Below are 72,089 nucleotides of genomic sequence, written 5' to 3'. Positions count from 1 at the left end.
ATGAAAAAAAAAAGATAATCTAAAGTATTGTAATTTATATATTAAAAGGTATAGTGTGGATGGCTTATGGCTTATGTAATTTATGTGTTTATAAGTATAGTGTGGATGGCTTGATGCAGCAAGAAACCAAAGTGATCCGTGGGAGTGGATCTGATGGCCTCGGTGGAGTTGCTCTACATAGATAATACAGGGGGAAGACCTGATCCTCCCAGAGTACTGGATTGGTCTTCAAGCCCACTTCATGTTCACAGGCTAAGCAGTTCAGTGGAAGAAGCTTCTCCCACTCTGAAGAGGCCTGCCTGTGAGGGACAGTGTAATTCAGCACCAAGGACGGCTCCCGTCACAGGACAGCATGGCCAGCACCGGCATCAGCCCCTAGAGAAGGTCAGGGTGTGTTGTGATGAGGAGCTGGAGACCTCGTTTGCTTACATAGATGAAAACGTCAATCTCAGGTTGGCCACCCCAGACACAAGTGAGAAAAGCGCTCACCGTGCGATTTCGCTCCATGACTCCACAAGCGAAATCTGTCCTGAGGGCCTCCAGGAGTTGTCGCTGATGTCTGACGTTGACCTCAGCTCAGAGAGTTCGGGGAAATCTGTGGATTACGGATTCATCAGTGCAGTCACGTTCCTCATCACCGGGATCTCGCTGGTGATCATATCGTACACGGTCCCTCGTGACGTCAGAGTGAACCGCGACAACGTCTCTGCGCGTGAAATGGAAAGACTCGAGAACGAGAGTGCCAGGATAGGTGCGCACCTTGACAGGTGTGTTATTGCCGGCCTTTGCTTTCTCACCTTAGGCGGAGTGGTGCTATCCACTTTGCTAATGATTTCAATGTGGAAGGGTGAGATGTACAGGAGGAAAGCCTTTGCTTATTCAAAGAACTCTGCAAAGCTCTACGGTTCGATTAATTTAAGAACAAGATCGAGTCCCAGCCGCTCGTCGCCACCACGTAGTTTGGTCGAGGAGGAGAATGGCAATGCCATTAGTTGACTGTTTTCTCCATTTATTTCTATTGGACTGCCAACATAACATCAACCTTTCCAGCATGGCCAAAAGAGCTTGTTTTTCAACCTTGTATCAGTGATAATTGCTTACTGATGCAGAAAAAACATAATATCAGATAACAGATTTCTCAGGCTTCAGAAATACACAGCATGATATCATTTATTAATCATAAAGCAAGATGCTTTTTGAACAAGCACGTTAGAAACGTAAGGTTGTGTGTCAGGAAGTTAAAGGAAGTTGCTCACAGTATTCAAACCCTTACTTTCCAAGCTGAAAATGAAAGATCTGAAAGAAATTAGTCCTGTTGTACAGAAACCTGCTGCTAATACTGACAACCCTACTGCCTCTTTCTTACTCTTTCAGAATACTGAAATCAAATGTTTCCACTTCATCCATTTCATCATGGCATGTAGAGTGATTGAGGGCTACAGTTTCTGGTTTAGATCACTTCAGATCCTCAGAAAGCATTGAGAAAGCACTGAGAAAATGCCAGTGTATAATTGGGATGTTTATGCCATTATTTTCTCATATTGTTAGTTCATGTTTGGAATGGGCCATGCAGAAAACTAACACTAACCCCCCCAACCAAGCGCTAAAATATTTTATAAATATTTAATGGAGGAAACTGCCACACAATGATTTGCTATCTTTTGGAAATTTAAATCCATCTCTCTGAGAGAGCAAAGCGTAACTATTGTATCTTCACTTACACTGTATACTCACAGTTGAACCTATAGGCTCTGAGTATGTAACAAGATATTGACACAAATGAAAAAAAAAAAAGTCTGTGCCCACAGGATTTATCATAAGACTTACAATATCAAATACATATCGTTGTCAGGGCATACTCTGATGATTAATGACAGTTCATAAAACTCATAACTTACAACTCACTTTCTGATATGAAAATAAAATTATATTCTTGATGTTGTGTCATCGCTTGTGATGAATCATTAGCATGTATTTGACTGCAATAAGTGTGACAATTCAAAACCTGTTTTTGACATTTATGACCATGAATCCGCTGTGTTCACTCCTAAATGGTCTGTGCATATTTTTGAGATTCCATCACAAAGAGAGAGAGGAAAAAAGAAAAGAAAAAGAAACTTAAAAGAGGTCCATCTCTAAAACAGTGGCTGGTCATATGTAGTTGCACTGAGACTTTTCCTAAAGATATTTTAGCTTTAAAGTCAACTTAATTTTCTGGTGTTTTTACTGTACATTAGTTATCAAGCACTAAAGCAGCATAGATGCTTCAAATTAATCAATAACATAAAAAGTATTGTGCACATTTCAGACTGACTGTGAATTAATGGATGTTATAATTTTACAGGAAAATTACTATTTGTTCATAACATATTTCTCACAATGAGTAAGATCAAAATTTAAGGATAAGAGATGAGTCACTGGTAATTGCCCACATTATCTAGGACTGTCCTACCGGACATCTCAAAGGGAAATTAGAAATGTTAATATAATGACTATTAATGAGCTGATTTGAAGGCAGCATGTAAATGGAACAGTTAGTAAGATTATGAGCCAGAGCGCATATTTTTACTCATCACAGAATAGACGCTAACAAGTCGCGTTTGCGAGTTGAAAATAACCATAATATCAACAGTATCGCAGGCTTTCTAGTCTAGTTTGCCGCATGGTATTTATATAAAGCATGGCTGTCATTATTGTTTCACAAACAAATGTTAAAGTTACCATTTACACATTTTTGAGACTGACTGTATGATAATCAAAGCGCAAATTTACAGCTTTCAAAACAGTCGCTAACAGAAGTCACGTTCGCCTATAAGGTAACAGTTAGCGCGCTTTCTATTAGAATTTGGAGCGCGCGGTAAATATATAACGCACAACTATTATTATTTTTCACGAACAAATGTACAATTTACCATTTGCACATTTTGACACATTTTTATTTGTTGACAGTTCTCTTTAGAAACAAAGTAATTCGCTAACTTAACCACTCTCTGCACCCTAAGTAGGCCTATACAGTACCTATACAGTATCTCAATCTTTGAATTTTTGATGTACAGTTTGTCAATGGTAAGAATGCTAAAAATAGCAATGCTGTTCATTTCAAACCACAATGTCATGTAAGGGGACACCTAGTATGTGACAGCCATGACAGCTTGCCTGCATCAGCCATATTTTCTCAGAAATCTGTTCTCCTCCTTTCTCCAAGATCATACATCATTAAAGAGAATGAGGGGTTTTCTGGAAAAAGTGCTTAGTACTGCAGATTTTACAGACAAATTGAATCAACTTAATCACTTGCAGTGTTTCCAATAAAGACCTTTTTTGTGTCGTTGTTTGTTGTACACTTCAGCTTCTAAAGATGGAACACATTAACCTCGCTGGAAGCTTTTAGTCATTTAGTCCCATCGCCTCAATTCGCTAGCGCAGGGATGCCACTTGTTCCGAAATGCTCCTGTATTGGATGGAAAGTTGAAGTGTGTGTACTTGTACCCTTGGAAACCTTGTGGAAAATTTCCAGTGGTATTGATTTCTGAGAAGATCACTTTACTGAGACAACCTCAGGGATCTGACCCCAAAGCTTGGCTGTAGTTCCTCTGCATTATTTTTAGGAGCAGCACAATGTAGGTATTTGTATGGCTTACCAAGGTTTATTAACATTAGACTTGCTATCTCTTTGTAATGTAAATTCAATCCTATAAACTCTTTAGCTGAAATGGAACTATGTTCCCCTGCACTCTACGTTAGCACCTACAGTAGATTAGTTTCTCGCATCAGCTCTATTAGCCTGAAGCATTTGTCATTAAGAGGTGGAATAAGGATCCTTAAAGCCCAAAGGAAATCTCTGAGGGGCCTCTTTGGCTCAGAGAGGTTTCTACCTGTCTGGATAAACAATGTAGATTCAATTGCAAAATGGAAAAGTCATATTTGAAGGCTCCATGCACACTTCTTTGCAAATGCTACTTTGCTTGCAAGTACTGTCCAAGTAAAAGTGAGTCAGCAAAGACAATCATGTTGTCCCACTTGCATTAAAAGTCTCCAAACAGTATCATTGGGAGTCTATTTCATATATGTTACATAAGATAGCAACCAATGACATTTTAGAATGCTGACTTGAATAATTAGTATTTTGCTCTCTCCTTTTTTAAGTTTTAGTCAAGTCAAGTCAAGTTAAGTCTGCTTTATTGCCAATTCTTTCACATGTACAGTACATGCACACAGATAATTGAAATTGCATTACTCTCACCTTTGGTGCATACAGATAACACTAACAGAAGAACATTAAATACAGATAATAAAATATAAAGTAACACATTAAAGTTTAGCTTAGGGAGCTGCATTCCTATTCTTAAAGATTTAACTTTCTACACAATTAAGAGCCTTTAGACACTAAAAAAACTGAAGAAGATAATCAAAGTTTTGGAATTTAATAAAAGTTATAGACAGGTGTGCTTTAGTTGCATCATTTCTCATCTAAACTTTAATTGTCCAAGCTTACCCAGAAAACTGCAGCATGCTTGCTTTTCAAGATGGATTCTTATACGTATTAAAAAAGAATGCCAGTCGGCTGCAGAGGCTAGTGTCTCCGGAGCGGCTCGTTGTGGTCTGTCCTGGCAAAGGGCTGTGAAGAAATTAATGGTCTGTTTAGATCAGACAAAACTGGGTGAAAATAATGCCCTGCCATGTCAACACTGAAGAGAACTCGTAGAGCATCCGGAAATGATTGCCTTTGTCACATTTCATTTGCACTGAGTGTTTGGTATCTGCTGTGGAGTAAATAAGAAGAAACAAAAGCAAACAGATGGCAAACATTGTTAAAATGCTGTTATTTTTTTCTGTGTTTTCTTACCTGGAATGTGAATAAATCTTTTCTTTTTTCTATATGTTATATGGATAAGATTTTCTTCAGAAGACCTTCAAAGATCAAAATAACCTGAAATTGGTTTCTCTAGTCAGACTTTTTACAATATAATTAACAAACATAAGCAGCACATCCTAAACATAGGATAATCAACACTTGCAATAGAATGCTCTTAAATATATCTCAGTGTCAGGTCTATTTTAAATAAAGTTTATTATTTCATAATTAAAGTTTTAACTTAACCTCCTTAAAAACGGCATGAAACCAGGACGTATTTTAATATAGTCAAATAAAATTCGCCTAATAGTTTCAATGTAGTTCTTATATACGACCAGCAGGTGGCACCTTTAGATCTGCATAAGCAGAGTGCTGGATCTATACCTTACCTTAGATTCACAGCTTAATTGATTTCATAAATTTCATGGTGGTATGATGTCCTCTCTGTTATCAGTTTACAGACATTTTATTTCGCTTCCATGTGGAGAACTCTGCGATAGCAGATTTTAGATTAGTACATTTTATCGAAAGAATTCAGTTTCGCAAGGAAGTTTTTGCATGCAAATATTGGGGCCTATTAATCATATCAGACATAGCCAACACAAACAAACAGCTTTAAATGCTTCCCGCTTATAAATCTGTAAAATGCCCTCATTACACGTAGCCCATGTAACTGCACAACAACCCTTTCCTCTCGCTGATCTTGTTATAAAACACAAACACATGCATGCAGGGGAGGTGACCTGACCTCAAATCTCCATGCTCAGGCTTTATTTAGGATCGCTTGTGTTGCATCAAGTGTTTCTCTCCACCACAAGAACCCTCAACGGAGCTAAAAACAAAGAGTTGAATTATTTATTCCCATCATAGCTGTTAAAGGGTAACAGACCAGCAGGCATGTGGAACGAGGGTTTCCTCTCACATATCAAAAGGATCAAGACGTCTTTTGTTTGCATGTCAGGCTTGCACACCTTGTCAAGGATTACTGCTTCGTCATGTTTTGTTTAGCGCTGATGTGGACAAGGTATATGATGCCCTGATGTGATCTCGCTCAGGCCCTGCCTCTTCGCTCCTCCCCCTCGGTTATCTGTGGAGTGGAGAGGACTGTTTGCGGGAATCACTGGCGAACGTTCGTATTTGGGCCTTTCTCGAGTTTCTCAGCTGCACCGAGACCTAATGCTGTGCGCTGTCATCACTCTTAACCTTGGAGCCAGACTCTTTCTGGCCCTGTCAGTGGCTACTGTAAACACAGCAGGAGAACAACTGACAAATTGTGTATTTTGTAGTGAATGACTTCAAAATATAGACAGACACACCAGTCTATCTACTGAGTCAGTTGTCATTTGTTTTGTCTATATCTTCTGAGTTGAGTTGAGTTAACACATCGAAAGTGAATTGAATACACCTGTACCATGATGAACATGCTTTTGGATGGTGAAATAAGTAATTTTAAGTCATGTAATAAGTTATGATATTTTCTGTGGATGTTAATCTTACAAATATATATTTTTTTTAAATAAATAAAATAAATAATAAAGTTTAGGGAAAAAAGTTCCTTTTCATCATCCCGGATGGATGTGCCAAAAGAATGTGCACATATCTCTCTCTCTCACACACACACACACACACACACACACACACTCCTTATATATCTTTCCACCTTCTCTTTGCCTCGCACAGACACGGACACAAACTAAAATCATGATCTTCAGAGGAAGAGAAAGGAATACGTCCAAACATGCTCCATGTAAAAGAAGCCAGTAAAGTAATACATCAGCTGAAAGTGACAAAGAAGATGGATTTGACCTGAATCATTGATAAACTTTTGACTGGAAACGGGAAGCTCCCTTCCTGGTTTCTCCTGATTGACACTATATTCTTACTCCTCGCCTCAAGCTTCTGAATACCAGCTGTAGCAACTATGACCCAGGGTATGAGACACTTGAGGAGACTGTCTACAACATCAACACTGTTATTCAAATGAACTGAATCAAGACTAAAATGACTTGAGCTGAATATTGTCTTCCGTAGAGTTGTGTATAGCTAAATTAAGCTTGTTTCATAAATTTAATGAACTTTGCAATGCTATTGAATTAAACTGAATGAATAGTTAACTGACTTAAGTTGAATGATGACACTGTATTGTCTTCTACAGAGCTACTTTATAGTTGAACTAAACTTGCTTCACAACTTTGCAATATTCACATCATTGAACTAAACTGAATCAACACTGAACTAGACTGAGTTGAATAAGGCACTGTTGTCTTTTTTAGAGCTTTAACAGCTGAAATTTTATTTGTTTCATAATTGGAGAACTCTGTAACATACTGTTATTTTCTTGTTTATTACTGTAAAGCTGCTTTGAAACAATCTGTATAAAAATAAATAACTTGACTATATACTTTTAAATAGTATGGTTTCGTACCTGTATGAGTTTCTTTCTTTTAGTAGAAGAATAAATGAGATGTTCTAGAAATACTGCCTTCTTCTGCCATAACTCTCAAATACTATTTGTGAGTGTGCAATTTCAAACTTGGAGCATCAAAACAGGTTTGACAACAATAAATTGGTTTTATGTCTATGAACATTTTTATGAACATTCATCAAAACATAAAGTCATACAGATTTGCAATGACATGTTACAGAATCTACATTTTTGGGTCAATTATCCCTGTAAGTTTTATGTAACCAAAACAGATTCCATTACCTCAACTCAATGTTAAAGGAATAATTTTGAAATTCCATGAGAACAGTTGGTATTTTTGAATAAACATGACCTGTCTGTGATATGAACACCAATCAATTAATCAAACAATCATTTACTCAAATTGGCCATTAGCAATTCGTGCAGGATAAATGATCCACCAAGCTTCAGGACAATGAACCATAATGAAAAAAATGATCTACATACATAACTCTCTCCATTATATAATAAAATACAGTATTAAATAATATCTGAAATCCAATTCTAAGCTCCTACATAGGACAATGGGTTTGGAAAATGGATGGATGGATGGATGGATGAAATCCAATTCTTAACCTAAATTAATGCAAGGCAGACTTTGTCTTGCAGTCAATTAGCAATGAATATCATCTCTGTAATAGCAAATCTGATGAAAACTGACATTAGGAATGATAATTCATGTCTACCAGAGCTCCACTGAGAAAAAAAGAGTCTGTTTTTGATTGACAGCATGAGCTTAATGCAAATCCCTACTAAGTCTCAGTTGTTATTGGTTAGTACAGCTGGTCTGATGTGCCGCATCAGTCCCAGAAGAGTCCTGCCACTGAGACAGAGCTTTGAGAGTGTTTGATGATGATTGCTCTCGAGACAGTACGGATGAGAAATCAGACGAATGGAAGAGGGAGTGCGGGTACTTGGTGCACTATGGAGTGAACTGACAGGTGTTTGGTGTTTAGCCCATCTCTTTCTTGTCCCACTTGTTCCAGATTCCACTTAGAACAATGAATGAGTCACTGAGGTGAGAAAGCAAAGAGTAAAGAGGCTATGAGTCACCGGCCTTGTTTAGAGATAAATAAAAGGACTCCCTCATTGTCTGACCATTCCAAACTGGAGGGTTCTTCTGCCTTCTCCTCTTGCCTCAAGGTTGGCAGAAGTTCAGTTTGCAATGAAAGGGTTGGGTGGCGGAAGGGGCGAGCTAAACAAATCTCTGTCCTGACCGACGTCCTCTCAGCTACGATTTGTCTGAGGCTCGAGATTTGTGTGTGTGTTGGGGAGGATGAGGATGACGTGATCCCCTTTATCCCAGCCAATAAAAGAGAGTGGCCAGCAAAGATCCGGTTCTGTACGTGCCATCAAATTCAATAAGGTAGTGCTTTAATGTTTTCTTTTAATCAACCAAATTGCATTATATGCCAACGGCGTGCTGTACCCCTCAATGGTGGCCTGATGGAGAAGAGGAAACGGCAGGGGGCAGACAGGACACTTCGATCCTCTAACTTTGAACAGAGGGTGGATATGATGTCCGACGGATGCAGGTGAGATTTTTAAAGAGTCATGCAAATACAAGTGTAGGTCAAATGAGTGTTTAAACCAGCTCAGTCCTCTTTTCCTGTCTGCAAGGGCACCATAAACTCTAAAGGACTAATATGTGTGGCATAAGACTACATTCACTGTCGCTGCATATTAATGTCAATTAAAATATAAATGTAGTTGAGATATGGCCAAGTGGTCAGCCTACTTGCTGGCACATGGAGCTGTGATGGCCTTGCAAAGCCACTCAATCATATCTCTCTGAGTCTCTCCATATTTCCACTTCATTCTTAATCGTCAACAGGGGCGTCACTACCAGAGGCACTAAAAGGGGGACAGAGTGCATAGAGCGCAGAGGTTCAGAGGGGCCCATAATGATGTTCAGTATAAACATACAGCACGACAAGTGTAGCCCGTTTTACCAAACGATTTGGTTCTTTTAAGTCATTCAAAAGCCACAGTGCTATCAGTGTATTTTGATTCTCAAACAAATGAGTCTTATGAGTCTGGGCTTTTACAATAAATAAAAGAGCTTGCAACTTAACACATTGTGTTGTACCTTAGCCTTGGCTATGAATCGTTTTTCACATTTATGTCTTACATACTCATAACCGTGTTTGTACAACTCAAAACAGTAATAGGATTATGCAGCTCTGCACTGTTCTCGGCAGGTTAAGTGAAGTATTGCAATCATGTTTCGAAGTACTACATACTCATAAAATCTGGAACAGTAAAAATATATAAATAAATAATACATACATACATTTAATATGTTATTGCTATAAACTAAAAAAAAGCTGTAAAAACTGAAAAGCCTAAAAGCCAAAAGTAAAAAAAATAAAAATGCAAAAATGGAATGGAATTGGAATAAGAAAAACATGGTGAAAAATGGAATGGAATTTTTTATTTTTGCACAGGCTATATTTCTTTCTCAAATATATTAAAAAAAAATCATTATTGGCCTATCATGAATGGGAATATAAATGTGAATGTCATTCACTTAGTCCAGATTTGATTAAATCATCTGGATGGGAGGCTAATTTGTGTTTTAAAGAGAATCTCAAAAACCTATTAAGATTAAAGTTTTCTTTTTAAGAAATGTGAAAACATGATTTGCAGCACTGCTACATAGTGTTCCTTAAAAACAAAAAATTTGCATAGATTAAGGAATTTGGATCATAAATGGCATTTCATTACAAGCAGTGCTCTTTTACAGCTTGCGGTATGTTCTAACTGATGTTCACAGCATGACATATCAGAACTATGTTGATCGAGTATTTGTGCTGTCCCACAGAAAGATCTCATGTATTCACCACATACACGCACAAAGCGGAATGGACTGGAAAATGCATTTGATCCCCAGGATAGAGGAGGAGAAGAAACCTAAGGGATGACTTCAGCCACAAAGTCACTTTGACACAGCGAATGAGGAATCAGGTAACGGGATCAGGCTTCATTAGGTGACTTCAGGCAAGCTGGCAGTCAGCCAGGTGAGCTGGACTCACAAATGGACATTGATTTTTCAATAAGGGCCCCACGAGCTTTAAGCCAACTGTACCTCACCGATATCCCTCCTGCTTCGGTTACCTGACTACAGGGTCTTGTTGGCATCCACACACAGCCCACCTGCTTCCTATTTTCATCTTAACTGTGAAGTAACCATCCCAGCCCCACTTGGAGAAATTGATGCCTTTATTTGAAATCGCAGCAGTGGCCCAGTACAGGAGAGGTCATAATCTGTTGACATCTTAGCCATATTTTTGAGCTTGAGGTCTGTACCAGTTGTGTTGTGGTTTCTCTGTTCCAGGGCTGCTGGGGCCAGACACCTTTAATGGGTCCCATCCATCAGGCCGTCTCCTTGACCGCGGGGCACCGCTAATACTGGGCTGCCCTCCACCTGAACCCCTTCACCCAGCGGGAAGTAGTAGTTTGCAGAGGATTCATTCCATCGCTTTTAAATATGAATTCGAGAGCAACCGTCTACGGAGAATAATGCTTAGTTTGCAAAAAGAAATAAAGAGACATAAGCAAATCTATGTGCCATATCCATTCGCCCATTAAAATTGGATGTTTCCAAAGGTGTTTTATCCAAAACTCAACCTTTGCATGTTGCCAGATTGCAATCAATGAGGTTTGATAAATGCTACTTTCTTCTTTTGAAGAAAGTCTCTAATAGGCTTTGGATGAGAGTAGATGAGAAATCAATATTCACAGCATTGTAAAAATGATACAACTTTCACTTGTAATTATCAGATTTCAAGCCGATTTACCCTGACACTACTTAATGAAATTGATTATCTGTTGTGCAAAATAACAGAGGGCCTCGCAACTCAGGCTGGCGCTCACTTGCAAGCCCATAAATTATGAAAATGCAGTGAAAAGTGGATAATAAATAATATTTATACTAGCTGTGAGGTAGAAGCCATCAGGAATGTAATAAAACTTGACTTGGCTAATGCTTACTGAAACGGTGTTACTAATGAAAGGGCACTTGTCAACAACTATGAGGTCATTGCAAGCCATAATGAGATTACCTAATCGTAAAAGTCAGAGCTCATGCAGATTTAGGGGACTTAACAAAAGTTTGAGGGTGTTTGGGGCACTAAAATGACAGCGGGTTTTAACCATCCACAGCTGAGAAACTGATAGTCTAGGGATTACGCAAAAAAAAGAAAAAAAAAAAAAAAAAAGAAAAGAAAAAAAAACTGGCCAAACTACATGCTTTCACTATGTAAGATGCAGTTTTTATGTACTTTTAGGTTAATCTGACAAATTGCTGATTTATGGAAGCCTGTTTTTGCCTTAGGGTAAAAAAGAAGAAAGAAAGAAATAAAGAAAAATAAAAAAGGTTCTTGTGAGGTAAGAAATAAGAAAGTCACAGCTGTGAAATATAGTCACAATTTGAGTTTTGAAAAATGAAATTGCAATTCTGAGATATAATTCAACAAATGTGAGAAAAACAATCACAGTTATTCAAATATTCCAAATTTGGCGATATAAGCTGCAATTGTGAGTCACAATTATTATAAATAATTAAATTGGGAGACATATAGTCAAAACTAAGAGATATAAGTTGCAATTAGTCAAACTCAATTATGAAAAATAAAGTCACAATTATGCAAAAATAGTCATATTTGTGATGAGTTGCTATAGAAATAAAGTCATAATCACAAGAAATAAAGTCGCAATTATGCAAAGATAGTCTGTGAGATATGTCACAATAAGGAGAAATAGTCAAAATTATGCAAAAATATACAAAACTGTGTGATGTAAGTTGCTATTGTTATCACAGTAATGAGAAATAAAGTTAAATTGTAAGATATAGTCAGATTGTGAGGTATAGAGATACAAGTTACACTTTATTTTACAGTACATGCACTTACAGGGTACTTACCCAAGAACATACTGGGTAGTATAAGGTAACAACATGGGTTAAGGTTTCTGTACGTTTAGGGGTAGGTTCAGGGTAAGTACTTAGTTATTACCTAGTTATTATAATTGTATGCATACAGTGTATGTACATGCGGAACATGACTGTAAAATAAAGTGCTGCCGAGAAACAATCATTAGCTATACAGTCATGTTTATGCAAACAATCAAAATTGTGAGATAAAGTTTCAATTGTTAGATATAAAGTCACAATAGAGAAACAAAGTCAGACTGTGAGATGTTTTTTTTACTTTTAGGAAGATAGGCTTCCATACTGCATCCACTCATTTTGAATGCCATTAAATAACACTCCAAAAAAGAAATAAATAAATAAGGCAATAAATAACAGGATGCACCAATCACCGGCTGCCTAACAGGATGTTAAGACATGCAGCTTCTCCCTTTATTTGTCTCATAGATACTTTGAGCAAGACATAGAGACGACAAATGAATGCAGCACATTAATGATGTGAAACTGTATTATGTCAGTTGGGTGTAAATCATGAAGACACGCAGCAGACCGTTTCAGAAATGAGCAAGCCATGTCAACAGTCCTCTGTGTGTAAAACACCATACTGTACTTTCATTTGATATTGGGCTGTAAAAGAATCACCTGCAGGGTTTTGGAACCGACTGAGGCTTTGGCAATGGTCAAGTGCAAAGTGTAATATTCACATCCAGCCAGGCGTGGATTTTTAAATACATTTTATTTGAAAGTGATTTGCCAAAATAATATGTTTTCCCTTTACTGAACCCATCGCTCGCAGTAAAGTCAGCAGACTAGACGTACACCTCTCTTTACTTTACTTTGCACAGAGTGTTCACTGGCATTTATTGTGCCAAATTACTCATGCTTTTGAATGTCACTTTTTATTGGGATAACTACAATGTATTGGTTTAAGTTTGGAGACCAATTGAAAACCATGACTATAATGGCTTTTGCAGTATTGCGTTCACCAGTACTCCTTAGAGCACCATCTCCTATTCTCTTCTTTCTCAATATAAAGTATTATGCGTAATTCATCCTAAAAACAGATCAAACTGGCCTACAGTCTCAAGGTGAGGGGAAAGTACTTTAATATCTAAACCAAAAAAAATTAAATTAAATTGATAAATTAAATTGAGAAGAGCAGACAGTATGTTGTTAGTGTTCCACTGAAGACAGTAAGTCAAATGGGTTTGGAATGACATGAGGGTGAGTACATTTTAATTTTTGGGTGAACTTCCCTTTAAAGGTTATGAGAATGTTTCTCATTCAACAGCTGAATTGTTTTTCTTAACATCCTGGAAGACTTTTTTTAAGCTTCAGCATCAATTATCCCATGGCACAACCTTTAGCAGCGTTTCTTCGTGTAATCTACACAAACACAAGCACGTATAATTGCCCCAAAATGCTCCTTCTTCATTATCTGGAAAGGGTTTTGAAGCTTTTGGTCTGGAAAGCCACAGAAGTTGCCATTAGACTGTTGAATGGGCCTGGCTCCCTTTCACCTCATACGATTACCCACACATTTCTCAAACAAATCTCATCTGAAACTGTCTGGATTCCTGTAGCAATTAAAGCATTTCTCTCATTCTCTGGTCCTTTTTCCCTGCTCCTTTTGGCAGGAGAGGTGACCATGTTGGTCAAGTCATCTAGAGGCTCGCCAGCCAGTGCTGCCAATGTCGATTTGCAGGGCTGCTGAGATCCAACAAACAAAAGAAGAGGTGGATTCTTGTGCTGAGGGGAAGTCTGGGGTTCTCAGAGTGTCGAAAAATGTACAGGGTGTGCCATTGTTTCTCAACCGCCAGTGCAGTTTTTGGCATGTCTGTGGACCCTTCTCTTCCCTTCTGTCAAAAGCCTGAGAGAGGAGACAAAATGAAAATAAAGAGCATTTGTGGGCTAAGAGTGACATTGGCCGAGAGGTGGAATGGAGTGATGGAAAGTGGAGCTTCGACTAAGAATGAAAGCTGATGGCTGCCACATCACATAGGAGTCCCACATCCACGTATATCAAAAACAGCCGTGCAGCAATACCACAGACTCATGCAATACTGAATCATGGTTTGTTTTGACATTAAAATGATTTTCAAGGCACTGATTTAATATATCATTATTCAACCTCATGATACAATACAATGTTAATTGACAGAGGCAAGCGAGACTGTAAGTCTCTGACACACGGAAGGGACATTTCTTATTTTGTTTTGGGTATGTACGAGCGAGAGAAAAAGAGGGAGAAATATGCACAAGGAAAACGGATTTAAAGTTCTGTATTTTCATATTTCTCTTCTCTTGTTGAAAAGATAAAGACTTCTTGTTTATGAAAGGTCACATTCTTTGAGCCTTCCCTTCTACTGTATATCATGGTCATAAAAATCATAAATCGCCAACCTGCTTGCATCATCCAATTATAATAATAAACATAAGCAAAATAATTACAATATTAATTAATTTTATAGACATTTTGGGGTCCCCAAAGAACCATTCAGTGAAAAGTTCTTAAAAGAACCATTTTTCTTAGTGTGAGGAACATTTTAAAAATCTAGAGAACCTTTTTCTACTATTAAGAACCTGGAATGTAAAGGTTCCATAGATGTTAAAATAAACTACAGTATAGAATATATTTAAAAATAGTCATTTTACAATAATATTCCACAATATTACAATTTTATGGTATTTTTGTTCAAAATAAATGTAGCCTTGGTGAGCACTTCTTTCAAACACTTTTGAATGGTAAATAGAGAAGTAACATATTTTATAAAGTAACTCTCATATTGAGGTGTAAATTTAAGTTACACACTACTGGGGGGAAATACTACCACATTACCCCAAACAATAAAACAAAACAGCAGCACAAAGAACAAATCATTAGAGAAAAACAAATCAAAAGAAAATAAATGGATACAGACAGTTTTACAAAAATCTAGTTAACTGTAGTTGGTAATACATCATTTTCAGTTCCAGGCAGTAAATGAGTAGATCTAGATAATTATCAAATGCCTGTATGATGAAGCCAGTGCTGGTATTTTACAACATGCAGACTGGGAACACGAAAATATTCCCACCTCAGTGAGAGGTCAGTAAAGTTCAGACTATTTATTCCAGGGTTTTAGTGTTTGGATTACATTTCTGTTTCTCATGGGGAAGGTTTACACCCGAAAAACACAAACCTCCTTGTTTGAACGCTCGAATGCAAATTGACTGAATGATGTTATACGGAGAACTTTTTAATGGCCGCTGTGAGAGCCATGGAATGTACTAATATTACCTTTGAAAAGGATACATAATTTTTGAGCGCCAGTACAGTGGAGCAGCCCTGCTCAAACGTGCTTTAATGGACGCTAGAGTGGAGTTGTGTGCAATTACGGGGAAATGAAAGTGAAGGCGATACTGACAGCAGCGAAGCTCGCTGTGCTAATGTAACACAACACTTCTCAGTTTAACACAGCAAGAGCAATATGAAAAACATCTGTTTTAACATCTCCCACTTTCCAAAGCACTTTCTCCAGCTGATTGGTGTACAAGAGTACTGATTGTGTTTAGCTTTAATTCACTCATTCTTTACTCTTTCGTTTTCATTCATTTATCCAAGGCCACTGTAGCCATACAGTTCTGATTTACTCAGATTTTCAAATATTGATGAAAGGGGGAGGCTGGGAGTCAAAAGAGGACTTACTAATCATCCCCAGAAAAAGGCTTAAATCTGAGGATAAAGCTTTGACAAAACACATCCTGTGTCTGCTGAAAAATAACAAGGTGACTGCTTAACATCTTATATTTTTGGAAGTTGATCCCCAGTACATGGTGGTGGTTTTCACACATTTCTTAGCCAGCTAAACCAGCAAGATTATGTTTTAGTGTTGAAGAACATGTCCTCAAGCTGAAGAAGCACCAACCAGCACTAACCATTCTGGACAAGCATGGAAGGCTTTGCTGGACGGACGGACGAACAGACAAACTGACTTATGTATTTATTTATTTTTTTTATTTAAGAGTCTGCATCCTCAGAGATCCTGATGGCATGTTAACAGTGATATATAAAATATAAAAAATACACATACATAAATACACATACATTAAAATAAGTATCTTTTCATGATAATAACAAAAATGTTTAGATAGATAGATAGATAGATAGATAGATAGATAGATAGATAGATAGATAGATAGATAGATGTTATTATAAAAACATTTGGAATAATTAACATTAACAAGTCTTTTATGCTTACCAAGCTATATTTATTTGATCAAAAATAAAGTAAAAACAGTAATAATGTGAAATATTATTGATTTAAAAGAACTGTTTTCTATTTGAATATTTTAAAATGAGATTGAATGTAATACTCACATTGAAAACTTATTTTAAATGGTAACAATATTTCACAGTTTTACTGTTTTGATCAAATTAATGCAGTCTTGATGAAACTTCTTTCAAAATTATTTTTAAAAGTAAATTATTATCACTACTACTACTACTACTACTACTATGAAAATTAAATGTTAATTTTCCCCTTCAAAAAATTCATTTAATGTCCCTTTTACTCATACATCATTAGGGCCCAGGGAACCCCAAAAAAAAAAAAAAAAAAAAAAAAAATGTAAAGACAGATTTAATAGAACAAGAGGGTTAATAAGGAAAGAGAAAAGGGTGGGCGGTCGAGACATGCTAAGGGGGTAAATTCTCTTCCTGACCATAGCATTAGGATCCCGTGTTTTCCACTTTCACACAACACTCCAGAACTCCAGGACTCGCCGACCATCTGGACGTCTCAGTGGTACTCAGAAAATCCAAATATTATTCTTCTGAAACTCAATATGTGGGCATGACTATGGCAGCTAATAACCTGGCCCCTGCCCTCGCTCCACACCTCCCACGGGTAGATGGCGGTGTAGGCATAAACTCCCTAAGATTGAAAAGAATGCCTTCACACTGAGAGAAGGTCACTGGTCATTTGAGGGTCTTCAGCAAGGGCCGCAAAAACGTGCGAGAATCCTCACACACACACACACACACACACACACACACACACACACACACACACACACACACACACACACACACACACACACACACACACACATACACACCTCCAACAACACAACACACCCAATGCCTGGAGCAGTTGTATGCTCAGATTACAGTGAGCATACAACTGGGAAGAAATAGCTAGAGGTGTGTCTACTTCTCCTTGGGCTGTGGCTGCTGGCGCCTCATTGTTTCCCTCTGTTATTTCAGAGCTTAGAAATGCTTGAAAGTTGGTTTTCTCTGGATGTTGGTGTGAGAGTGCAAATGTCAATCTGGAGGTCTACATCTTTTAGCCATATATCTGATCCCTGGTTTCCTTGACTTGCTTTCAAACAGGCCACACAGAGATAAAACCGTGGCCAACATAGCGTCACACTGCCTGCATGCTGTCAAATCCTGTTAGAGAGCTTAAAGGAATGGGGACAGGCTAGTAAAAGAAACTGAGAAGGGCAAATGTGAAAATAAAATGCAATATTAAATAAACTGTAAGATATGTTATACTACTACAAAAATGTAATAATAATAATATTTTTTTTATTATTATTATTATTAGTTGTGTGTGCATATATTATACACACACTACAGTTAAAAATCTTGGGGTCAGTGAGGTTTTTAGTTTTTGAAAGTTTCTTATCCTCACCAAGGCTGCATTATCTGATCACAAACCCAAATAGCTGTTTTCTATTTCGATGTTTTGATTTTTTTTTTTTTTTTCTCAGCAGCCATTACTCCAGTCGTCACTGTCACATAAATCTTCAGAAACTGTAAAATGCTGATTTGGTGCTTAAGGCACATTAATTATTATTATTATTATCAATGTTGAAAACAGTTGTATTGCTAAAGATTTTTGTAAAAACCATGATATATGCAAAATCTTACTGACCTTTCTAATCTTACTAACCTTTAAACAATAATACACACTGGCTGGAGTTGTCCACATTAATCAAATAATAATCAAAGTGATTATTTTAAAATACATGAATTCTCATTATATTAAACTGTCTATATCTGAACAGAAATAAAATGTTCAAAATTGTACTATAGCTTCGACTTAAACAGTGTCTTATCTTACGTGGCAGACAACTGATTTATTGTGAACAGTGAGCCCAGTTTTGTTTCTGCCATATAGAGTCTAAAAGGACCAAAAATATTGATTTATTGGGCTATGCTACTACCCATTATATATAATGTCGAAGATGTCATGACTTTTTTTCCCTCTGAGTATGCAGGGGTAAATAAGGTACAAATGTGTACATTGCCCAAGTGTACCCTATTGTACCTTTTTTTCAGAGACTGTGCTTTTAAGTTTTTAATCATGCATTAGCGAGAATGTCCCTATGCAATTCTTAAGATCCAAAGCCATTTAAACAGACCAAAAAGAGCCAAAAAACACAATGAGCTCAGCTCACTTTTAATGCTATTACACATCCTTCAACAGTCAATTTACATAGATAATCAATTAGGACTACCGCGGTAGCATAAAAAAGCCTGTATTGATTGTACTGTGAAGGATTGTGGTACATTACTTGGAGGTTGTACAAGAGGCTGATGAGGACACACTAAATATAAATCGCAGTCAAAACGATCAGCCTTTTTCTGTTGCTTGAATATAAATTTGTCAGCAGCTCATGCCTGAACGCCGAACGCCTTACACTTCAGAGGATATCACGGATTATGTCACACTCACTGACATGAAAGAATCATACAATATGTCTATTTTTGACTAAATTCTCTAAATGTCTTTTGCATGGGTAGAGGGCCTTGTATCGGGGTTGAATGAACAGAAATTCCCTGATGGCGGCACTATATTTGGATTCTTTTTGACGTCATTGGATAATAAGTGGCCAGAAGCGGTCCTAAAACACAGAAGCTTTTTCTGCCAAGACTGGGACCATCATGAAGGAACAGGATAGGTTGAGAGGAAGCCTCCTAGGTTGAGTCAAACAGGAAGTACATATAAGGAGCGTGGGTCAATAGAGATATCCTCAGCAAACAATATGTAAGGATGACCTGGTTGCTCATTGATTTGTATCCAAATCCGATTGTATTCATGAGAATCAATGACAGTGCTGTCCAATCTGCACAACAGGCACCATATTTGATTTGAGAGCAAAAAACGACCTGAACTCTGGTCTGTTCATCACCAAAATATTATTACTTAAGATGTGGAATACAGTGTTGTTATAGTCTTTGTGCTCGCCGGAAACTCATTGGATCCGCCACACATCTTCTAATTCTTCTTCTTCCGCCGGAATGCAGGAGGGGATTGCTTTCCACATCGTCCGCTCTTGTCGTGTAGGTCAGTTGCGAAACAGGCTCGAGGTGAAGAAGAAAGATTCTGAGGTAAATTGACACAATTGGTACTTTTTGAGTATTTTGCACACTTTTAGCAAGAAATCCTGCCCTATCACTGAGTTCATTTTGGATTTACAGAATACAAACTAAAACAAATAATCAAGGCCAAAATAATTAACCATTTGCAGATGAAAATCTACACAGCCACCATCCACCGCTTTCACCTTTTAGCTATCACTGTGAAAATGTATTAGCTGAACGTTTTTCCATGCTGTTTACCAAAGGTCTCACCTTCTCATTTCATTCCACAGCATTCCACACAGTTTATTTCGGGCTATGTGAAAACATCTCTAGACTGACATTTTGATGCTGCTCTCACAGCAGGCCTTCAACCAGCCATCCTGAAAAGGAGGAAAAAGAAACCACCTTACATGCACAACTTCTTGTGCATGTAAGAATCGCTCTCCTCCATAAATCTGAAGGTGTTTAAGGCACGGCTGTAAAGTTGATGCAGTGGGAAAGGAAAACGTATGAAGGTGCAAGACTCCAATGAGGCACACATGGCCAGAAGGATCCTGCCTGAAATAATACACTTATTCTTGATATTAATCAAAAATGAGCATGACATTTGCTTTCACAAATAATTCAAGTTGGGCAGACGGAACAGATCGCAATGAATTGGATTCTAGCTACTGAAATGACATTTTGCAGGTACTTTTTTTAATTATTTTTTTTTATTTACAGGTGTGAGAAATGCATTAGAGCAAAAAGTTTAATTTCTCTGGCAGTTTGGAAGTCTGTCCCATGATTAAAAAGCACCGACTGGGGTCATAAAGTCAGCCAACCCTATGAGGATATTGGCTTTGACTTCCTAATAGGATAGTAATAGTCCCTCAAAGAATTTTTCCTGACTTTTTCTTAAGCAATTACACCAATGACGTCAACGCCCCCCCCCCCCCCCTTCTTATTGCTTTCAGTCATCCGAAAGCCTTATGTGGTTTTTAACTTGTTCGTGTACAGTGTGTCACGCTACTACAATACAGATTCTCATTGCACTTCCTCTCATCATGTGCCCATGTAACACATAACACCTGTTTCCTCAATCCCTTTCCTTCATGCACAGACTATCCTGCTCTGTAGCCGTTTTTTTTTTTTTTTTTTTACTTACAGTGCAGTCTCTGTGGGGGCACCAAAGTTCATCCCTTATAGCCCAGAGTTTGAGACCCCATTGAGAGCCATCTATAAACCAGCGTGAGTCATCCTCCTTCAGCCTACCGGATATGCCGTCCCTTTATTGAGGTCCACTGCAACACACACTCATATCTGTATCTGATCATCCGCAGATGTTATGATTACAGAAGAATGAGAATGATTCACGCAATGGTTTGGAATGAAATGTTAGATGAAGAGTTCCAACCAGAGTCCAAAATAAAGCTTTTGCTGCTAAATGAAGTGAGAAGATTCCACAAATATTTTACATACATTATACATTACATACATGGTAAAAAAAATAAAATAAAATAAATAAATAAATAAATAAATAAAAATTCCACCTTTTTCAACAGTTCAGTTGCTTCCTTAAATTTGTACATATAATATTGGTTGTACAAGTCATTTTAATTTATATTAAAACTTAATTAAAAAAAAAAAATTTAAAAATTGATCAGGTCATTTTGATGAGTTAAAACAATGTAAAACCATAAGCATGTCATGACTATCATTTTTTTATAGGACACTTTGGTCCTATGACAATGAAATTATTTTTCTAGCATATTATCCTTAAAGCTATTTTTACTCACATTTGGGCAGTGATTAATTTTGGACCCATGATTCCACTTCTGCATTCAGACTGGATGTTGTAAAATACCAATAAACACACAACTGAGACAAAACACTATATTAATACATCAAGTTGCAGCAAAAGTATATAATGGAAAAATAATTATTCTGAATATTATTATTATTATTAAAAGTAACTATATGAACATTCACATCTTTCACCACATTGCTGTAGCATTCACAATATGATACTCGATATTAAGCAATAATTTACATGACTAAACATTAGATGCAAACATGCAAGTTTATAAATATATCTTTTTCATTGCTCAGCATAAAACGATCACATGAAACAGCCCTGTTGCCTAGGAAAGCAGATCTATACATTGATCTGCAGCTATAATGTCACTGGCAGACCCTCATATGCTCAGTCAATTGTCAGTACTTAGTCCAAATCCTTTACAATCTGTCTTCTTTGTGTCCACCATTTACAGAACTATCTACATACACTGTTCCGCGTGTTACCACAAAAGAAAATGTTTGGTGTGGTCTTAGCCCTTGGTTCAAGCGGGTCTTCACTGCTCTCACGGCAGGATTTTATACCGTTCCCACTGGGAATGCTTCGCCAAGTAGAGTGAATGCTCGAAAGGGAATGTCTCTGGTTCCCTGAAGGGAGGAGAAATTCAGCCATTACCATGGTAACTGACTCGGAGTATCTACCTTATTCTTCAACTTGGAAGTAAGCCATCTTTTGTTAATGTGCGAGACTTACAGTTCATTAGCCGCTTTAGGGAAATAAGGAGAAGAATAACAACGTGCAGTAAATGGTAAAACTGTTTCCACTACAAACCAGTGATCATAATTAAGACAATACATTAAAATAATATGGTATGGCACACCAATTTACAATATCAAGCAGCAAAATTAGCTGTTTTGTACAGCTAACAGAAACAGAAAACTATAGTTTCACTCAATTTAGAGTTAATATACTTTTCACTTTTTATAGTTTTCACTTAACCTCCTTTCTGAAACTGGCCTCAGGATACATACACAAAAACACAGGCCTATATTTGGTGTTTTTTCGTGTACTGCTAGTGTTGTGATACTCCGTCAGGAAATGTCTTTACCTGCTGCACAGAGTTGCTCACGTGCTGCATGTGGGGGTGTTAAACCTATTTAAGACCCTCTTCATCGATTTAAAACAATGGGATACGATTACAGGTTGGTTTCGGTTGACGGTACAGAAAGACATTTGTTTTATATTATAGACAGTAATAGGCCTATGTTTTATTTGTTACTTGATATAATGTTTTTAAATCTGGCAAGCAAAGACTGCATTACCCTAAGTTTATGTAACAACGTGAGTTAACTTACATCATCTTTCAGTTCTCATGTCACTGGAAACAGCAGGCCAGCTCTTATTCCTCATCCAAGAACTACCAGCTCCGGCGTGAAAACCAGCACCATGGTGGAAAAGGTGGAAAAGGGGTAATAAAGTCCAGTGAGCATTATGCTCCTGGAATTCAGAAACATGAGGTATGTGTTTGAAGTGATATTCTTTGGATTAAAAAAACGCCTTTTGGTTAAATAATGAAAAAAATTATGGGATCTGAAGATCCAAAACCTTGGAAGAGAGATGGCAGAACAACCTCAAGATTCCTCTGCACTATTAAAAATGAGGTGCAGATATGTGCTGTCTCTGCATGAATGTCCATAAATAATGGAATACAAGCAGATCAAATGGTAACTGAGAACAGGTGTGTGTTGACAGTCCATCAACTCAGTCTTTTCTTATAGTTGTATTTGAAACATGCATTAAGAAATTGATTTTTTTTTTTTTTTTTTGCTGTAAGAAAAACTTCAATTTATTAAAATAAATAAATAGGATACTTTTATAATATGAGAGACAGAAGTAAAGGAGAGGATATTAGAGAGCAGTGAATGAGAAATAGTATTCAAATTGTCATCCCACCTGTTGCAGGCAAGATTCCATGTTTCGTAAACTTTACGCTCTCTCACCTCCATCCAGAGAGTGCCGTCACTTGCAATGAACCTCTTTAGTAACTGTGCACCACTCCTGCTGTGCTAACATCTCTCCAGGAGACCTGGTTCACACAGATCCTTCAGCTACATCTCCCAATGTATACAAAAAATGTTCTTAGTTTAAATAAGCAGGCCCACACAGAATCAGAAGCTTCACAGAAAGCGCTGCAGAATTCAAATGTCTGTCATTCACAAAATGAAACGTCTTTTTTCCCTGGCATATTTGACAGTGCTTTCAGCTACGAAAAAGCTGTTTTTAACAGATGTTAAAAAATTAAATTTTGTTTTATGTTGTTTATGCATTATTTTTTAAGCTTGAAAATTCCCTAAAATAATTGTTTTCTTTTTGTGTTCAAGGGAAGAAAGTAATTAATACAAGTCTGGAATTACAGGGTGAGTAAATGACGGAATTATTTTTTTAATTTGTATTTTTCAGTGAACTACGCCTTAAAGGTCTTCTGTGAAATAAGGTCAGACTGTAGTAAAGCAGTTTTTTGGCATCACTGCACAATGATGAACTAAAAAAAAAAAAAAAAAAAAAAAATCTTAGTTGCACTTTTGGACACTGAAATCAAAAGATTTGGCGTATGAACTTTAATTTAACCTTAAAGGGAAGTGCATCTGTAATTGATTATTAATATAAACTCCAACCACAGTGACAGCAAGAAAGGAGCAGAAGAACAACATGTCAAAAATAACTGATGTGAATAACTTTCCAGGATGGCCTTGGATTTCCCACAACCCAGGAAAGCTGTTCCCATCTCTTTATTAAGTTGGAAATAAGAGTGCAGTTTAAGTGGACACAGAGAGCTGGCATTTCATTGCATTACTTCCAGAACATTGTGTGATTGTTCAGGAAGGTGCAGTGAGCTCTTGGCACCATTAAGCTACTGAACTATTAAAGGGGTCCTGTCATTTTTTTATTATTATTATTTTTTTTCTCTCTGAGGTCCAGTCATAATTTAAGTTTCTTGTGCCAAAAACAAAATCAGTTAAATTTTTTATTAGCTCAATTTTCCACACATTGTCTACCCTTTCAGTAACCAATAAAATTAAACATTCTGTTTTACTTTTTTTTGTTGCTGCTGTGCTGTGTCTGTGTGTATACATACATAAATATTAAGATTTTTCTCAAACATTTTAAACAGCATAACTGTAAGAAATGTTTCTTGATCACCAAATCAGTATATCACACTATCACACTAAAAAGAGACATTTCAAGGTTGCAAAACAAATATTAGAGTATTTTTCACAAGTAAATACTATTTCAGTTTTTCTACTGGAAAAGTTAATGTTTAATTATATTTTGATTTTTTTTTTTCAGTAAGTTATTTCTGAAGGATCATGAAGTAATAACTGCTAAAATTCAGCATTGCCATCACATGAACAAATTACATTTTAAATCATATTTAATTAGACAACTTTTTTTATTGTAATAATATTTCACAATATTTCATTTTTTTTTTTTTTTTTTTTTTTTTTAATAAATGCAGCCTTGGTAAGCATAAGAGACCTTTTCCAAACATATTAAATAATATATAAAAATTATAACGTACATTATATATTATATCATGCCTTGCTTTAGTCTTTTTTGGATAAAAATTCCAAATGCATGAATGAAAATGAAATAAAAAAAAATTTAACTACCCACCTGTTGCTATAAAGACAGAAGATTGATTTTGATGCTCAAATGCCAGTAAAGCTAGACTTATTAACTTTTCCTTCCCTCTTGCGTCAGCTTCGCATCCCGTCACAGTGATAGAGTGAATAATTCACTGTGCACCGCAGATGCTTGGCTGGTGAAATCAACTCAAGGCTGAAATTGCTGTAGAAACCACGTCTTAGCCATAGTAGGGTGATGTATGTTGCCAGGTAGCATCAAGTGTTAAGACAAGCAGAGTGAAATATGCCAGCACTTGATCTGTCAGAGGTGAAGAATGGCAGGGCTGTCTACTACAGGACTTTGTGGGTTATGGAGCCAGGCTCATTAATCTCGTCTGACTGCTTCGTGCACTGAGCCAGGGTCAGTGTGTGATCTTACCCCAGCACACATGCAGCAGGGTTGGGCTTCTCTGTTGCAGTGAGCCCTTATCCCTCGTCTACATTCCCATACCAGCCGTCCCCAAAACATCCTGCTTCCCCAGCCCCCCAAAAAATACAAATAAAATGCTCTGGCAACTGGATTTTTCCTTCGATCGAATTCAAAGAGTCCATATGGAACTTACTGCACAGTCCAAGTTTCTGCAATCTCCTCTGGCCCTTGTATTATAATGTGAGCAGTAGAGAGATGTTCTTATATATCATATGCTAGAATGCATCAGGGTTATTATAGTTACACTTTTTCATTTATCTTATTTTGTTTTTCAATTTTTAAATGTACATACATCATTTTCAAATTATACTGTATATGTATCATTCCATCTGCCTGCATTGATAAAAAATACATTTTATCAGAAACCTGACTGTTCACATTAAAACACCATTAAAGTCTAAGTTAAAATTTGGTTTGTTTATATTCATTATTTTTAAATAATATATTATTCTAATTTTTTGTTTATTTTTTTGTTTAAAAAAAAATATAATAATTTTGAAAGGTATATCTGATTGAATTTGATTATGATTATTATTCTATCTACCTGTGTTGACAAACTACATTTTAAAAACTAAACTGTTCACATTATAACACTATTAATGTTGAAAATAAAAAAACTTTGTTTATATTTAGCATTTTTTTAATTATAATATATATATATATATATATTATATATATATATATATATATATATATATATATATATAATATATATATATATATATATATATATATTTATAATTTAATTAATTAATTAATTTATTATTTTTTTTATTTTTTTGTGTAGTTAACAAAAAAGTCAATACTAACCTTCTGTAGTTGGTTTATGCTTTGGGTTCCAACCTAGTGCAATAAAACCAGCAGTACTCAAAGGCATTGATGTTTTTAAATGACATAATAACTTTGGTTTTTAATCCATCCTTCTTGAAAAATGAGCCCAATTTGGGTTTTGAGGAGGCAGCCTCATCCTTCCACTGGTTGTGGTTTTGTCGCTGAAAGTTAGTGTGTGTGCTTTCCATCTGTGGGTGAAGGTTCACTTTTAATGACATTTGGTTAGGGGTCAGATGTCATACGCTGAAACTACTTTGTTGTTGTTTTTGGAGTTAACATTGTTAACATCAACTTTTTATGTTTGCTTGACATGTGACTAAGAACTCACGGATATTCATTCTTGATATTTAGAGGCGATACTTGATATCATTAACAGAAAAGGGTAGTTTCCCATGAATTAAATGTATCTTTATAAATGTTCCACACACTGTGCCGAACACACACAGCCTCAAAAGACATTAAAATTAGTTCTTATATTTAAACAGACCATGGAGTTATTTTTGAATTGCAAAATAAAACAGAATATATACTTTATCCAGTTCACTCTTCATACAGAATACTCTTTTGCTGTTTTATTTATTGTGGTTTCCATTTCTCTTTTCTTATCCCATACGTATGTTCCAGTCAGTTTCTCAGTGTGTCATGGCTTGATATTCATATTACAAAATTTGTAATACATAATGGCATAAGCAAACATACTGTAGTAGGTGGGCTATTTAGACAGTTATCTTTCATTACCATTGTTTTCATTCAACCATCATTTATGTAACCAGCCAACCACTTAAACTGTTTGGTTTATTTTCCAGTTCCCGAATAGCTCTTTATTCTATTCAGTTTTCATTCCAAATGCAGTTAATGTTATTGGATGTCTTCATTTGCGCAGAACTTGAGTATCTCTAATTACGTTTTGTGTTATCCTTTCATCAAAAACAATTACTTCAGTCTTGAGAAATTAGTCATGGTCGATAGAATATTTGGAAAAAAAAGTATTATGAGGGTGAAGAATACATAAAACCAAAGATTTAATATGTATACTTGATAAAGTCTGTGCTTAGAAATGAAGAAATCCAAAGAATACACATTTATTGAGATGGTTCTCACTGTAGAACACAAGATCCAGGGGGCGTGGTTGGATCCAGATCCAACTCCTCCCACCTTACGTATACCTAAACCTACCCATCTCCACCCCCTGATCCCTAAACCCACCCATCTCCACCCCTAAACCTACCAATGTCCACCCCCTAGAAGTGGATCCAACCATGCCCCCCTGGATCTTGTGTTCTGCAGTGAGGGGCTACTGCATTTATTGATAATTTACAATTAACCCTCAATTCAAAACGATGCATAACTTTGACTTCTATGGATTCTCGATAACAACAGCAGCAAGCAGTCTGATTGTATTATGTTTGGCAATTCTCAACTTGATTATTCTTGTTTCCAAACATAAAAACTATTGAACTGTGGCTTTTTTGTGTTCTGGCAGACTCTTGTAAAAACAATTACTGGTTTGTAAAACTTACAACAAAGAGCAAAGTGTATCAATTACTACAGTTATACAGGAAATTAAAAAAGCAGGAGAGATGGAGTGTTCCACAGCATTTGAGAAAGTATTAAGCAGTTGTCCTGCAGTTGTTAGTATCCTGCAGTATCCTGCAGTTGGCCACGTGCTGCTGATGACTCCAGACAGAGACTGAGTGGAACCCTTCACTATTACCTTGGCTGTTTGCGGTGGTCCCTCTGGCATCTCTCTGTCCCACAAACAGATGGTAATCTCTCCCATCTGCCAACTATTTAGTGAGAGGAGGAGCCGCAATATGCTCCCTGCACCAATATTTTAGCATCAGTCTCTTGTACAGACACCACATCATCTTTGGCATCATTGTGGATTGCCCTTACTGTGGCGGTACTGTGGTATCACATGGTATGGTCATACTGAATGATATTCATATCATGGTCTGTCTGTCAAAAATTTTGTGTTCTAGGATTTTTTAAATGTTTTTGAAAGAAGTCTTTAATGCTCACCAATGCTACTTTTATTTGATCAACAATAGAGCAAAAAAAGGTGTATGTATATATATATGTATATATATATATATATATATATATATATAGTAGACCATCCGGGGACTTGGCATACTCTTTTCAACATACTCTGCTTTGGGACACGCTTATTCTAATCTCACATACTACTTAGGATGGATAGTATGAACATTGGGATGCAGGGCATTTTACATTAAATGTGTTTGAAAATAAAATACACACGAACAATGAAACATCTCAATATATGCATTTTCCTAAATTTTGAGTATGTTATTTTAAACATAACAAAAGCTTAAAAATATTGTAAATAATTAGATTAAATATAAAATATAATTATCCAATTTATTTACAAACTATTAATCTTATAATAGCTGATTAATCGAATTACATTACAATAAAATAAATGAATCTATTATAGCATTATTTATTTTAGTGTGGAATGAGAGAGGATTGTGATTAAAGAAAGTGGAGGTAACAAAGCCGAACAACTGATCCATATGGACGTAGGTTTCTTTCCTCTTTTTTAATCAGTGCTATGAAAGAAGGGAAGGGGAGAGAGATTTACTACAAGAATTGCACATTCCAGATATGTACTTATAAAAAATGGAATGAAAATCTACTTGGATGCATTTCAAACATAAGCCTAATAGCTGGCAGAGAAGCAGCTGTTTCGATGGGTTTTCATGACAGGGACAAGATTCTGTGACAAATCAGAGATATCCATAATATCACAACAGCCCACATCAAATAGTTCAATCTCTGACCTGGCTCACTCTAAAAGAACGTGTTTGTCAACACGAGCTGACCGTGAACTGTTTATGTAAAAGTCTTCAAGGTTCAACTGTCACCCTGATCCCTGTATGCCTTACAGATGTGCATGAGAGTCTGTCTCACCGAGCGGAATCAAACAAACACATCAGATAATGCAGAGGCAGTTCAGATCATATCTCTGGGGTTTTTGAAGCCTTCCATGTTTCCCGATTATTATTTTTTAAATTAGCAGTGGCCAATTACCTCAAGTTGTGTGAAGAATCTGAATGTCCTCCAAGAGGAAAAGTAAACAGCCTACTGGTAAATCAAACCATGCGTGTCCACAAATCATTTCGGCACATGTGGATGTCATAAATAATTCTGGTGCCGGGTTGAGTGCAGAGAAGACACTTCTCTGCAAAAAAAAAAAGGGGGAAATGTTGAAACATAATAAAATTATACCCTTGGCCTCTTTGTTTTGTAGGAGAGGTAACCACCACTTTAAGATGTATGAGGCTATTTTCAACCAGGATGTTACAGTCCTCAAACCTCCATCCAAAAGGCATGCTCTCTTCACCACAAGGGGCAAGAGAATTTGTTTCCAAATAATTTAGTTTTATTATGATTGCTCTTTTTATTAACAAAGTCATTCTGCATTTTATAACTAAAATAATGTGTGTCAGGACAAACAATGAGGATAATACTGCACGTGTGTCATAAATACAGCAAAATGTGTATTTTTAATTAATATTACAATTTAAAATAACAGTTTTCTATTTTAGTGTTCTTTAAAATATTATTTATTCCTGTGGTGGCAAAGCTGAATGTCCATCAGTCATTACAATATACAGTCTTCAGTGTCACATGATCATTCAGAAATCATTCTAAAATGCTGATTTATTATCAGTGTTGGAAACAGTTGTGCTGCCTGCTTAATTTTTTATATATTTTTTTGAACCTGTGATACGTTTTTTCATGATTTTTTCACAAACAGCACTGTTAGTTACATTAATGTGCACACTCAACAGGACATGCAAAAAAACATACAGCCAATATGCAAGTAAGTTAGTCATCGTAAGTAGTGGTCACCGTGCCTTCAAAGGGGTTAGGATCCAATGCTTTCAGGAGCAAAATCTTATTGCTGAGTCACAGCTATATGTGTGGAGGCATGAGTGTATGTACATGTGCCATACACAGAGACACAGACTTAGACTTGACAAAACAAGAAGAGGAAGTGTCAGCATCAAAGGAGGGAAATGTAGTGAAATTCCTTTCACCTCCAATAGCTGCCATTATGAATCCTACCTGGCACATGTCTAAGACTCCTTTGTCCTTGAGCTGAAAGGCATCATTGTTTTGAAAGAAGAAATGAGAAGCAGAGTGAAATGCTTGTGAAGAAGTTAGGGCGATAACAGAGCTGGTGTTTTCTGAAACTCAACACGAACATCTTTTCATATCAACTTGACATGCCTCAACCTGAACGCTATTCACAAAACTAAGGGTCTCGGTAAAAAAGTTTTTCTCACAAATGTGGATATCTAGTTCCTGTTTGTTGATTACATTCACAGTGTGAGATTTATATATTGACTTTCAGGGGGGTCAAATTATTAAAATTAATTTTTAATAAATATTTGAATAGAATAATTAAAATAATTTTAATCAATTTTTACGACTTTCTCTCCAAAACATTTAAACAGTGTATCATCAGATTCTAATCCTGACTGTTGCTATGTTATCACTTCAAGCTTGTGCAATGCTTTTTCATGATCATCTGTTCAAATGTATGTATGACTAAATATACGATCACATTCGCAACAAAAGTTGATTTCTATTTTCAATAGTGTAGCAATGTACAGTGTCAAGCATTGGATCGGCAGCCGAACGGGTTGGTCGTGTACTATAGGGTCTGGGGTGGTATAAGCAATACAGAGCAGGACAGCAGCATGAATTTCTGGAAGGAGAAATGGGAGAGGATCCTGGATCATGTTTGGAAGTTATAATAAATTGATCGCAAGCGGAAATCCAAATGAGGCATCTTAGAAATGGCATTAGTGCGGGGAAGTGTGAACGGCCTTAATGCAATGATTCTGGAATCTCATTCTGGAACAGGGCCTGGTCCAGCAGCAATTTAGATGGGGATGGACTTGCACAGCATACAAACAGAAGATCCTGATTTTAATAATGCAATACTTTGGTGTTGGAGAATGGGTTGCTTTGGAATTGAATGCCTCCGGGGGTGAGAGACTGCAGTGCTTATGAGGTTTGATTTGGATGTGCACAAGACAAGCTGTAGAGCAAAGACGAAGCGAATTCAAAGGCGCTGCTTATAAGTAAATTAACTGAATAGGTAGTAGATTTAACCTGATTTGGAACTAGATGTGGTGGAGTGATCCACCGATCTATAGACTGTATAAGAGATGTTACGGCAGCCTGGGAATCATTATTGTGGAGGTCAGTCTCCATAGTGCCCCAGTATGTACACTGATACCACTGGCCTACCTGGACAGTGCATTTTGTCGAAACAGCTTGTGGTATGTGTAAGTTAGAATACATTGACTTAAATGTGATACCTGACTGTGCAGCAGGGGCATAGCCAGCAGACAGGCCTGTCCACTATGATGAACCCCCCATGAGATTATTATACATATATAATATTTGTTAAATAATTGTTGTTTACTCATGCAATATTTCACGATTGGGGCTATTGTGAATGAGTAGATTGAAATTAGCTGAATATTGAGTCCGACTCCGTCTGTTGTGCCCGCTCACCGCCCAGGCCTGACCAAAATTAAAATTTGCCTATGCCATAGCTGTGCAGCATCTCTCTACTGATAGTGAAGCTGTGGGTTTAAATGACTTCAAAACTGAAAGAAATATAGGGTTTAACGTCTCAGTTTCTAAGTGGTTTTATTGATGAATTACGGGGCAACATTGATACATGTAACAATTTATGCACTCCTGAATGTTTCTGTGTGCGACCGATCTGCACATGATGTGTGAGCTACTGTATGTGTGTGCTTGAGCTACAAGGAAGCTGTGCATTCTTTTAGAATGGTGATTCAGTTACCTGCACAGGTGTCTTCTCATGCTGATTGGTTGGATTACCTGAACGTTCTCCTCCCGACTTTGTTAAATAAACTTTAATACATTTAATTTAATACAAAAATAGTAAAAATAAATATATAAATAAATAAAATAAAAATATAATTTTTTTTTTTTTTTTTTTTTTTTTGCTACACTTGCATAGAAATAAACATACAGAGGATTTACTCTGTTTACACTATTACAATCATAGAAGCAACAAATGAAATAAACCAAAATAAATTATCCAGGGAATGGCATAAAATGTATGCCATAAAGTATATATATATATATATCTCACTTTTAAGCTTCTGCTAAGGAAACAAACTCTACTGGAACGCCTTCATTCACACACGCTTTCACTACAATCGATAACTGGCAAAGGCTGTCATGGATGATGTTAACATTAATATCTGACCGCTGAATGCTGTGATTGTGATCAAAATCAAGTAGGTTTATTCCTGAGCTGTGTAATAAATACAATTAAAACTTGAATATGCAGCCCAAAAGATAATTTACTAAGGGCTGATGTCTCAAAGGACCAGTGTTGACAGAAAAATTTGGGATTCAAAATTTGGAGCCTTTCTGCTCCCCTTTCATATTTTGACACATGCCATGTGCTCTGACACACTGCTGGACTTGCCATGATAGCGCAGGTAGGAAAGGAGCAGGCAACCCTCTCCACCAACTTGCATCTGAAGTACAGTGCGGAAAAAAAAGAGATCATGTATAATTTACAAGTTCTGAGGTAAAACTCTGTCGTAACTGACAAAAAAAAAAAAAAAAAAAAATTCTGACAGATTTGGCAGAAAATATAAGCTGGACTTTGTACACAAGGTGAAGGATTAAACCTCATGTTATTGAAAATCAAATGTAAATATTTCAAAGCACTTTGATTTCGCCACACACGTCTGTGGTAGACTCTGGCTTGTAGAACACATCATAGAATTTTTATTTCCATCTCATTATAACTATATTATTCCTTTTATATAATAGGGCTATAATGAGATGGCTGTCCTGTGCAAAACCACTGTGTATAATCTACCAGTTGTCTGAGAGAGGATTCCACTTTGGGCTAATACATGTTTCATGAATATAAACAATAAGATTAGCATTGGTTCTGCTAAACGGGACATTTTTTTCAAAATGCAGTTCTCTTTTCCAAATGTGTTCTTACATTGAAATACTACAATATGACCAGCTGATACTAACTGAAAAATGTATAATTGAAACTTGATTTAGCAATGCATCATGTCTTCTAGATAGACTAAAACGACAAAAGCAAATAACCTTTAAAGAAAATGGGTTCAAGAGACATTCATTTTGACAAATTAGATGGTGTTTATATAACTTTATAAAAGCAACATGCATTGTCTGATTTCACCAGAGCAGAAAACTGCCTTTTGTGATAGCCATTCTAAATCAATAATGTCTGAAAATAACTATTTTACCCAGTAGTCAATATGCTCTGGTATTGCATAAATGCATGGACAGTTCAGTAAAGGAAGGGCAAATTCATAGAACAATCTTCGGCTGTAAAAACAAACAAACACTTGGACCTGTTTTTCATGGCTAGCCCTGTACTTGAAGGATCATTAAATACAAAAACACATTGTTCCTGGAAATCATGCATTTCACTTTAAACAACACAAGCGTCCAAAAGACAGATATCAGAGATGTTGAGTGAGTCCACATACTATAGGTTCTTATGCATTGGCCAGATAGCAAAGCATACTGTTTTATAAGCATATGGAATGTAAAGCCGTGAGGCACAATAATATTTGCCTGTAAGTAATCACACGTATAAACCTTACTGGCACCGTTTTTTTGTCATCAATAATTTTTCAGATGGAAACATGCTTTTGATCCGCAGCTTTATAAAGCTCATGAAAGTCTTCTGATGGATGCTGACGTCTTGCTGTCTATGTGGAGAGTTTCCATGTTGGATATCAAAGAACTTAGTGGACTCACTCCAGCCAAAGAGAAAGAAAGAAGGATGGCGGCCCACTGGAACTGCTGTGGTCTTGTCAATATTTATTTACTTGCTTAATTTTGGTAGTGAAAATATATTCATATATCTTTTTTTAAAAGAGAGAGAGAGAGTGCTGAAAAGAATATCACAAATTAAAGTAAGAAGTGAAAAACAACAGACAGATCATTTCTGCAAAGTTTTGCAGTCCACCCTGGATCCACCCAGTTGATATAGTGGACATAAATGTTTGCCAAATATTTTACAGATCCAACATTAAATTATGGTTTTGGTGTTGAAAATTATCTTATTTTATCTCTGAGATTCAGAGCATCCTTTACATTCTACTAATTAACATACAAGTTTTATTTGCATAAAAAATAAAAGTGCAATAAATAAATATAGCTGCAAGCAGCGATGGCGGGCTCAAGCCATCAGTGCAAACGACGCCCCGGTGGCATCAGGAAAATTGTGCCCAGTGGGCACATGCATTTACAGTAACTCTGTGGCAGTCTGGTTTTAAGGATTCGGCAATTAAAGGGTTAATCCAAACCATCAAGACTATGAAAGACACACACAGAGAACAATACATAATACTTTAGTAACACTTTTTTATAAGGTTTCAGTTATTAAGATTAACTAACATGAACACTAATTATATTGCATGTCAATGTCATGTTAATAGTCAAAACTTTAAAAAAAAAAATATCTGTTAACATTAGTTATGCACTGTGAACTAAAATCAACAAACATTAATAAATTCTGTGAAAATATATTTTTCATGTTCATTTACTAATATTTACAAATTAGACCTTATTATAAAGTGTTACTAAAACCTTTATTGATTTACACTGTGTGCACAATTATTAGGCATGTCGATATTCTGATTTTTTTTTTCCAAGCACATTTTTTACCAATTCCCAATGACATCAATCTTAATAACTACCATTAATTTTGTATTTAATCATTTATGAGCGATATATAATTGTCCATGAAGGCTGGAAGAGAAAAACTCCTTATATTCAGGTGTGCAGAATTATTAGGCTTTTTTTTACAGATGAAATGAGCCAAAAAAGAGTTTTAACTCGGACTGAAAAGTCAAAAATTATTAAATCCCCATGAGAATTATTCAAAACTATTGCAATATAGAAATTGCTAAATTTTGACATGATCATTGGACAAAAAAATGCTGACTGGGACAGTGGAGTTTGAAAAAAAAAAAAAAAAAAGGTGGAGAAAAGACACAAGTTAACTGCAAAAGAATTAAGAATTAAGACTTTTCAGAATAGAAGATGGAATAAAAATGCGCTCCCCAAACTTACTGCCAGATTCTGGAACAGGGGGTCAGGAACCTTTTTTGACCAAAGAGCAAAATTTTTATTTTTGGTTAAGAGCCATTTTTTTCCAAAAGGGCATATATATATGTGCTTGGAAAATATCATCTGAATATCAAGTGCCTAATAATGATGCACGCCGTGCAAAGAATTTTTAATGATTTTATTGATCTATAAGCATTTGTAAAATATTTCTGCCGGCATTACAGCTTGGTCTTCATCTGTGAGCTTATCTGTTTTACTGTTACATCATGAGTTGTGTAAATTCAGATAAATTTCATGTCACAGGATGTCATAGGTCAGTATTTAAATGAGTTTGAAATTATTATTTTTATTATAAACCTATGCAATTTTATATATATATATAATTGCATAGGTTTATAATAATAATAATAATAATAATAATTTCAAACTCATTTAAATACTGACCTATGACAGTATTGAAATGTATATATTTATATATATATATATATATATATTGACCTGTACTGATTATATATATATATATATATTTTTTTTTTTTTTTTTTTTTTTTTTTTTTGAAACACACACACACACATAGCCTATATTAAGGGTGTATTGATTCATCGATATGGATCGATGCATCGATAGCACCTAAAAAAACCCACCTAAATAACCTTTGTAACATCAAAAACGATTAATCTATATTTAGTTTTAAACAGTGATGTCTATGCAGTTTATTTACGTTTGATATATTAGGGATGTATTGATTCATCGATATGGATCGATTCATCGACAGCACACGTACAATATAGATATCTGTTATATAAATAGGCAGCTTATTTGGGACTGTCTACATTTTCACATAATGTCCGTCAACGGCTGCATTCTCGTTCAAACTCACCGATTAGGACTCGGTATAAGGCACAAGGTGAGCATATAAGACGCTCGGGATTGTTCGCGGAACAGTCGAGCGCTGTGTGTTTCACCGCACACAGCCGCACGCGCGAATACTAAACTGAGCTATCTTCCGCTTTTTTTGTGCATGGATCAATAAATACATAATTACATCTAAATGCGCGTTTTGGGGAATATCCTAGTAAACACAGTCGGTTAGGCATATGTCTTAACGTTAACAGTTCAGAAATAAAAGGCATGTGTATATTAAACCCGTGATTGGTTCTTAAAGTGAAAGCATAATAATAAATCTAATGCTGTCAAAGAAAAATACAAGTGCTCACTGCTTCTGACTAAATAACCTTTGTAACATCAAAAAACGATTGACACATACACTAAGCGCACACACATTTTTCAAAGGGCAATGGCAGAGTCATCAGAGTGACTCAGCCCCCTCCTTTTTCTCACACAGAGAGACTGGCCTCAGAGTGAGATCAGATGACTGACAGTTTTTTTAATTTTCTGTTATCCATAGAGCATTGAAAAGTCGTGAAACTATGCATATTTGCTCAGAATGACTTATCCTCTATATATAAAAATTAATTTTGAAGTGTTTGGAAGCTGCACTTTAAGAAATATAAGACAATTTATGTTTACTTTTTTACTGTTATTTCAATAAATGACTACGGCAAAACCATTCAAGCTATCCAAAATCCATTCGCAATTTAAGTTCCTCAATGTTTTGGCATCATGTAGAAAAAGTTTGGTGTGTATAGTGTACTTGTCCTCTGAGGAGTATGCATTAATTCACAGCTATATTTTTCCAAAAATCCATATTCTAATCAAAATATCCGACTTCCTGTTCATCGTAGCTGATGACTGTGAATGAGAAAGTTGTCCGTCTTGATAAGACCAATATATGTACCGAGTTTGGTGTCTGTAGCTAAAACTAACCCCCCCACTTTTGACAAAAGGTGGCGCTATAGAGTGCCTCTTCCACGCCCTTTAATGACCTTTTGCCATTGTCCAGCTATCATTAATACTGATATGTGTTTTGAGTTTCATGTAATTCTGAGCATGTTATCTGCCTCAAAATCACCAAAACAGATTATTCAAGTTTGACACGTTGCCATGGCAACACTATATTAGATATCAATATCCCCATTACAGATTTACATCGGCCGTGTTTTGTCATTATTTTGATGAAGTTTGAAGCAAATTGAGTAAAAATATGATACTGAATTCAAAGCATTTTAAAAATGACACACTTCCTGCTGCCAGTTGGTGGCGCTATAACTTTGGCTCCTAATAGTTTACATATATACGATCGGCATCATACAATGAACAAACTGATGAAGTTTGATCAAACTCAGGTAATGTATGTTGATGTTATTAGACATTTCCTGTTTCTCATTTCTCGCCAAAATTTCAACGCCTCGCCACGGCCAAACCGTTCGAGATATCAAAAATCCCCTGGCAATTTTGCATCCCCAATGTCTTGAGAACATGTTCACCAAGTTTTGTGGCAAACGGGTGGAGTTCCTCAGAGGAGTATATCAAATTCCAGAGCATGTGTTTTTCACAAAACCCTAAATAGCCAACTTCCTGTTGGGCGGAGCTTATGACATGCAGTGCGAAAGTTGTTTTGGTTTGATGAGATCTACATGTGTACCGAGTTTCATATGTATACGTGCAAATATGCATGATATATGGCCCTCAATATTCCAGGGGGCGCTGTAGAGCCCCTGTGCCACGCCCGTGTATCAGTCTCTGCCCGGCCCTAATGGCCGCAGATTCCAAGGTGTGTGCCAATTTTCAAGAGTTTTTGAGCATGTTAAGGGCCCCAAAAGCCCCCTAAACCTTGGAAAAAAATTAGAAGAATAAAGGAAAAAAAAATAATAATAAAAAAAAAAAAAAAAAAAAAAATAATCCTAAGGAAAACAATAGGGCTCTTCGCCCTCCAGGCTTGAGCCCTAATTATTAAATGATTGAATGTGTAGTTGTCCACCCATATGGACTGCAGATTTTACTGAAATAGTCGGACAATGTTTCATGCACTAATGTTTAGCACACAATGCACAGCACAACCAACATAGTCTGATTCTTGAATGAGTCAGTTGGTGTTGTGCAACATTTTTTCACCCCGACAAGCCTTACCCTATGTTCAGAAACATATGGCGATATATTTAAGATTACAAAAACAGCATTTCCAGTCATTTTGTAACAATGGTAGCTAAACTAATCAGTAAACAATATGCTAAGCAATATATCAGACAAATTGGCAAATAGTTTTTAAAACATATAAAGAGATAATCAGTCACTGAATAAAGTAACAATTTTTTTTTCAAACAATAATAAAGAAGATTACATGATTAAAGATAATATGATTCTGTGAGGTAATAGAATCTTGCACAACATTGGTTTGTTTTATTAAATTCAAAAATATTTGACTTTCTGAACCACATATCATTCATTACGTCTAATTCAAAATAAACTAAGAATTAAGTTAATGTGTTATTTGCACTTTAAAAGATAGTTGACCCAAAAATTTAAATTCTGTTGTGATTTACTCACCCTCGTTTCATTCCAAACTGTAATTCATACAGGTTTGGAACATTAGGACCAGAAAATTGTTACAGAATTTTCACTTTTCAGTGAACTAGCACAGATTTAAATAACTGAATTTCTTATTTCCAAATAGTTCTTCAACAAAAATAACAAAAGGATCATTAGGAATTAGAACTGGAATGACTCAAGACTCCCAATCCTATACAGTGCGCAAACACCTAGTTTCTCCATTCTTAATTCTACTCCAGAAATAAAATTAAACAAGACACACCACATGAGGCAAAACATTGTTTCTTCACTGCATGGTGCACTGTGACATGACTAGGCAGGGTTAACGCAACTCATTCATCCTCAGTCCTCCCAGCCTCATCCCTAAACCAGAGAGAGACAGATGTGCTGCGGGGGAAGCCCCCGCTCTAATTCAATTCTCTTGCCAATTCCAGCCACCCTGGGAATTCTATGGGGGAACCATGGGGAGGCTCTCTCTTTCCTCACCTTCTTAGGCTCCCTCTGATCATTGCATTTCTCTTTGGAAAATAGCACAGAGAAAAGTCACTTTCTATACAAGGAGATTTATCTCCATTTGCCGGCTGCGGTGCTGAGTGTATGGATTACAGATGATTAATACCTTCACTGACTCATCACCTGGGGAGTATTCACAGGGACTTAAGTGTGTAATGCACAACAGACATCCAAGTGTCTCTTATCCGCCTCGACCCTCCCTCATTTCCCATGCAGTACTATGGAAGCCTGGTTCCACCAAGTTTTTAAAAAAGTTTAGGCAGTTGTAGCCTAAAGGGCTTATGTAGGCAGTTAGGCATCTTTACACATGACTGTTTAATGCTGCATAGAGGTGGCATAAATGCATTTACAAAACAACTGCAACTGTATACTTTAATACTAGGGGCTGAAAAAAGGCATCATTTAGTCTGACGGGCATAAAACCAGAAATGTTTTAATTGTGAGATTTTAAATAACAATTTGGAAAAACGAAGGTAAAAATTATAATATATTGTGTCATACAAGCAAGATACTAAGTCATATTGTGAGATTTAAAGGGCACAATTGCAAGCTATAGTGACAATTACAAGGAAAGAAAGTTGCAAATGTGATTCATATTTTTAGAAGTCACAATGTGAAATGTAATATTACAATTATGAGAAGTTAAGCATGTCAAAATTGTGAAAAAAAAGTAAAAAAAATTGAGAAAGTCGCAATTGCGAGAGCAAAATATAGTCACATTTTTGAGAATATGAGGTTTATGGGATATAGTAATGACACAAGATTTAAATTCATATTGCAAAGTCACATTGTGGATATTTAAAGCTGCAATTTACAAGAAAAAGTCACAAGTGCAAGAAACAATGTCATTGCGAGATGTAAAGTGATGTTGTGAAATATAAATTCAATTATGTCAATTATGGATGCAATTACCTTTTAAATTTTTACTCTGAGGTGGAAACTATGTTCATACATAACAGATCAGTGGACCAATTCACAAGCTTGCTGTTCAGGCGTAGATCTAAGTTTGAGCTGTGACATAATCTAAAGGAATTAGAAATAAAACGAACAACTAATCCACAGTGCTTTGTCTTTGACCTCAATGGCATAGCATTTAAATGCTCCAGCTGTTGGACCTTTTTTGGCATGAAGGAGAGTCTGGTTTAGCTGACTTTCCATCTTCCCAAGAAGGCACCGCAGAAATTAGAGCTGTGATTACTGGAACACTAAATCAGATGCAGCCGTTTTCACTCTGTTTCCGTGTTGATGATGAACAACACTATATAAACACATTCCCATAAATTGCAGTAGTTGCTACCTGTATATAGCATGTCACACCAGAGCATCTTGGCAAATTCTTTTCAAATGTGAATTGAATGACTCTTCAACTTCCTCTTTCTAAAAACTTCTTACTTTTCATGAAAAGATTAACTTGGAAAAGAGGAAAATAAGAGGAAAAGAAAACACCCTCCTGACTACAGATGGCACTATTGCATTAAGTTGAAGGCCAGTTTTGTGGGTCTTGCACATCACTCACACATCAAAGTGATTGACATGTTCTTTTACAGACCACTTACAAGCCTTTAATGACCTTTACAAGAGAGGGCATTGACTTCTTATATTCCTAGTTGCCTTGGAGACAAGGATCCACATGTAAATGATATGCTCTCTCAAATGAACCATCCTTGATGGTTCCTCAAAAAGCTACACTTCAATGCAGCGGTTCCTGTAAAAATAACCACTCTGTCAGTCTCCCTCTGCGGTCCCCAGGCTTTCGTTGGTTCTGCGAGCTTGGAATGCGAAATCAAATGCAGACACATCCACTGACCGAAGTATTAAAACTGATGAGTAAATGACTTTCACCGCTCCCACTTCAGGCTTTCAAGCCCCTTAACAAGTCAGTCGGTCCACAAGGGGGGAAAAAAAAGAGGCAGTAAAGTCAACGCTCAACTTTTCCACCGGACTGCATGTGAAATTATGAGACAATTGCCACGACTTAATAAACAAAAGAGATGGAAGTAGCAGCTGACCCGGCACGAGAAAATAATGCTCATTTTGTCCCGAATCCAATGTGACCGTTACAAATGAGTGCAGAAGGAAACCAGACCTCCTTTTCACAACCTTTCTCAATCTTTCCCTTTCTGCCACTTGAGAAAAACTCAGTGCTTTTGTTTTAATTACCAGCTGAGCTTTTCTGACGGTCTTGCTGTAATTGAAGGGCACGAGTCCCAGTCGGATTGTAAGGAGTGAGAGACTGCCTGCTGCTCAGCCTTCTTTTAATGGGAAGTTATGTTTCTCTCAAGTATTTCAGCAGATCCCCACAGCTGCCCAATGGGGTAGTGTGAAGCTGGGGATCTATTGCTTCTTGAAGTCTTCTGAGGGCATATTATATGACCATAGTAATGGCGATTATTATCCTCTTTATTGCTATTATTATTCAGTGGTCCAAGGGTGGTCTGAACAGGATTCTAACCGCTCATTAACTTACAGTGGCACAGAGAAGAGCTGATCTTTGGGCTGGGTGACTGAAAACAACAAGTCAAAACATTCCTAGAAAACAGGACAAGACAGAAAAAATGATCCTTTGAAATCTATGCATGAAACAGATAATTGATCAATGAAGACCCACCAAAGTATTGTTATAGTTAGTCATAAAAATGTAGTCCTTTATTTTGCTGAAAAAGAAACAGGTTCTTAGCTGATCTTCCAGCTGTGCGATTTAAAACAACTAGTCAAAACATTCCAAGAAAACTGGGCGAGACAGAAGAAATGCTCCTTGGATTTCAATGCATGAAACAGACAACTGATCAATGAAAACCCACCAAAACATTGGTATGGTTAGTGAAAAATGCAGTCTTTTATTTTGCTAAGAAAGAAACTGATTTTTAGCTGATCTTCCAACTGGTTCCTTTATTTTGCTAAGATCAGTCATGACATCAGTTTCTTGCACATACAGTAAGTACATTTCCATCTTCTCTCAGTTTACTCTCTAATCGAACTCTTATAAACTACAAGAACTGACCAAACTAGAAACATTACGTAGATTTTCCTTTTCATGCTCACTTCCATCGCAGACGCATTTGATTCCACCAATCGACCCAACGATAAGCTCTTAATAATAAATAATGGAGTGCTGAAGGTTGAATCGAGAAACTGTGTGGACTGGTTCTGGGTGTCTAATGCCTACCCGGAGACCCCAAAACAATACAAAGATGGATGAGCTGATATAGAGGTGGTTGGGTTGGGTTGGGTTGGGTGGTCTGTGGGTGGTGGTGGTGTACTCTAGTGAGCAGGGAGAGCTGCCATGGTGTTGTGGTGACAGAGATTGTGGGAAGGGGGGACAGAGCTGAGGTTTAAGACATGGTGATCTGCATGGACTCCAACATTTCCTCAACCGCCTTCACCGAGCATTTGTTCTCTTTCTTCCCACGGCCCGCCATCTAGGAGAGATAGAGAGAGAGGGGTTGATGAAGGGACATCATTCCATCTACAATGTTTTTGGACATATTATGTTGTAACACAAACACTGTGGCGCATCAGACTCCATGACATAGAAGACAAGTATTTGCGCACAATTTCCAAATCTCCTTGCAGTAGCTGCACTCCTAAAACACTTTAGACTTGTTCTAAGAGGGTGAATAGTACGTTATGACCATCATTACAAATCTCTGAAATTTAAAGCCCTATCCTGGGGTGACTAAATTAGGGAATGTACCTATTATACCTAGTACATGGGATATTTTAATATTTTATTTCCTGGAGACTCCCTAGTACACCCTTGAAGCAACCTAGGGTTGTGTTAATGTGCTAGAGTACTCAAACTTTGACAAAATTAATTCTGTGCATTTAAACATGTTCTGTCTCTTTCAGGAAAACCAAGCAAAAACTGATGAATTGTGTTGCGCTGTACCAAGCAAGTCCTCTAATCATTAGGCAGTCATGGCCTAATGGTTAGTGATTCAAACTTGTAGCCCAAAGGACACAGGATTGAGTCTCGGCATCAGCAGGGATTGTATATGGGGGGGGGGGGGGTAAATAACCAGTATTCTCTTCCACCTCCAGTCCCATGACTGTGGTGAGACCCTTGAGCAAGATACCAAACCCCCAACTGCTTCCCAGGAGCGCCGAATAAAATGACTGAGGTAAGACCCCTTGGTGTGTGTTCACTACTCACTGCTGTGTGTGCGCACTTGGATGGGTTAAATGCAGAGCAGAAATTTCGAGAATGTGACACCATACTTCTGCTACACTTCACGTCACTTCACTTCACTCACACATCACAGTTCTTGGCTCTAACTAAAGCTTATTAGCTATAAGTATTTTATATTTTAATTTAATTCTCACAACTTCATTTTTCAATTTTAAATCCACTGAAAACAAACTTACTGGATCAAAAATAAAATGGTAATGACACCTTTGTCTGCACTAGTAGAGTAATTGAGATGCCGCCGCAGATCTCTCTTCGTCTCTCCTTGTTCGCCCTATGAGAGTAAAAGGATTGGAGGGATACTATGGCCTAATGAGTCACCAACTTACAAGCTCACTCACAAAGACCCATTAGCCGACAGCCCCCATGGCCAAGCATACTTACACGCTCTTGCCACATCCGCCTGTGACTCATCTGCTAAGAGTCTGTGCCTCGCTCAAACTGGACAAATTGAGCATATCGGCCAAAGCTCACTTCTCTATCCTCCCCTACAGCAACTGAAATATTAAACCAATCCACTATCCATTAAAGTCTGTGATCCTCTCTGTTTCTCCTTATTAGTCACGTTTTTTGTTGTTGTTGTTTTTTTAAGATAAATACCTTAAAGATAAATAAGATAAATATCTTGTTTCAAAAAAAAAAAAAAAAAAAAGAACTGTGACAAATAAACTGAAGCAATTTGCGGGTTAATTAACTTTCACAACTAGTAGCCTGACACACACACACACACACACACACACACACACACACACACTAGTACTGTTAAAATTAACACGCTTTTGCATGCAATTAATTTTTTCAGTTTAATGCAAGTATTTATTGTATATGAGTCACATTTAAGAACATGTCTCTGAAATGCAGTGGTTTTCAAAACTGTCCTGGAGCACCCCAGTATTGTCTCCCTCACCTAACACACCGGATTCAACTCGTCAGCTCATTAGTAGAGACTTTAAAACATGAAATGGGTCAAAAAAGGTAAAGAGTTGTGAGAAAATATGGTGTGTGTCAGATCTGTGTCATGTTCAGCTGTAGCAGCAGCTCTTAAAGCAGCCAAGGATTCAAGGATTCAACTATATTTCATTTAAAATTTAGTGTTTGATAACTTTATTGAATTTCTGTTTATTTCCTACTTGCTGAAGGGCACAGGTAAATATGACATTTACTATAATGGGTTTATGTGAATATTAAATTAGATTAGATAGTTATTTTTTAATATTTGTTAAGTCTAAAAAAAATGTTCAATTTGGTAGCTCTCAATTATACTGTAATGTTGATTGGCCAAAGTCAATGGTTAAATATTAGGGGGAAAAACAATTTCAGAGACATCAGTAATATTGGCATCAGTGATGCTCACCTTCAGTCATAAATACGATGCCATTAAACAAATATTTAAAATATACTGTATGTTGTTTCTACATAAATTTGAAGATTAAATTGATTGGCAGCACTTATGACAGTCTCTTATGCCCATTCAGTCTGCAAAATGCAGTAAAACAGTAAAAATGTGAAATATTATTACAATTTAAATAACATTTCTATTTTAATATACTTTAAAATGCTATTTATTCCAGTGATGGCAAAGCTGATTTTTATTAGCAGTCATATCTCTCTTAACTCTTCAGTCTTCAGTTATTCTTCAGAAATCCTTTCGGTATGCCGATTTGCGTATATGCCCCACGCAAAGATGTCAAATTGTGCCAACTGAAAAACTGGCATTGACATGAATGGGAATGCTAACAGACAACTTTCTCCAGGTATTCTAGACCTCCTTTAAGGAAACATCTGCATCGTAATGGGCTGTGGATGTGCTTGTAGAAGGAAGGAGCCAGCCATCCCAATGAACTCATTGGGCAAACAGAAAGAAAGCACACAAAGTGGCCAAGAACATGGCAGTGCCGTTTCTTAGCTTTGCAGTGCAAGTAATTCATGGGTCCTGCTGGACATGTACACATACAGAGAGACAAATGTTATTTTCTTACTGGGAAACATCACTAGATTAACAGATCTGATATGTGGTCTGTGCCAGGCTGCCGTTCCCAGCATTCTTACAAAATCCCCACATTGTTGTGCAAGTGAGCGGTGTGGTTTCTTCTGAATGATGGATTCCATCACGTTTTAGATGAGTGCAAAAGTCATGGGCATCTACAAGGGGCACAGAAGACTACTCAATGCATATCATGCATTTCAAAGAAGTTAAACGTAAACATGCTGACTCAATGCCAATGTTTTCTGGGTGACTGGGTAATTGCGATTACTCACTCATGAAATTAAGCAATATGTGTGTGCCTTTTGTTTCTGAGTGTTCTATGATGGTTCGACTCTGTCGTATCACTCAATCTGCTGTGACTGAGGGCTATGGCATTACGCATCAGAAGCCCTCTGTTGCACCCTAATTCATCAGCGAAGTGAGTCATCTGTCTATATGACTATTATGAAATGTGGACTGACTCAGGCTTTGACAGCCGCTGTGGCTGAGTGATATCAGCAGTGAATTATTAGCCCTATATTGAGAGAGAAGGATGAAGTTAATGTATTTATGCTCAAAGTCAAACACAGAAAGCACTAAGAGGCAAAAGGAGTGAGTTGAGTAGAAAATGTGCCATCAAATTCAATTCAAATAATTGTCTGAAGATGTCAACCATGGCCAGAAAGTGACTTGCCAGTACCATCAAATAAAGGCATGCAAACCAACAAAGTGTGGAGGCACCGTTAACCTCCAGAAGACCTCATCAATCAAAGCTACTCTGCTAAAGGGTGACAACTTCTCTTTGAAAGACCTCAGAAGTTCTTCAAAGCAAGGAATACAACAGTTTATGCTGACCTCCCAATACAACCAAGGTGCTTTCAGGTAGAGTAAACAAGGTTTAGGATAAATGGCTTATTCTGAACAGGCTTGGGTTAATTCTTTCGTGCATATTCAAAGCGGTTTCGCCGTATCTGCGTCACTAGAGGACACACATGATTCTAGCACAGCATTTCAAGGTTTCAGCCTTCTCTTATAAGCAACATCAAAGTCTCTGACTCATCTTGTATGTCAAAAAAATCTGTGTATCATATGCAATACCTCCCAAGCACCAACACTGTCAGCAGATATCTTGTTTTGACAAAACACCGTACCTGTACATAACACCTTGTCTTAAAGTTGCACGAAGTGACCATCAATCAGCCAGTCAATCAAAACGTATTCTATGTAACAAAACCACATGAAGCATGATTTCTTTTCAATGAGATTTCACTGTGGGAGGGACTACCAGGCACTACATGACAAAAATAGGAACTTAGCACCATCACAAAGTCTTGACACAAAATGCTACTGATGCTATGGTTAGGACACAGTGTCAGAATGGCTGGCATCCATAAGCAATGACGTTCTCGTGAGTAAAGTCTCTCCTGAGGCATACAGATCAGTAAATGGGAGGAATCTAGAAAGATACTGGTGATTGTGTGAAGCAAGACAGAAGGAACGAAAGGAACATTAATATCCGTTATTGGGTGGTCTGGAAATTCCAACAGAAACCCGGCCAAGTTTTAAACCACCCTGAGGCTAAGAGACCACAAAGTCGATATGTTACTTTTGAAAGTGGAAAACAGTCCACTTCAGTCCAGTCCAGTTCAGTTTAAAAAATCTTTTAAAAAGAAACAATGCACATTTTATTGGCCCCTTTTGCATTAATGGCATAGCTGACCCAAAAATAAAAATTGTCAATCTTTACTCATGTCCAAACCTGTAGAACACAGAAGCTATTCTGAAAAAGGTCTCAGTATTATAAAAGTCAAATGAATCCAAAGTTGTTCTGGACCTCATTGGCTTCTATTGTATGGACAACAGATTAAAATAGTATTTTTGTGTGTGTTCTATAAAAGAGTTAAAGTCATGAGGGTGTGTAAGCGATGACAGTTTTCATTTTTGGATGAACTATGCCTTTAACGGCAAGATCTAGTTTATTCTAATCAGACTGGACTTGTGGTAACTCCTCTTTGGAACTGAGATGCCCACCAACATGTCAAAGGAAGGGGGCTCCATCAATAGTGTGTGACAGGAGCCCTCCAACCACACAGGAAACACTCAAAGGGTACACTTGTGTGTGTGTGTGTGTGGGCCCTGACGACCCTACTTGCTGACTAAGGGCCCCTTTATTACACTTTTAACTGTCAATCCTTAAAAAAACAATGTATACCACCCTGATGGCAGTTACGATTTCTTATATAGTATTTATGTTCTGTGTACCATGGCAACAGTATAAACCGCTTTAGTGATACCATGCGCACTGCACTTCACATTTTCCTCTCTTCTGCTATCATTATTGCCTCCCTTTGCAGCCGTGGTGTGCACGCTGCATATTTTCCCCTTGCTAACTCCCGAGGCCTGTGTTTGGCACCAGCTGTTCTGCTTCATAGGGATAGTGGCGCTTTAACATGCAGACATAGAAAACAGCTGCGTAACACAATGCCAGGCCCTGTGGGCTTAAGTCAACACATTAGCTTTACTCTGCCCAGGCACGCGTGTTCAGCACAGACCCAGCGTGAAGGCATGGCATACGCTCACTGTCTGGGGATGTACTTCACTGTCTGTATATCAGACTGCGCCTGAACTACTGGCACTGCCAGTAACTATGACTAGGTAGAGATTTTGCTATACCACGGTATATCTGTGGCATGATTTAAAGGATCAAAACATCAAACAGAACTCTGTAATTAGTTAATGCCACTTGATGAAAAAAAAAAGAGTGATAAATACACTAACATTCAAAAGTTTTTTTTTTTTTTAATTAAAATCTATATATAAAAATTCCAGTGCTGGCAAAGCAGAATTTTCAGCAGCTAATACTCCAGTCTTAAGTGTAATAAAAAAGGATTATAATATGTTGATTTAGTGCTTAAATAACATTTCTTATTGTTGCTGTGATATGTTTAATATGTCCATTCTGAATAAAAGTTTTAAAAAATATAAATTAAAAAATATTAAAATAAAAGTAGAAAAAAATATTGCTGACTCCAAAGTTTCTTAAATGGAAGTGTATAATACATAATATAATGTGTCATTTTAAATATAATATACGTGTGTGTGTGTGTGTGTGTGTATATGTGTATATATATATATATATATATATATATATATATATATATATATACACCCACATATATATTATATATATATATATATATATATATATACACACACACACAATATTTAAAACATTAAATATATTTATAAAGTGTTTCAGAAAAAAACTAAATGCAATATCAGCTGATAAATTATTCAGTTACTAGTAACTCATGCACTCTTCTTACCTGATAGGCTCTGCTAATCTGAGAAGCGGCCCACGCGGCATACTTCACATTGTCTTTCTTCACCTTTGCGCTAACTTTTGGGCTGGCAGCGACGTGACTGGCCGACTGTGGAAGAAGGGCCAACAAACAAAAGTGAGATGGACCACAGTGTTGGGGGAAACACAAAGATTAGACTATCACCATTTCTGCAAAGCGTCAAAAAAAGAGTCATGAGATAAATACCCGTCGACTCCCACTTAAAGGCCACATAATGGAAGGGTGGCTAAACCCTGATGGCAATGAAGGGTATTTTTTAAATGGTGGAAAATATGATGGGTTTGAGCCTGGTTCAGTAGTGAAAAAAGTCAGGGAGCTCTGTTAACGCAGCTTGATGTGTCTCGCATCAGAGATAGGATAGGCAGTGCTGACAGGCCTGGGAGTATCAGGGAGGTGGCGTGTGAATGGCATAGCGCAACGTGAATCATGCTCTCCAGCCACTACAAGATCTCCGTTCCACAACCACAAATCCTCCATCTTTCCCTCGTTATTGCTATTAGACCCGCTCAGCAGAGCTCGCAGGACTCTGTCGGCTAGCATGAAAGCCCTTCCCCATGGATGTGCTGAAACTTTAACTGCACACCAATCAACCTCATCTCTGCTTCTGGCAGCAAATCCCTTGGCTTCTGCAGTTTGGGGTGTCTAAGGTTGGTGAGATGCGGCTGTTAAGGAAAAATTTTGGTCACTTGAGTCACAATCTGTATTCATTTTTATACTATTTTTTGGCAAAAATGTCCTTTGAATTTAGTCAGTATGGTCATTTATTCATCAGTTTTACTGTTGATGAAAATATTTCACCTGACAAGAAAAAAAATTAAAAGTGACAAGTGAAAAATTACAGCAAATATTCAAACATTTTATATGCTATTATTTTAGTTATTTATATACTAATATAGTGTTTATTAATATTTTTAATTATTATTATATTTTATAGAATTTAAATAGAGAAAAATTTAAAAATAAATAAATAAATAAATAAATAAATGAAGAGATTTTACTGCTTTTTATTTAGAAAAAAAATCTTAAAACTCATCAACGAAAGAATCTAATGCTTCAATCTTGAAAAATGACCTATACTACATATATACAAGTCTTTTTGGGACATTGGATTACACAGTTTTCACTCAGGAGCCTTTTTTTTTTTTACCCTAGTTCTCCAGGCGTTTTTGGATTTTTTTTTTAAATTTTTTATGTGATTTGTTTTTTTTATATATATTTCTATTTAGCTTTATTTTTATTTTACTTTTTACAATTTTAGTACTTCAACATAAATTTATTTTACTTCAGCTATATTAGCCTTATTTTAATTATTCTTTATAAATAACTTTTGTAAACAATGACACAAAAAAATCGTTTTTCGCTACATGACCGGTAACAGGCTCTTGGTTTTGTTGTACTGACCGACATCCTGCTATTGCCGGCCTCACGTGCAAATCGCACATCAAAGATGTGATGACTGTCATGGTTCTGTGTTTGAACTACTGAAGCTTGCGTGTGTGTGTGTGTACGTTTGAACAGAGGGCCTGTGTGTGGCTCCCTGTGCACCCTCTGTCGGCCTTCTGCCCCTGGCTGGCTGTTTGTGTTCATATGTCAGGAGTCACTTACAAATGATGCATTGGTGTTAATGGACAACTTCCTATTTAAATAAATACAGATGAAAGGCTTATTCAGCGCACATATTGCCTGAACCTATCCAGCAGAGCTACGTGTGATGGTGTGGTTGCCATTTCTCTACCATTCTTTTATTGTCAAAGGTTTGTTTATCTCTGGAATAAACAGAGAAATGTCCTACAAAGGTCCGGCGGGTTACGTTACAGCAAAAAAAAAAATTGCAAGTCAGAGTTTTTCCAACACAGGGACTGGAAACATCAACTTCGGCTGCCCCCATGTGAACCAATCACAGCCTCTGGATCCATTCACTTGCATTAAAAAAAAGAGAAAAGAAAAAGAGAAGGTGTCTGTTTTCTGAACAACTCACCATGTAAAGGCCAAACAAGGCCCTCATGTTTCTGTTGTTAAGCTTCAGTGCCTGCGCAAAATACTTCCTGGCCAGCTCGAGGTTTTCCAGACCTCCCTGGGTGTACTTTACCTGAGGGAGATTGCAGAGGAAACCGAAAGGTGATGTTGTGTTATAGGCACACTTATTGCTGACATGAGATCTAAATAAACAGGAAAATCCTATACAAGCATACAACATGATGGATGCAGCTAGTCATAGAGTGCAAAAGGGCCAAAGTTTTGGCTTATAGGACAATGTGTTTTCTGTCCACATTACAAGTGTAATGATGCAAAGCAACAAAAATCAAACCCTAGAATACACTGCATGTTTAATAACATGTGGATAAAGATGTTGAACCAATGAGATTTTACAGTGGGTTGGAAAACCCATTTAAATGGAAGAAAAAAATGTGGTCTTGGTTAAGGTTGGTTAGGGGGGAAAAAAACTTGGATTAACATAGCAGATATAAAATGATATGACTAAGATAAGAGTAACCGATGCCAACATTTATGTCTGTATATAGACTTCTTTCTAAATCCATCAACAATATGCTGCAACTTTTGATCTATTTTAACAGTAAATTATGTGATCAAAATATAAAAACATATTCAAACATAAGATCATACACAAAAAATAAAAATACAACTTAATAGTTTGATTCAGATCATGGATTGTTAGATATAAAACCATGATATGATATTTTGGGAAGATCGCCCCACTCCTAAGTTTGTGTATTTTTTTTAATGTATTTTCTTATCTTTGGCGAAGGCATAATTATACTCAACAATTTAAAAAGTATTGCTTCAATTTTTTCTGAAAGAATGTTTAAAATTTTCTTCTTCTAAAAAAAAAAATTTATTTCAGGCAGGAAGAGAGAAAGCTACTATACCTCGCCGTACTGTTCACAGTACAGGTGATTGTGTGGATTCGTCATCATCAGCTCTTCAAGACAAAATGCAGCTTTTGCATAACTGTGGGAATGAAATGAGAGAGAGAGAAAAAATGGAGAACATAGAAAACACTCCCAGTAGCTTTGTGGCTGATTAAGCAACGTGAAGCTCAGTCTCGTTGACAGTCGGGAGACATGACAGTCTGAGGTTTCCCTTTCATCAGCTTTTATGGAGGGTTAATGGAAATCTGTGTATGAACACCCATATGGTGAAATGATGAATAAAGCTTTGCAACAGAGGTGGCAATTATGGCCTAGATTCACCATGGCCTCTTTTTTAGAAGGCCAAAGATGAATCTGGTCTACCAATCTGTCCCTGGGTTCTTCATTGACATCTCAAGACTGTCCTAAGGTCATTCTCAAGAGCAGTCCTCAAATGAGATCACTGCTAAGCCGTTGACCTCACACTAATTTACAGTTTCATGTCTCAGACACTCTCTCCCTTATAAGTACATAACATTGGCCTGCACATTTCCCCAATGCTCCCACCAAAAAACCAAACAATTTCAAAAAGAACTTCAGGACTATTACGACAAAGCCGCAAGACACAAAAATGAACCAAATGTGTCCAAAAACTGTGGATGGGGTTGAAAGGCTCGTTACCGCCTCAAGTCCCCAAAACCGCATGGCTTTTTTAGCTACTGTTAGCAAACTTTCTGTCTCGTTCGGTGCGAGGTCCACACATCGAGGCCCACACTGTACGTGCTCACGCACACATATCAACTTATCACAACACATCAAATTGTATAACAGAGCTGGAGCGCGTCCAATCGAGTTATAGATGCTAATCTTACGACTGGCAGGAAAAAACGTGTTGACGTAAACAAGATTTTTTTCTGGTGGAAAAAGACTGTTGGCGTTGCTGACTCGCACAAGATGATGAGTCTATCTAGCCTTTTAGGAAATGTTCAAGGGACATTGAATACAAAGAGAGGAGAGTGAGAGTGAGAGAACATCACAGACAGTCAGAGAGGTTGGAGGAGTGAGCCAGTGAGATCAGGCCACTCAGAAGTTTGAAGGCTGCTTGCAATTACCATTTCCTCTTCGTAAAGACTTTCAGATGTGCTTCTGCCATGGCCTAAACTGTGGCGGAGCAATGCAAAGAGTGAGAGAGACACAAACATACACAGAGAAAGCAAGGGAGGCATCAATCCACATCACTTCTGAACTCAACGCCCAATATCTGAGCATTCAATATCCACCACCAACTTTACCAGTCCTCCATTTGAAATATGACAGCACATTTCTGTCTCAGTTGGAAAAAAAAATAAAAATTTTGATTTGATTTTGTCAAAATCACAATCTTGACTTTATATCCCAAAATGCTAATTTTATATTTTACAATGTGATTTTAATTTGTAGATAACTTTAGATCATCATTGTAAGATGTTAAGTCACATTTTGAGAAATAAAGCCACATTGGGAAATATAAATTCACATTTTTAGGTTTAAAATCAAATTGAAGGCAGGGATATTAAAAAATTGTGTTACTTAAAAAAAACAAAATGACAATAAAAAGAATACAGACATACTAAAAAAAAAAATAAAAAAAAAAACTAAACATACATACATACTAAATAGCCATAATAATACATAAAAAAAAATTCTCTCACACACATTGAGAGATCTCAAGTCTCAATTTTGAGAAATTAAGGTGCAATTACTTTTTTCAATGGCCTAAACGTGCTTCCATCTCCTGATGAACCTGCAAACCTAAAACTAGCAATGGTTTAGGGTGACCGACTAATTGTCCAACAACCAACAAGTCAATTAGTGATGTAAACTAATGAGTTTATCAAGACTTTCTTTTCTAGTACGCTCACGCTTCATCTAAGTGATTTTGACAGAATCACATCTAATCTGTTTGGTTCACATGACCAGCCAGTGTAACTATGCAGAGCTCACTTAAGACCAGCTAGTTCTACAGATAGCAGCCTACACCTAGCACATAATTCACCAAAGAAACCACTTTGATATATTTATTTACCAAAGTGATAATTGGTTTAATCATCATTAAAAAGCATGATCCACTAGTGCCCTATTTGTCCTACGGACTTTGTGTAGATAGCCGCCTGTCATAGCTGTTTAATCAACTGGTAGGGTGACGTTTGTTTGTCTTCATCTTGTTTTGACTGGTTGGGAGAATGGGTGCCACCTCATTCTCTTGGGAATTTCTCTTTTTCCTCTTTCTCCTGTTCTTTCACAGCATGGAAGAGAGATGTGATAATGCAGGCTTTGCCGGAAGAGGAGGGGAAGGGAAAAAGCGAGTCTGTGACCTGAAATAAAGAACAGAATAAGAAAGGGGAAGAAAGAAAAAGAGTGACATTGACAAGACCTATAGATAGGGGGGTGTCAGAGAATGGTGTGATATTAGAAAAGTTGGGCTAAGCGGGCAGATAATCCTCTCACCCCTGGATTTCCTCTGTCTGCTACAGCAATAAAGCCCTTTACAGAAAACCGTGAGGTATCTAATAAGCGGTGCTCTCACAGAGCGACTGCATTCCTACAGCTAGCGCCCTCCAACCGGGACAACCAACTTTTTCTCTCTCACACACACATACTAACACCCCGTAGCCCCCCTCGTGGACAATAAGACCAAAACAATTAAAGAAGGATGGAGGAGAGAAGACAAAGTAAGTTTCCTACAATCCTGATGCCTGGCAGAAAGTAACCCCTGGCAAAAGAGCTATCAGCAGGGGAGCGCACTCTTATCCCAGGAGTTGGAGAGGGAGCTCAAGAAACAAATCCTATTATGGCCCTACTCCATAGGACAAACAGACACGGAGCTTTAAGCAAGGCCCCTGGCTGAGACTGGCATTTCACTGTCTTTTACTCCAGAGGGTCCCACAGCTCTGCAGCAACCGTTGCACGTCAACCGAAGGTCCTGAGAATGACCTGCAAGATGCTGGTGAATGCGACCTCGTAACCCTTGTAAACATCACATTCCATACAGACAACTTCTGGACATTTTACTGATGCATTGGTAACTGATTAATCACTTTTAGCTGATTCAATTATTCTGATGAGACAAAATTATATATCTTACATTTATAGTTTAGGCAGGAAAAACTCATCATGTCTATGAGAAAGATGCTAGATTCTACATTGTGTAACTATACACTCAATGCAGTCAATCTGAAAACTAAACAACACACTAAAGTCAATTTGTTGATATTTATAATGCTAACAGTTTCTAAGTGTAACAAATAGGAAAAATAGCAGGCACAATTAAAAATCCATCATTGATTGATACTGATAAGAAATATCTATAATAACATCTAACAACTGAAATGGTGAAAAAAGAGCATTAACATTGACATTCTGATTGAATTAACTACTGTTTCTGTTTATTTTACTTACTAATTTTTACTCTTTGAACACGTTAAAATTAATCTTATATTTTCCATCAGATTCCTATAATGAATTCATCTGAGCTAACTGAAACCCTGTTGGCAGATATTATTGAATACCTTTTCCTTGTTTTGCCATAATATTATTATATATTTATATATATATATATATATATATATATATATATATATATATATATATATATATATATATATATATATATATATATACACACACACACACACTTTTTTTTCTCAGAAATGTGTACACATTCTAGTTACATTGTTTCTGTATGTCAGTTTGACAATTTAATTAACCCTCATGTTCTATGAACTTCTTGTAAATATTAAAAAAAGAATCAACAAAAGAAATTAGGAAAGAAATCATTACTCATGCTCATTGATGTAGAGTTCTGACAGCTCATGCCAAGCTTCCTGGTCTCCCACAAACCTGCAGGACAGAGTAGTGGTAGTTAGCACATCAGAAAGGCCACTGTGGACAAAAGGGGGGTCAGGGAAAGGCTTGGGGGCCAACTCAATCAAATGCAAAACCCCTTTTAATTAAAAAATGGAGGGGAAATGGGGGGGGGGGGTTCTAAATCCTCTTGTAAAACACTCACTGCTCCAGATATTCGTTGAGCTCGCGGATGGCCTCACTGCTTTTGCCCTGTGCTCGCAGGATGGAGATCTTGCGCTTCCTTGCTGCCTGTTGGGTTAACATCAACAGAGGATTAGGGCTTTAGAGTTTCAAGTGTTTGTTAGCAACAGAAAAGAGCAAAGAGTGAAATAAAGAGGCATGTGTAAATGATCATAGTATTGTGAGAGCTGAAGGAATCTCCAGAATCCCCTGGGGTTCTGCTGATCAAACTCTGAAAACAACAGGGACAGCAAAGGCATCACAGTCTAACAGAGTTGGATTTTACCTACATGTTATGAGTTTTGATCAGACAAATGATGATTCTGAGATTTACACTGTGGACTGTTTCCACATTGACTGTGGAAACGCAGTGCTATTTTGGCCTGGTGCTACAGGGCCGAGGCTATTTGCCCCGCTCGGCCCGTTTAAAGCACTGGCTCGACAGTGGAAAAGCAGCTACTGTGTCTTACAACACCCTAAAAGCATCAATCCTTTTTTCATGAATTCTGAAACAGGACTTCATAGAGGAGAAATAAATGTTGTCAGTCGTTGGGCAGAAGTGCATGTGCAGTTCTTTTTTTCCTCCCCTGAGGCAGTGTTATAATAAACAGCCTTGCACCATCAAATTGTCCCAGATGACATTTCCTTGAAAGCCTATTATTACTGCATTCAAGTCATAAGTAATATAACAGCAGATACCGAGAAGTAATGTCTTTATCAGATTAGAAAGCCTGTAGATTCTGGCGCATGAGCATCAGCGAGGATGCTGCTTACATAAGGAAGCGCAAGTAAAGACCCATTTCAAGTGGTGAAAATAACACATTGCCAAAGAGCCATGGGCCATATGCATTCACATAAACTTACAAAGCCTAGCCTGTATCAGCCACAAATAACGTCCGCCTTTTTCCAACGCAGAAGCAATCTTCAGGCGGATTAGAATCTCATCAATCTGAATCAGAAAGTATTACGCCAGGTTCGACGACTTTTCCAGGAGCGGCTCTTTTTTCCCTTCACTGGTGAAAGGAGAGCAAAGAGCAGAAGCTTTACCGTTAAAAGTGCCCCAGATATTATTTATGAACTGGCACTAGATAGAGTAGGTCTTCCCTACTACCACAGCATGGACCAAACTCCATCAAGCCGGGCATGAGTCACGTCTGAAAAGCCATAAATCTGGAACTGCTATGATACCACTGCCACTCCAAATCCACTTATCCATCAACCAGGCGGCCAGACGAACCTGCTTCACTGGCTGCTCGAGCTAAAGAATTGATGAACTGCCAAACCCCTACTGTACGCAAGTCTGATAGTACTTACTGGATCAGCGGAAGACATGGTTTCACATTACCGGGCTGGAGATGACAGGTGAAATAAGGCTATAGCTACAACCTCAAGCTGTTTGGATTACTGTACGAGTTCTGTATCGCTTTATAACTTTATCCTAACAAAAGTATTTAAAGAAACTGTGGAACGGAATCAAACGGCAATTCCAAATAGTTTAAGCTATCAAATTTTATTGTTAATGTTCAGTTTCTGCCAAAGAACTGATTTCTTTGTACTCGGTACTGAACAAGGCGGAAGACTATTTGCAACCTCAGGTTATTTACTCGGGCCCCATATCTGTCTTTCGTTTCCTCTTAGCGCACTTGGCACCAACAGAAAAATACAGAGGCTGGAAGACCAGAGAGTCTTACAAAGCTTTATTAAACAATGAACTATTCCAAACCATTTCAGTGTCTTTATATCTTTTCCTCCCACTTGTTTCTTTCAATGTGATCTAGGGAAGGCCAGCATTTCATTTTCATTCTCTTCGCGATTCTTTCTTCTTAAGCATTTCTGAGTGGCTCTCACCATGAAGGACCTGGCTGCTTCTATCAACCCCTGGCTCCACTTTCAGACTGCTGTTGAGAGCCCACCTTCAGGAATTTCAAAGACAAACGTCGTTCCCACAGGGTGAAGAGGAGAGTTGACTCTCAGTGCTGTGGTGTACCGACACGACCTGACTTCAAAATCATCCTTAAGTAAGAGAATTACCTGCTACTGGTTTCAACATATGCAGACAAAATCTACAATCTTAGGAATGGCTTAAGATAAAAATGATCAGTAGCAGTCAACAAGTTATATCTAACTGTTCAAAAGGTTTAGAATAACTGTCTCACGAATTGCCATTTCAAAGAATAAGGTTGTACTAACTGTATGAAAGTCCAAATTCATGAGAACACACAAATCTCCTGAAGCAATGTTAAAAGAAAGTTCAGTCAAAAATGACATTCTATCATCATTTACTCATTATCATGTCTCTTTTTATTTTGAAGAATGTTTCAGCTGTGCTTTTCTATATAAATGAAAGTTAAAAATGAAAAATGAAACTTAATGGACAGAAAAAGTAGTTTCTTTTAGTGTTGTACAGAAAAATGAATGTCAGACAGTTTTCTAAAAAATGTACGAAAGAAGAAAAAAATGAAAAATGGACCAAAACAGTGTCAGTTCAGAAGAAATCTGTTTGACCTTTCCAAACGCCATCTTTGTTCTGCGCTGTAATTGCATGTAATTCTAGGGGTCAACCTCATGAGGATTCTCATTGACCTCAATTGCTTTCACAAGCACAACCATGTTTATCCTGCTGAATTACAGACAGAGTTAGAGTGCTGAAATTCAGTGAATGCAGTAAGCCTGCTATGTCAATCAGTGTTAAAATAAACAGCTTGTTAACATTATATTTAAGTGTTCAGCAATGGCCACTGTTTTAGGTGAGTAAAGGTAGACCACTTCAAAGATAGACAGATGGATAGAATGAGCAATAGATGGACAGACAGAAGAAACAACAGATGGATAGTTGGAATGAATGACAGATAGACCAAAACATACAGATACATAGAATGAACGAGCAATAGTTAGATTGACAGAACGACAGATAGAATGATAGAACGATAGATAGAACGACAGAACAACAGATATACAGACAGACAGACAGACAGACAGATAGACAGATAGACAGATAGACAGATAGATAGATGTTAGTGAGCACTTCTCCTTTGCCGAGATAATGCATCCACCTCACAGGTGTGGCATATCAAGATGCTGATTAGACAGCATGATTATTGCACAGGTGTGCCTTAGGCTGCCCACAATAAAAGGCCACTCTAAAATGTTCAGTTTTACTGTATTGTGGGGTCCGTGGGGGTCCGAAAACCAGTCAGTATCTGGTGTGACCACCATTTGTCTCACGCAGTGCAACACATCTTCTTTGCATAGAGTTGATCAGGTTGTTGATTGTGGCCTGTGGAATGTTGGTCCACTCCTCTTGAATGGCTGGGCGAACTGTAACACACTGTCGTATACGCCGATCCAAAGCATCCCAAACATGCTCAATGGGTGACATGTCCGGTGAGTATGCTGGCCATGCAAGAACTGGGATGTTTTCAGCTTCCAGGAATTGTGTACAGATCCTTGCAACATGGGGCCGTGCATTATCATGCTGCAACATGATGTAATGGTCGTGGATGAATGGCACAACAATGGGCCTCAGAATCTTGTCAAGGTATCTCTGTGCATTCAAAATGCCATCAATAAAATGCACCTGTGTTCGTTGTCCATAACACATGCCTGCCCATACCAGGAGGTCCTGGGCTGGTGTGGTTTCACGTGGTCTGTGGTTGTGAGGCCAGTTGGATGTACTGCCAAATTCTCTGAAACACCTTTGGAGACGGCTTATGGTAGAGAAATTAACATTCAATTCACGGGCAACAGCTCTGGTGGACATTCCTGCAGTCAGAATGCCAATTGCATGCTCCCTCAAAATTTGTGACATCTGTGGCATTGTGCTGTGTGATAAAACTGCACATTTTAGAGTGGCCTTTTATTGTGGGCTGCCTAAGCCACACCTGTGCAATAATCACGCGGTCTAATCAGCATCTTGATATGCCACACTTGTGAGGTGGATGGATTATCTCGGCAAAGGAGAAGTGCTCACTAACACAGATTTAGACAGATTTGTGAAGAATATTTGAGAGAAACAGGCCTTTTGTGTACATAGAAAAAGTCTTAGATCTTTGAGTTCAGCACATGAAAAATGGGGGCAAAAACAAAATTGTTGCGTTTATAATTTTGTTCAGTGCGGATAGATAGAACAAATGACAGACAAATAGATAGCTAGATAGATAGACCAACAGTAAGATAGATAAAGAGATAGATAAAAAGAGACAGATTGATAGATGTCAGGAAGAACTTCTCCAAATCGTTGCTGTAGGTATTGGACCATAATGAGCGATGGAAGGGCTAGGAGTTCGAACATTTTTTGGACACCGCCATGGCAAAGAAACCTTGAGCAATTTTTGTTGATTCAACAATTTTGGTTAATGGGTACCACATCTATTCCACAGCCTATAATTACAACAGTTCAGTTTCCAATCTCAGCTCCACATGCTGGGATGCCTCACAAGTCCTCACAGTAGTCGCCAATTTTCCGCCATTTTCTTGGATCATGCCCTCATCCCATTCCACTGAACAACACAGCATTTAGATAAGCCTTGCATTTACAGACAGGTGACCTAGATGATGTCATCCCTCCCATACCACAACCTCTTGTCACCCCGCCTGGGATTGAACGGTGGGAAAGTACAGTCTAGTTGCCACTGCACAATGACTCCATGGTTTTCTTCCATTCCCTTCCTAAAAACGGGCAGCATTTGACTGGAGGTGGCTTGCACTTGGAAGTATCAGAAAACAGGCATCTCTTTCAGGGCAATCAGAAAAAAAAATAATAATCAGGGCTGAACCTGATTGTGTCAGGGTGGTTCACATGGTTCGCGCCTACACCATTTCCAGAAGTGGGTACCATGTCCTGTCAATGTGCATTCAGTGTGATGATAAGACGAGGGATTTTTCTGCTTTTCACAATGAAAACGTGCCCCTGGTAGCTTAAATGATGGCCTGTTTTGGTCTTTTGACTTAGAGAGCCACTGAATCAACTCAATAAATCCTAAGAGTAAAGTCCTACTGCATGACATTTCACAGAGCGATCAAGCAAGGCTTTAAGAATCTGTCAGCCCATTTCACTTCATTTCCCAGACTTCCTGGTTCAAAAAAAATGACAGCTGTCTGAGTGATCATTCACAAATGCACATTTCCTTTTAGGAGATGATGGTTGCAGCCGGTTTCTGATGAGGTAATGAGACATGGTTGGACAGTATTTTCCAGTGATTTTTCTGCTGAACTGTGTGTAAAAGGACCTTTTCATTATATTGATGATGACGATTCAAATTTGAGTTAAAATGATGCGTTCATAAATAAAAAGCCAAGTTTAACAATTTTTTTTTTTTTTTAAGTATACCCAGATTTCACAAAATGTATGTGTAAATATATTTCTACCTGCAGGTGTTTAGTAATGGAATATCATATTTCTCCTCATGGTTTTTATTACTACAGAAGACAAAGTTCAAAAAGCAAGACTTTGATGGGGACATTTGCAAAAATCATGGTATTGCCACATTCTTTCCCAAGGCGTGTTTGGCTTGGATAACACTCGGACACTGGGAAACATATTTCCCCGAGGGGAAATTTGTTACATATCTAGGATGTTAATAGAGGGGCAAAGCGATATGATTACTAGATTGTAAAAAAATAATGTAACCGCACTGATTTTATGATATCCATTTTGCACCGATCTTCTCAACTTCCCATTTACACGCCGTTAAATGTGCTTGCAATTTAACCTTGATCATGGGAATATGGAGAGTGCCTCGGTTGAAATGCACAAAAAACAAACAGTGCAGGCCTCTCGTTTTCAGAGGGAGAAAGACGGATAGGAGCAGTTCAGTCCAACAGTAACAGATAGTTAAATAAATATCAATGGTAATGATATAACAAATGCAGGGACGAAAGGATGGAGGACAGGAGGATTTTCTTTTTTTGTGCCCACAAGATGAAGGCAGTGATAGCTTAAAGCAATAGTTTAAAACGAAAACCCCAAAATGAAAATTATGTCATTATTTATTCACTTGTTCCAAACCCGCTTGACTTTCTTCAGTGAAACACAAAAAGAGAATTTTTTTTTTTTTATATATCCTGGGCAAATTTCAATATAACAAAACAGAATAAGGACTGGGGGCTGTCATGCTCCCAAATGATAAAATATATATTAAAAAAAATAATAAATAAATAAATAAATAAATAAAACACCAAAAAGTGAACCTAAAGACCTAAGACGACGACAAAAAAAAAAAAAAAAAAAAAAAAAAAAAAAAAAAAAAAAAACCAAGTCCATAAATCAGTTGTTGTTCTCTTTGGGAGGTTAAGTTAATGAGAGAAGTAGCAATGTCTGATGTGTGAAAGAATCATTTTTCTAGTCAAATCTGTTCAATAAATAATTTGACTGATTGATCTGGTTCTTGAATTCTTCTTGAACTCCTTCATTCAATGATCCAGTCAAAACGGTTAACAGTCCAATGAAGGAGAAGATTATCAATGAATAACACTTTAAAGCTTATGACTCCAGAAGATTAAAAAGATACTGTGCAAATGAAATGGATTATTTTTATCATATTTTTATCCTGTTTTTACATACTTTTTAAACTTAAAAGCTCCCCATTCATCATAATTGCATGCAAAAGAGTGACATTATTAAAAGTTTCTCATGGAAGAAAGAAAATCATTAAGGTTTGGCGCAATATGAGGGAGAGCAAATGATGGCAGATTCTTAATTATGGGTGAACTGTCCCTTTAAGAGAGAAAACAGGCAGAGAGAGAGATCACCGGGGGAAGGGGGTCCTGCCGGAGCGCACATGAGGGTTTATTGACTTTGCCAGTAGAGCCTCCATGTGTTCAAAACAGACGGACGGTGAAGTGTGGAATCCGTGCATGATATCCAAAGAACAAAAGTGTCCGCTTAATCACACATACTCTGCCAGCCGAGAGAAAATGTTTAAAACATCTAAGCAAGTCCATGTGTAAAGACAGCGCAAAAAAATGTGTTTTGCATCTACAGGGAAGGGCCAAAACAAATAAGATTATGAAAACACTTTAAAATATTTATTTTCTTGCATGGCTGCGCAGCCCTTATGTATGAATGAAGGGCAGGTACAAAATATGTTTTGAGGTGATGGTGGACAGATATTGGAAAAACATGGAGCATACTTGGATATTGTAAACTCAATAAATATTAAGTGAACAAAAAACAGGCTTCATGTGTTACGCCAACACAAGAAAAATCAACAGCTAATGGTACATTTGGGCTTTTAATACCTAAGTGATCTAGAAATAATAAATAAATTTAGGACTGAACCACATAATTTAAAGGGAAAGTTCACCCAAAAATAAAGTAGAGTAGATACGTTTTTTTTTTTTTAAAGAAACTGATGATGTGACATGTGACAATGAAGACTAGAGCAGGCTTCTAAAAATTCAGGTTTGAAAATGCTTTGCCAGGAATAAATTACATTTTGAAATATATAATAATATTAAAACTGTAATAATATTTCACAATATTACTGTTTATACTGTATTTTTTTAATAATTTTTTTAGCATTGATATGTTTTGAATGGTAGTGTAACTTAAAAATCAGACCAAAACTGAATTTGTTATTCACTGATCCTCACCTCATTGGGTTGAACTCGAGAACTTCCAATTCTGTGGAAGAATCACCAAGGTTTTGTGAACCAGACCAACCGATTCACTTTAACTCTAAAAAACGATTTGTTTTGTGAGGAAATAAAACCTAATGCAGTTGTAATGACATACAGGAGATTAAATGAAAACCAAATTTTCATTTCTGGGTTATCTAAAGGTTAAAAGTAAAAAGAAAAAACGAAAGGGGAAAAATCAGCACCCCTGGGACCTCTCTATGGAGTCTCAGGAAAAGCGATAAATCCCCATCTTCAAAAGACAAGGCATTTATTTTTGCTGAGTTTGTCACGGCTGTGTTTAATGCAACTGAAGTCCATAAATCAATGATCTTTGTTACCCTCACACACTTGTAGTACTGCATTTGCGTGTGTGTGATTTTAGCAGCTGAGGTCACTGCAGGGAGAAAGCGTTTAACTTGTACGGCTCACATCTTACAAAAAATAACTTTTTAAACGACTTTCAAACAACTTTTTTTTTGTGCTTACCGTATTAGTCGGGTCATCTTGTAGTATTGAGTCATACAGCTTATTGGCATCCTCATACCTTCAACAGAGAGATCATGTTTAAGGATAATCAACAGGAACACGGGTCATGTGAAATGAAGTAGTAGGGCTATCAAATAAAGTTCACAGTAACCAACCTTTTGTATACACAGCGGCTTGTTTCTATAATGACCGAGACTACGTATCCAAGCGGCACAAATAAACAGTCATTATTGTACCTCCTCAAATAGCCAGTGTTGTGTGAGGTTTACTAGCTCCACAAAGAGCATAATCCACAAACGTGATTGCCTGCACTTTGATTTACCCCTAAACAAATCAGCCTGCACTTCCACCACAAATCAGGCATCGTTTCGAAGTGCATTTTGCTTAAAAGGCATTCCGAGAAGAGACGTATATGAGTTACAGATGCAAAAAAAAAAAAAAAATACACTGGACGGGCCCTTCAACCTGAACTGAGGGTTGGAGAGCACAGAGTGTTTGAAAAGACATTATGAATTACAATACTGATCTCATACAGTGTTTTCTGAAGAATAGGAGGACAATGCTATAAGCTTGTCATGTCGAATGAAAGATGAAATAGAGCTTGTTTTTTTTTACGAGGGACAACCTGCAAAGTTAACGCTGGTGCAGCCAAAGCAGCCGGTCTTATGATCAAAACCTGTTTCAGCCCACAACAGAAGCAGCTCTGGTTCTTATTATCATTGAGCTCCAATGCCACTCCTCTTCTCACATCCACATTAGAGCTCAATCACTCTCTGGCACATCTCACATGGCACCAGCCGCTTTGACTTACTCTATTTATGTAGTATTCAACCATGTGGGAGTGGAGGGGGAGAGTTTCATTTAAGTCAAACGTCAGATGGCAATTAGATCCAAATTTGCAGTTTATTTAATCTGACTGTGCAGGCGCAATCATTCACAATTACGGAACAAGCTCTGGCATAACTGATAAACATGTTGAAGATATGGTGAGCAGACTGAAACAGATCTGAAATCCTGCTGAAATTCTATACATTAACATCAATTTATGGCCTTCTTAATTGTTTGCTCAAACATAGAGACAGGGTGAATTTTTCTCAGAGAGGAAACGTAGGTACTATGTTTATAGGCTGGCCTTGTTTTACAGAAGGGCAGGGGGAGGGGGGCACAGAGGGACCCCCAGAATAATAGCGGGAAAGACCACTTCCATCTTCTGAATTCCTCGTTCAGGCAAAAGAGCCACAGGATTACCAAAGGCTAAACCGTTCTCTCTCGCTTTTCCACTTAGCAGAAGGAACGGTGGCTTGCAAAATAAACAGCCTCCCTTCCCACGCATCCTGCCACTTACGTCCCAGAACCCTCCCTTGTACCTAATCCAAGGCCATGGTGTTAAGATGTTGCTGCGGTGTCTTACCTCTCCAGAGCCTCCAGCCGCATCCCTGCTAATCTCTTCACTCGGTGACTGTCTGGGAACTGCCTCTTCAGCTCCTGTAGGCAACTCTACGCAAAACACAACAACAACATTGTTGGGGTTGATCATGCAAACATGCAACTTTTCCAGATAGTCTCCAAACATTTTCCAGACATGTGCCATTGGTCTGTTACTGTAAATTTCCACTACTGGTTAAGTTAATGTGAGAATCAACCAAAAAAAAAGGCTTCCTTTTTCTCTTCTTTTTTTTTGAATATTAAGACAAAATATTAAAATATTTTATTTCTAATATATTATACATTTACACCAGTTCAAAAGCTTGGGGTCTGTAAGATTTTTTAAATGTTTTTGAAATAAGTCACTTATGCTCACAAGGCAGAATTTATTTGAAGTAGAGTAAACAGTAGTATTGTGAAATATTATTACAATCAACTATTTTTAAGGTATTTTAAAAAGTAATTTAATCCTGTGAAGGCAAAGTTGAATTTTCAACATTATTATAAAATAATTTTTATATGCTGATTTGATGCTAAATGAATATTTCTTATTAATATCAATGTTGAACACAGTTGTGCTGCTTAATATTTTGGTTTATTTTAATTGATAAATAGAAAGTTCAAAAGAACAGCGTTTAGTTTAATTTTTGTTTGTTTGTTTGTTTGTTTTTTAATGGTAATGTTTATTATTTATATAGAACCTGGTTTCATTCTACATTTTTTGACTAGAAGAAAGATAAATTAAATGGTTCTTTTATAAACAAAAAAATCAACAGAAATACTTCAAAGATTCAGGTTTCAAGTGCTGTGAACAATTCATTAAAACTGATATATCAAACATGATACATAAAAAAAATAAATACAAAATTGAATATTTTGGGGAAGTCGTGGCCTAGTGGTTAGAGAGTTTGACTCCTAACCTTAAGGTTGTGGGTTCGAGTCTCGGGCCGACAATACCACGACTGAGGTGCCCTTGAGCAAGGCACTGAACCCCCAACTGCTCCCCGGGTGCCGCAGCATAAATGTCTGCCCACTGCTCCGGGTGTGTGTTCACGGTGTGTGTGTGTGTTCACTGTTGTGTGTGCACTTTGGATGGGTTAAATGCAGAGCACAAATTCTGAGTATGGGTCACCATACTTGGCTGTATGTCACGTCACGTCACTTCACTTCACTCCACTCTAAAGGGTCAATAGATAATTCAAATGTTTTAAATTTTCATATGTCAGGCATTACAGGGTTAACATCAAAAAATGCTGACAAATTAAACATCAGTCATGATTATTTTTCACAAAGAAAGAATTAATATATTTTTTGAACCACAGTTTGAGTGATTATGCAAAGCCTGCTGAATTATAGAGCACTTGAAAATGATACTACAACCCTCAGGGGTGATGAAATTGAAATGATGGCTTCGTGCATTTTTTTTTACCCACAGCATTTAAAACTTTATAGATCTACTCTAAAAAGTGTGATGTGACTAGTTTGACAAGACAAAATTACAGCAAAGGTTTCTGCTGACCATAAAATGAAACCTTAACTTTCCTGTCCGTGGGTCCAATGATAAACAGGTCGGCCATACAGCAGTGAGGGAAGATGTGAAAAATTGCAAGTGACGTGGGTGAGAATTCAGAGCACTGCACAGCAGGAACCCACAATTCCACACTGGCTACTATAAAAAGGAGAAGCAGGATGCTACTTTTACCAGTTCTTTCCCACTGAGATGAACAGGCCCCTGATTTTTTTTTTTTTTTTTTTCACACACTCATGACTTGGTGAGGAATGGTTACTGTCAAATCCAATGTTTTCCTGGTTAGGATGGAAAGTCTGCTCTGTGGCTTAGCCCGGCTGACCCATCACGCTCACAAACGGTTTTTCCCGCTGTTTTCCTAGCCACTGGTAAGAACCTCAAAAACTGACTACTGTAAGTGTCTCAAGTCAACAAGGAGGATCCGGAACATGCCAGATTTGAATCTCAAACCATTTGTTTTTTCAAAAGAAACATGTAATACATTGCATTTTCAATGGGTGAAAATAATTTAAAGCTTGACAAGCTGAAGAGACCTTAGTCATGGTAATATTTCTGATTTATTTTCATTTTAGGAATGAAAACATTACATTACAGTACGTTCAATGGATTGTACTGATGTTTAACAACAAACTGATTGTTCAACTGACGAAGCATCTTTTTGAAAAAAACTTTCAGTAGACAAAAGCTCCATTGAAAATCACATGATCTAGGACCTTTATGCAGTGCATGCCATTGTAAAGTCTGTAAATCTATCCCTCACAGCCTTGTTTTCATCTACGTTCAATATGGGATCTAACCTGAAGGTCTATATATATATGAGAGAGTGCAAAAGTTACTCAAAGAAAACTCACCCATGCAAGATCATCACGACTGCAGTCCAGCGCTGCAATCATCACCTGCTCATAAATTATCCAAACTGAACACAGGAGACAAACAGAAAATGACACCATATTAGGAAGTCCATTTTTCACCATGGTAGCAAAGATGACAAATGAACATCAAGCCCATGTGAATTCGAGCAAACTGTGACGTTTCTTCTCTGTATCATTAAAAAAGACAATCTTTACCATCCATCAGCAACATAGTTTGTCTTCGTAATCTCCGGGTGTGGGCGAGCTGGCAGGTTTCATGGAAACGGTCAGGAAATTCACGCCACGTCGCCAAAAACAACTGAGACGCTGAATTTTGACAAGAAAACCTTAACGTATTCATCAGTTTTATTTTTTTATTTGTTCAGTCAAAACACCAAAGGGTGTGAGAGTTTTTCACTCTGTTTTTGTTGTGGTGTGTTTTGTGTTGTGATTTTGCGGATATATTCGTCTTGTCGGCAAAAAGTGTGTGTTTTTTTTTTCAGATTACAGGAATTTAAGATTCCTACAATTAAATGTTTAAGTAATTTCCAAGACGGCAACATTTAATGTTCAACTGGCAAGCGTAACAAAGCTAGTGGCTTTAGCTGCTCTATTTACAATAAAGAAAACTGATTAGGCGGCTTGGCTAATAGATCCAATTAATGAAATTAATGCTCCATGACAGACAGACAAGTGTGTTTTGACAAGCCTGCCCGAGTCTATTGGCTGAATGATTTCAAACGTGCTAATTGAGAAAGAACTATAAAATCCCACTGAACAAGAAAAAAAAAAACTGATATGCCAAAACAAACAAACGCCTGGAGTTTTTTTTTTTCTGTTTTTATGATTCCAAGTCTTGCTTTGATAATTACCATCTTGTTTCACAGCCAATTTAAGAGCTGGTTTCAATGAAAACAAGCTGTGTAAAGTATTTACCCTACTCTTTAAGGATAGTATGAATCATAATCACAACAAAAACAAACGTTTCTGTACAAAGACTAAATCATGCATCAGTTAAATGCAACTCATCACATGGCAAGTGCTCTTCGCCTCTGTCAAGGTGCAATTTGTTTGAGAAGTAGAAGAACAATAGCTAAGACTTTCACTGATCTTCTGAAATCTGAAAAGCTTCCTATAGCCATGAAAACCATCATAATTTTTTTTGTTTGATTGTATGAGCACATGTATTGCAAAACACATTTAATAATAGTTATTTGAGATTACATGTGGTTTTAAAATAACAATATGAATAACGAAAAAAAGCCTAAATTCAATTTGTGTAGCAAAAGAGCCCAATTTCTCCAATTGGTAAACCAAAATTGTCAACTATAGGAGTGAGTTTTAGAGCCAGTATGAAGGATTGGATCACCTCTGAGATAATGATTTTAGCGGAAGAGAGTTTTGGCTTTAGTAGCTATGTTTGACAACACGATTGCAGGACTTCATCTGCTTGTCTGGCTTAGAAACCCATAACTGACCAAAGCAAATAAATATTAAGCCATCTGAAACGTTTCTGCTGTTTCCACTATAACCTCATTTCAATGTCAAGAGAAAAGCTGAAAAGTCTTTTTGCTATCAAATATTAAAGGTCAAATCAAGAAAATCACTAAGGAAAGAAATAAGAAGTGGTGCTCTTCTCCACCTCCTGCAATAGTTATATTCAAGCAGTCAGACACTTGACAGACAATACTTTTGTTAGAGAGAAAAGTAAAGAGTGTCTAGCATACATGCATTTATAGATGTTTTTTTCTCTCTCTCTCCCTGGTTTTGGGATCCAAAAAAATAAATAAAAAATATTTGCTTTTGAAACAAATTAGTGGATCCAAAAATGAATGACATTTAATGTTAATATTTGCCATAAACTTCTTATTTTGAAATGTACTGCCTAAAGGAAAATAAAGGTTAATGGCTTGCACCACTGAAATTTTATTGCCCAGACCACAAAACGTTAACTAGTCACTTAGTGAGGTTTATTTATATTTTTCATAAAAATGTAAGTTTTTAGTGGCAGTAGTTTAAAAAGTGAATTTAAAGACAACTTCTCAGAGAGTGTTTTCTCTCACATTTTAATAGCAAAGCCTTTCCGAGAAGTTGCACTTTAAATTTATTCCTCTTTAAATCACTACCACTGCAACCATCAAAGCAGTGCTTTTGTAACAAACTCGCCGCCTTAATAAATTTTAAGACAATTACTGTCACACTTCAGATCGCTTGCTGTGGGAAATGTTCCTATTATTTGTCTAATGGAATATAACCTCAATGTTCTATGATGGTTCCATGCAATAAAATATCATAGTTATTCAAACTATTTATTTGTTAAATATCTGTCACGTCTTCTGTTGAGAGGATGCGATTAGTGTGCATAAGAAATGTGCCTGATTGTTGCCAGGCAGACATCACTCTAAACCAGATCTATTTATAAAACCCATTAAGCTTATAACTAACTCTAATGTTATAGAGGCTAAAGGTTATTTGTGTTTTATAACTTAGAACTTTGCTTTTGTTTACTGTAAATGTACTCACTGTCATCTCCCAGTTTAGACGCGTGCTCATTAATCAGCTCTTCACCAACATCCACAATCTGCTCACTGTTCCTGAAATTCTCTTCTCTCCACTTACGGAGTTTGTCACGCATCTCTGAAATGCAATAAAAAGACACATTAGTCCTGAAACTTTATCACCAACTTATTTTCATCATCAGTTATTTCTTTTGAATATAACATATTTTCTATATTCATCTTCCTACTTGGTTTTTAATGTTTTTAGTGCACCATTAGACTGACATGCTTCCTGACTATATACTTCTTTGCTTAAATTAATCAAAACAAAACTTTTTAGGACAGTCTAGGTTATATAATTAAAATACAACACCCTGATAACGACAGTATTTTCTAAAAATGCTGTAAAACACATAAAATACCAAAAAATATTATTTTTTTACAAAAATATTTAAAACATAAGCACATAAAGAATGGTACAAAGATCTGAGACCACTAATCAAGCTTTTATGCACAGTTATTAATTTTCCCCTCGTTACAAATTAAATTAAGCAAAAAGTAATCTCATAAAGTTTTAGTATTTGACATCCTTGTTTTGCTTTAATGATAGCACTCCAAGATGATTTGAGAAATCAAGTTGTGACTAAAAAGTCATACATCATGTAACATATCAGTGATGAATTAATCTAAATTAATCACTGAATCTGAATTAACGTTAATCAGTATCGTTTAATCCGAACTCGTAGATCATTGCACTGATTCACTGAATTAAGATATCAGCTTTATGGAAACAAAAGAATGTCATCATAAAAACAAATGATGATCATCTCAAGTGAACTGAATCATCACTTTACTCTCTGATTGTAGCTGAACAACACGATATTCAAGTGCATCAATATCACATCTGATCTTTGCAAATCCCCAAATCCACACATAAACAGACATAAAAAGATTTGCATTAATAATCCGCCTACGTTTCAACTTTATAATTTAAATTAAGCACAAAATAATAGCTAAATACACACTTAACCTCTTCAGCGCAACATCTTATATGAACATAAAATTATATTTTCTAGAATACAAGTTTTGCTACTAAGCTGTGCCTTCGTAAGCTAACTGGCTACCTAGATAGCATGTTATCTTTAATGAAAACGCACAAATAATAAGGCACTTAGTTCGTAAACCGGTACAAGATTAATAACTCGAGTAACGATATGATTACTACATATGGATACTGAATATCTTAATAACCGCTGTTAACAAAAACAAAGCCATTTACCTTCCCAGGTGACATCGTAGAGCTCCGATATAGACGACATGTTTTCCTAGTCCCGCCCCTTTGAGCTGATTGGTGGATGACAGTGACGTCTCAGCTAACGCTGTGAGAAGAGTCAGCAAAGGGCAAACGCAAAATCCAAGCAATTTTTTTTCAAACAATACCAAAATAATTGAAATTTTATTTTTTAAAAATCTGCTTTTAAGTTATTTATTAGACATGTACCTCATGAGTTTTCAAACATTTTAAGACGATGGACTGTTTTAACATTAAAATATATTTTTTAAAAATCAATCAATCAATACATAAATCTCCAAATATTGGGGGAATCACTAATGTAAGTCAAAGATCAGCGGCAATGAAATAATTTAAAAGTATTTAAATAATAATAATTAGGAAAGTAAAATAATAATTATAAATAAATAATTATACAAATTCAATAATGTATTTTTCTCCAATTTTATCAAATAACATGGATTTATAAAAGATAGACTTTATCTTTGGGGT

General features: G+C 37.0%; 2 protein-coding genes across 3 annotated transcripts in view; one reads left to right on the top strand and one right to left on the bottom strand.

Moving 5' to 3' along the window:
- The window catches only part of LOC109105003 (transmembrane protein 74-like), a 7,518-nt gene extending 1,159 nt beyond the window's left edge, over positions 1-6,359 (top strand). The window contains exon 2 of one of the 2 annotated variants that reach the window (XM_019118333.2): positions 96-6,359. In XM_019118333.2, the coding sequence (XP_018973878.1) occupies positions 154-996 (843 nt within the window). In that variant the 5' untranslated portion in view covers positions 96-153 and the 3' untranslated portion in view covers positions 997-6,359. The remainder of the gene's footprint in view (positions 1-95) is intronic. The other variant, XM_019118332.2, reaches the window with a different exon arrangement.
- A 35,902-nt stretch (positions 6,360-42,261) lies between these two features.
- On the bottom strand, positions 42,262-71,725 carry LOC109105418 (ER membrane protein complex subunit 2). The gene is made up of 11 exons (XM_042772946.1): positions 71,586-71,725; positions 70,332-70,445; positions 67,809-67,873; positions 65,416-65,501; positions 64,005-64,062; positions 55,882-55,967; positions 55,653-55,712; positions 51,852-51,933; positions 50,942-51,052; positions 48,928-49,032; positions 42,262-42,868 (listed from the first exon to the last, which is right to left on the bottom strand). Exons 1-11 carry the CDS (start codon positions 71,623-71,625, stop codon positions 42,782-42,784), a joined length of 894 nt encoding a protein of 297 aa, XP_042628880.1. The 5' UTR covers positions 71,626-71,725; the 3' UTR covers positions 42,262-42,781.
- Between the last annotated feature and the right edge of the window lie 364 nt (positions 71,726-72,089).

This window comes from Cyprinus carpio, chromosome A16, assembly GCF_018340385.1.
Source record: "Cyprinus carpio isolate SPL01 chromosome A16, ASM1834038v1, whole genome shotgun sequence".
In the NCBI taxonomy this organism is placed as follows: Eukaryota; Metazoa; Chordata; class Actinopteri; order Cypriniformes; family Cyprinidae; genus Cyprinus; species Cyprinus carpio.
Note: the sequence above shows the minus strand (reverse complement) of the source record. Positions and strands in the feature narration are given on the sequence as shown.

Coding starts and splice junctions, on each gene's coding strand:
- LOC109105418 (XM_042772946.1), bottom strand. CDS start 71,625: ATGTCGTCTATATCGGAGCTCTACGATGTCACCTGGGAAG. Junction 55,713..55,881: donor CTCAACGAATATCTGGAGCA/GTGAGTGTTTTA, acceptor TCTGTCCTGCAG/GTTTGTGGGAGACCAGGAAG. Junction 42,869..48,927: donor AGATTAGCAGAGCCTATCAG/GTAAGAAGAGTG, acceptor TATCTCTCCTAG/ATGGCGGGCCGTGGGAAGAA.